Source organism: Panthera leo, chromosome C1 (assembly GCF_018350215.1).
Source record: "Panthera leo isolate Ple1 chromosome C1, P.leo_Ple1_pat1.1, whole genome shotgun sequence".
Lineage (NCBI taxonomy): Eukaryota > Metazoa > Chordata > Mammalia > Carnivora > Felidae > Panthera > Panthera leo.
In genome coordinates this window covers 19,534,256-19,603,502 of record NC_056686.1, presented here as the reverse complement: position 1 = coordinate 19,603,502, position 69,247 = coordinate 19,534,256, and the positions used below count along the sequence as shown (strand labels likewise).

Below are 69,247 nucleotides of genomic sequence, written 5' to 3'. Positions count from 1 at the left end.
AAGCAGGGCTCTGGGCCTGGAGTCATGCAGAGTGGGCACGGAATCTTGGCTTAATCGCCTATCAACCCTGAGACCCTGGGCCAGAAACTGTCCCTCTCTGACTTTTAACACAAGAGCTGCCAGGGATTAAATGCAATATAATTAAGACCGGAGCAGGGGAGGGGAGCGGATTTAAGACCTAGAATTTTGTAATTTGGATACAGAAAATAGCAGATCGGTTGTTTGTACTGTCGACCTTAAAACATTTCTTTGATCAACAAAAATGGGTTTATTCAGGAAGAGCAGAGAATTGCAATTTGGGATAAGCAAGTGACACCAAAAACCAGAAGATAGATAAGCAAAAGAGAGAAACTTTATTTAAAACAGAAGGAGGAGGAAGTTGGGAGGGGTTGTTTTGAACAAAAGTGCCTGCAAGTCCAGAGTCATGATGATTTCTCATTGGCTGAGTTGCTGGGTAGTCAGTTTCTTTTAGGAGTTTGCCGTGTACAGCTTTTCCTGTTGGGGTCTGTAAACTGACAGTTCTTTCTGTCATTGAGGTTGAGTGGTATGGCAGGAGAGCTCCCCCTTCTAGCCTCTTTGACTCCATTTTACTGAGGTTTCCTTTTATTTCCACATTTCCTTCTTCTGATCAAGAACTTTCTTGAAAAGCATCTCTGACCAAGAGTCAGGTTTTCCTAATTCAGTGGCCTTTTGTCCCTCAGTGCCAGGAAGTGCCTTTCCTGGGTGTCATGTCCCAATCCGAGGGCAATTGTACAGGCTGGAAACTCACATTTGAGTGAGAAGGAGGGGAATCAGGAGAATTCTCAGGCACTTCCCAGCTAGAGTCCATAGTTATCAAGGATGTAGTATTGGAGATCATCTCTTTATTGGGTACATTATTTTACAAAGGTTTGACAGGCAATAAGTATAGAAACAAAAGTAACACGACAGGGGTGCCTGGGTGGCTTAGTCAGTTAAGCATCCAACTCTTGATTTCAGCTCAGGTCATGATCTCACGGTTCATGAGTTCGAGCCCCACATTGAGCTCCGTGCTGACAGAGCCTGTTTGGGATCCTCTCTCTCTCTCTCTCTCTCCCTCTGCCCCTCCCCCACTCATGCACACACACACACACACACACACACACACACACACTCTCTCTCTCTCTCACTCTCTCTCTCTCTCTCAAAAGAAATAAACTTAAAAAAAAAAAAAAGGTAACACTACAATTCCAAATCGTATGGTGGTTCCAAACCAGGAGGACCCTTGCTCTGAAAGTAGCCACCTGAAAATATTGGCACGTATTCCAACTTAGGGAAGAAAAGTTCTCCCTGTGGAGGCAAAACCCCGAGTCCCGTATGCCTCCTGGAAATGCCTGCTTAACTTGGCCACAAAAGCAGAACAGTGAATACTCTGCAAGAGCCCATTGAAAGAATTAACTGAGTGCATTTGCAAAGATACAGTGCAGGTATGAACATAAAGCTCCAGTTGGTGAACTTTTTGCAAAACAGCACAACTTCAAATGTGTTTTTTGTTTTAATTTTTTTTAACGTTTATTTATTATTGAGAGAGAGAGACAGAGCATGCGCATGGGAGGGGCAGAGAGAGGGGGAGACATAGAATCCAAAGCAGGCTCCAGGCTCTGAGCTGTCAGCACAGAGCCCGATGCGGGGCTTGAACTCACAAACCGTGAGGTCATGACCTGAGCCAAAGCCAGACACTTAACTGAGCCACCCAGGCGTCCCTCAGTGTGTGTGTGTGTGTGTGTGTGTGTATGTGTGTGTGTGTGTGTGTTTTAAATGTCTATTTACTTTTGAGAGAGTGAGTGGGGAAGGTGCAGAAAGAGAGGGGGACAGAGGATCCAAAGTGGGCTCCATGCTGACACCAGAGGGCCTGATGCTGGGCTCACGAACTGTGAGATCATGACCTGAGCCAAGTCGGATCCTTAACCGACTGGGCCACCCAAACGCCCCCTACCGAAGTGTGGTTACTTTTAACGGAAGCAATTAGGCCTTTGCAATATTGAGGTATATCTCCTTCTATTAAATGTGGGTCAAAGGAGGCAGGGGCCAAGTGCATTGGATGTCCTGTGACTATCCAGGGGGCGGATCTGAGATTTAGAAGGAACAATGGCAATGTGTCAGGCCAAGGTATTTGGAGGGCTTCTACAATCTTTGCCAGTTGAGGTTTATTAGTGCCATGTTCAACTGGCCCTGAGGGTGGAGGCACAATTGTGTGGGGCTCGAACTCATGAGCTGTGAGATCATTACCTGAGCTGAAGTTGGATGCTTAACCAACTGAGCCACCCAGGTGCCCCTTAATGGTCTTTCTTTTAGGTGACTCATCTAGGGTACAAGTGAGGTGGTTTGCCAACTCAGTTAAATCTGGAGTAGACATAGTTTCCCATTCCATCCTGGTCCTTTTAACTAAAAGAGAAAGATCCTGGCTTAGCCCATTAATAAATTTGAAGGTCTCCCAAGAGAATCTAACATCTCAAGGAAGACCAGAATTTTCTTTGGAAACAATCTGAAGTTAATTATAACAGTCATGAACAGGTTCATCAGATTTTTGTGTGCAAGCCTGAATTTTGTTCCCATGACAGGTTTAGGAAAAACTATTGCAATTGCTCTGTTGAACTTTTTGGCAAGTGTTCCAGCATTTTGCCATGAGTTAGGGGCTTGGTTTTAAAATCCTGTTCATGGGGGCGCCTGGGTGGCTCAGTCGGTTAAGCATCCGACTTCGGCTCAGGTCATGATCTCGCGGTTCGTGAGTTCAAGCCCCACATCGGGCTCTGTGCTGATGGCTCAGAGCCTGGAGCCTGTTTCGGATTCTGTGTCTCCCTCTCTCTCTGACCCTCCCCCGTTCATGCTCTGTCTCTCTCTGTCTCAAAAATAAATAAAGGTTAAAAAAAAAATTTAAAAAAAAATCCTGTTCATGATGTTCCCATCAGGCAAGCTTTATCCAAGGTTTGGACTGGTCCTCACCAACAAATCTGAGAAACTGGTCTGGTGAATTTGAATAGCTAGTAATTCTTCAACAATCCTGTGAGGGTCTTCAGTCAGTTTCATAGGAAACTCTTTAACTATGGCTCACAATTCAGCCTTCATCCAGGGAACAGAAGACTTTTGGGGGTTATTGAATCCTCAGAAGACTTTCTTTTTATTATTATTTTTTAAATCCTCAGATGACTTGACTTTAAAGGGGTCATGTGTCTGGAAACAAAGAAAATGGGAGAGGGAAAAGAGAGGCCTCATAAGTCCTTTGTCTTTAATTTTTTACCTCGGTCTAGAAATTGTATTTTGCAGAGAGGCAATTTTAGATTCCTCATAACACTTGGAAGCTTTAAAACATCAAAAGAGGCGGGGCGCCTGGGTGGCTCAGTCGGTTAAGCGGCCGACTTCAGCTCAGGTCACGATCTCACGGTCCGTGAGTTCGAGCCCCGCGTCGGGCTCTGGGCTGATGGCTCAGAGCCTGGAGCCTGCTTCCGATTCTGTGTCTCCCTGTCTCTCTGCCCCTCCCCCGTTCATGCTCTGTCTCTCTCTGTCTCAAAAATAAATAAAACGTTAAAAAAAAAATTTAAAAATAAAAAAAAAAAAAACATCAAAAGAGGCATCCCATTCAGTTTTGACAATTTTAGATCCACGGTTGTTCAATTCAGTTTTGAGAAAAGTAAGTTTGAAGATATCGAAAGTTCCCCATAATGAGCATTCATGTTCTAAATTACTTTTGGTTAAGTGATCCATTTAGTTTGAAATGCACATGAAAAGGGACTGAAATTTTTAAGCATAAAACCAGCTGGTGTGCCAGAAAGGAGGGACACATTCTCAAAGCATTTTGATTCCTGGGATCTCATTTGATACAGGCTTTTCTAGAGGGGAAAAAATATATATCCTAAACAGTCTAGTTCCAATGGGAATAGTTTCAAAAAGCAGTCAAACCAAAAGCCAAACAAGTACTCTAAGAAAGGACAAATCCTTAAAACAGATCCTGAATAAAGCCTAGAGAGCTTAAAACACAATAATGAGTGGAGCTTGAAATCCAACAGAGAGTTACCTGCAAGCTCCAGTGTCAGTGAGAAAGCAGTGAGCTCAATGGTCCTGGTAGGTACTAGCACCTGTTTGCTCACCAGCCTCAGAGTTGTTGGGGCGGTGGGGTGGGGAGGGGATAGGGTCATCTCTGGATCCCACTTCTGACACCAAGTAATGTCAACCGTGAAATAAAACTATCAGTTATTCTACTAGCAAAAATGGGTTTATTTGGGATACTAGAGAATTACATTTTAGGACAAGCAACCTACGGCAAATACCATAGGCTAGTCCAACAAGCAAAGGAGAGAAATGTTATTTTATGAAGAAGGAGGAAGTTGGGTAGAGTTGTTTTGAACAAAAGTCCAATAGAGAAAAGCATGAGATCAAGGTGATGACAGTTTCTCATTGGCTGAGTTGCTAGTTGACTTCTTGTAGGAGATGCAATGTACATCTCTTCCTGTTGAGGCCTATAATTCATGGTTCTTTCATATTGACAATTCTTCTGTTGGGGTCCATAATTGACAATTCTTCCTGGAATTGGCCTTGAGTGAGACGGCATGAGAGCTCCCCCTTCTGGCCTCCCGGCCCATTTTAATGAGGCTTCCCTTTATTAATTTTCAAAGTATCAATCTAGGATGGATGGGAGGAGGGCTAGTTGAGGGACAAGCAGGTGACTAAAACTGTAGCAGAAGGGATTCCGGGTGAGGATGGCCATGAAGTTCCAGCATGGGGTGGAGAATGAGATAAATCACAAAACTGCTTAGATTGTGCTCTATTCTATTTTTTTTTAATTTTTATTTGTAATGTTTATTTATTTTTGAGAGAGAGAGAGAGAGAGCACACGAGCTTGAGTGGGGGAGGGGCGCAGAAAGGGGTAGATACAGAATTCGAAGCAGGCTCCAGGCTCTGAGCTGTCAGCACAGAGCCTGAAGTGGGGCTTGAACCCACGAACCACGAGATCATGACCTGAGCTGAAGTCTGGCACTTAACCGACTGAGCCACCCAGGTGCACTGGTGCTCTATTCTTTATGCATTCTCTTACTTTATTCTTTCAGTGGGGCTCTACAATAGGTTTTATAAATATCCCCATTTTCTGATGAAGAAACTGAGACTTAGATATTAAGTGACCTGTACAACGTGGCAAATGGTGGAGCCAACCCCATTTGAACTTGAATACCACAGCCATGTATGTAACCTCTGGGGCTTCCCCAGAAGTTACTGTTGAAGTCTTGATTTCCCGCCCCTCTCCCTCCTAGAGGACTTAGTGGTTGGCTCAAGCCCAGCCATAGCCTCACCCACTCGCCCTTCCTTAGTCTATTTTGTGCCGTATTTGCATGGCAGGTAGTAAAAGAAAACCCCTTTCACTTCCCTTCTGTGGTTTTAAGCCTCATGTTGCAAGCCTTAGAAAAACCTGAGTGGGCCTTAGGGGCCTCTAACCCTGGCTACAAAGAAAGAAAAAAGAACTGAGAGTGGAGACCCCTGGGAGAAAGCCAGGAAAGGGAGGGAGCAGGGGTCTTGAGGCCCTGGGGGGGGGGAGGGGTCCGGAGGGAAGTGGGAGGAGCTCTCAACTACCCATCACTGGGGTCTGAGCCTTGGGAGGAAGAGGGAGGGGGGTTGCAGCTCATATTACAATATGGTCTGTCCTGCATCCTTCATCCCCACTGAGAGAGGGGTGTGATCCAATAACACCACAGAGCAAGGTAAGGTAAATCTTCCTCAACCCGCCCATCCATCCACCCATCTGCCTATCCATCCATTTCAGGCAATTTATTGACACCTACCGTGTGGCAGGCAAGATGAATGAGTGAGGGTCCCTTGAGTTGAGGACTTCATAGAGGGAGACAAATACCGTAATAATCACAAAACTGAACAGGAAATGCTGTAACAGCAGCAGGACTGTTAGAATGCATAGTGTGATTCTGGTTGGGAGGAATGGGGGTATTCGTGGAGGAGGGGACACTGGAGCTAGTTCTTGAAAGATCAAGGTGGGTTTTCCCAGGGGAAAAAGGCAAAAGTATGTGTTCTCATTGAACACAGGACAGAGCATGATAGTTTCTGGAACACTGAGAAGCGTGGAGGGCAGAACTCATAATCTGAAGGCCCTTCAAACGCCAGGCTAAACTAGAGATGGTGGGTGCTTGACTCAACGCAGCTTTGATATGGGTGGGGGAGAGGGGAAGGTGGGAGAGATGGCCAGGGTTTTATTCAGAAGGAATGTATGGACTTGGAGGACTTCTCTCTCCTTTATTATTTACTTTTCCCTCCTCAGCTGCTAGGACCCAATAAACTCTTTAACCCCAAAGGAGTCATAATTGATAAGGGTCTTTCAGGAAATGATCTAAAAGCAAAGAGGACTCTGTCCATTCTCAAGGAGAGAGACTTCCACCACCATCTAACGCCAAGTCTGGGGTCTACTTCCTCATCTTACAGGTGGGAAAATAGGCCCAGAGACAACCTTGTTCTGGGCCTCCCTCCTGTCAGTCCAGGATCTGTCCACTGTTGTCAAATAGTGAACACCCACCCCGGGACGGAATGAAGAAGAGGCCGAGTGGCCCCCACCCCAGAAGTCCAGAGGGAATCCTTGGAAGCCAGACAGAATGGCCTCCAATATCCTCCCGCACCTAAGTCTTATATGAGCCTGGAGACCTCGGAAAGATTTCCAGAACCATCCAAGGTGAGGGATAGTGAATTCTAAGTCCAAAAAATAACTATGAGGTGAGCTTAGACTCTCTTGTTTTGTTTTCCTAACTTTGTTTCTAGAAAACACCTTTTTAAAATCAGGAATGTGACAATGGTATGAGATTTCATTTGCACAAGAATCCTATGAGGTGGGTTCTGTTAGTATCTCTATTTTACAGATATGGAAACTGAGGTTCAGTGAAGTAGCTTGAGCAGGAACAGCCAGCTAGCAAGTGACAGAGCTCAGCTTTATAGACTTGATAAGTTATGCTGGCCCATAATATATCCTCGATAAATGATGGCTATAATTATTTGCAAGTTTCTATGTGAAATGTATCCTTGTTTTATAATAAGGCTCTTACTTGTTGCAATAAATGTTTTTTAAAAGACTAATAGGGGCGCCTGGGTGGCTCAGTCGGTTAAACGTCCGACTTCAGCTCAGGTCACGATCTCGCGGTCCGCGAGTTCGAGCCCCGCGTCGGGCTCTGGGCTGATGGCTCAGAGCCTGGAGCCTGCTTCGGATTCTGTGTCTCCCTCTCTCTCTGCCCCTCCCCCATTCATGCTCTGTCTCTCTCTGTCTCAAAAATAAATAAACGTTAAAAAAAAGAAAAAAAAAAACTAATAAACTGGCCTACTGGGGCAGAGGGCTCCCACCTCTCTCACAAGGAAAAAGATATTTGCTGAGTGTCTGCTGTTCCAGGATCTCAGGCTGGGCTTCAGGCTCTGGGTAGGAGGGAGTTATGTGGTAAATCCTGATGCCAGGGTAAATGCCAGTTCATGCTCCCCAGTCTTGTTGAGGTGGGAGGCAGTAGACAGACCACAGCAGGCTCATGAGGCCAGAACCCCTTCCCCCTGACTTCCCCATGCTTTGGTCCTTGCTTACCTTCAAGAGCAGAATGAATGTAAGCGAGGTGACAGTATAAAGTTGCTAATCCCCTGACCATGGCTCCAACCCCCCCAAAACACTTGGCCCAGGATGACCTCAAAGTTTCTCAACTCCTATACCTCAAGCCTCAGAGAAATTTCTGGGAGCAGCTCAATGGCAAGAGAGCTCTCCCACCTCCGACTTCCAGTCACACCTTCCACCTGAATCCCTACCTTGGCAGTGGGCCTGGACCACCAGCACCTTGGCTTATCTTTGCCTGCCTGTTTTACCAAAGTGGGAGCTTCTAGAAAGAGCACAGATTTTGGAGGCAGACAGTTCTGGGTTCGAATCTACTTTTACCGATCACCTGCATAGTCCCGAGCAAATCACTTTCCTTTCCCGAGCCTGTTTTCTCATCAGTAAACCTCATAATGTTGGCATCTGGCACTTGGAAGACACACATTAATTCGTAGTTGCCTCTCACTCCAATGGGTGGGTAAGGAACCCCTCAAGTTGCTGCCCCTCCCCTGAATTCAGTAGTCAAATGAAAAATATTACAAAGTGCAGTCTGAAATATGCAGAGAGACAGTTTTGGTGGTTGAGTCCAGGCATAAGGAAGTGGGTGCCTGAGAGTAGGAGTCATAGGTTTTTAGACCACCGCAGCTGAAAGGTTGAGAGGCAATGATAAAGATAGTTAAAAGCAGGAAATGTTTTTGAAAACTTACTTTGAATGGGTGTTGTGATAGGTACTGTGAATACATTATTTCCTTTACTCCTCAGGGCAACCCTGGGGGCGGGGGGGTATTACCCCCATTTTACAGATGAAGAAACTAAGGTGCATAACTTGCCCAAGGACACACAAGTCAGACACCTGGACTCCTGAGGCTAGAGTCCATGTTCTCTAGTTGATCTAACCTAACATCTTACTTTTTAAGATGAAGCTGGGGAGAATTGTCTCACTCAAAGTCAATGTCTTATCCAAAGGCAAAGGGAGTCTCACCTGAACTTCTACACAAAGGAACTAGGATTTGAGCATCCCTGTAAGGCGCCATCTGGTTAAGAAGTGAGCAGAGAAATTCAGATTCAGGAAACATTTATTAAGTACTTGCATCATTTCAATTCATGCTCAAAAAAGCCCCCGCGATGTACTGTACTGATCACATGGGGAAACAGACTCAGCGGGATAATCTCCCCCAAAAATCAACTCAGCAAAAACGGTTGCATTGTCCGATTACACAAAGTCAGGTTTCGGCGGCTTCGTGAGTCTCCCCACTTTCGCGGGGGGAGGGAATAAAGAAACCCTCCATTTCTCCAGACTCCCGAGTCCCCTCACAGTGGTGGATTCTGGGATTTGCAGCATTCCGCGAAGAGTTTAGACTCGTGGGCCAATAGAATCCGAGCACAGGCGGCGGTACTCTCGAATTAGCCAATGAGAAGCGCACGGGTCCCGGTCGCCTGGGAAACCGCGTGACAACAAGATGGCGGCGCCGCGGGACGGCTCGGTGGCCCTGCGTGGTGAGTCTTTGCTCAAACCTTTGCGGCTCCGGAGTCTCCCACGCAGGCTGGGGTCCTCGCTCCGAGAGTCCGAGGATCCGCGAGCCCCGCGGCCGGGTTTCCCAGCAGCCTCCCGCGTCACGGGAGCGGCTTCGAGTCCCCGCCGACCGTGGCTTCCCGAGGAGGCCGGAGGAGGCGACGCAGCTCCCAGGGAAGGGTTAGGTCGTGACAGAAGTCGCGTCGTGAGCGCTTCCAGCTGGAGACAGAGGACTTGAAGGCGTGCAGGCGGCCGGGTCCTGTCGGCGCTGGAGAGCACTGGGGCCTGGGGTGGGGGGTGCCAATAGGCTGAGTACGTGTGACGAAGGACGTTACCAGTCAAGCACAACCCTGACTTGGGTCCCAAAGATGTAGGGGCATGAGACACAGCTTTCCTCTCAAAGCCCCGGTCTGCAGGGGAGACAGTCCAACCTTTAGGAGCCTCCAGCCTGAGGCGGGGGTCACAGCCCCTGGAAGCCCCCTCGTGAGGGGAGTAGACGTGGCTTTATCCTCCGGCCCACCCGCGGTCTGAGGGAGGAGGAGACGGAGTCCTGCGCTGAGGGGTCCCCAGACTATAGGGAGAGGCAGCCGTCACCCTCAGGGGTCCCTTATAACCCATGGGAAAGTTAATCTGGAGACCGTGTGTTGGATTGGCCTGGAGTGAGACAGGAAGCAGGGAAGTCAGGTGGCCTCCGTTGTGATAGCCCCAAGGAAGGGCAGTGAGAGCCCCACTAGGATGACCAAAGTAGGCATGGAAAGGAGGAGCTCTGTGAGAGACACTGCAGTTTAACCCACAAGATATGGTAATTGATGGGATTAAGAAAGAAGGAAGGAGAGGAAAATTTAGTGGTTGGATGATGTGGCCCCATTAAGAAGGGAGAAGTGGGAGGAGCTTATTTTTTTTTTTTCAACTTTTTAAATTTATTTTCGGGACAGAGAGAGACATAGCATGAACGGGGGAGGGGCAGAGAGAGAGGGAGACACAGAATTGGAAACAGGCTCCAGGCTCCGAGCCATCAGCCCAGAGCCTGACGCGGGGCTCGAACTCACGGACCGCGAGATCGTGACCTGGCTGAAGTCGGACGCTTAACCGACTGCGCCACCCAGGCGCCCCATGGGAGGAGCTTATTTTGAGGGAAGATGTTGGGTTTGGTTTGGGGACCAGATCCCTTTTTTTCTGTAATAGCTAATTCCCATGCTATGTATTTCACGCCTTTGAAATGTAAATTTCAGTAGTTTTTAGGATATTCATGAGAGTTGGGCAACCATCACCACAATTTAGAACATTTTCATCAGTCTAAAAAGAAACTCTGTACCCTTTAGCAATTACTCCCATTAACCCCCGCACCCCCACCCCCACCTGCTGCCCCCAGCCCTAGTCAACTAATCTACTTTCTGTCTCCAGATTGTCCATTCTGAACATTTTATATCAGTGGGGTCATAACATGTGGTATTTTGTGATTGACATCTTTCCTTTAGCATAATGTTTTCAAGGTTCATTCATGTGGCAACATGGGATTCATTTCTTTTTATTGCCGAGAATACTCCCTAGTAAGGATGTACCAGATTTCTTTATCCATTCATTGGTTGATGAACATTTGGGTTGTTCCCATTTTTTGGATATTATGAATAATGCTGCTATGAACATGTATACAAGTTTTTGTGTGGACGTAAGTTTTCATTTCTCTTGGGTACACCCCTAGGAGCAGAATTGCTGAGCCAGGTAGGTAACTGTTTAGCCTTTTAAGGAGCTGCCAGACCATTTTACGCAGCCACTGCACCATTTTACATTCCAGCTAAGGTTCCAATTTCCCCACCTCCTCACTGACACTTGTTAATTTCTGTCTTTTTTTTTTTTTTTTTAACCAGTTTCTTTTGAAGGGTCGTTACGGTGATGAAAATTTGGAGAAGGGAGAATGATCAGGTTTGATGAAAGTTCGTGGAGGGCAGTGTTAGCCACAAAAGGAACATCGCCTGTTAGCACGATAAAAACGTTCTAAAAATTGATTGTGGTGATGGTTTCACAAATCTAAGAATATACTACAAACCACTGAATTATACACTTTGAAAGGGTTAAGTATGTGAATTAGATCTCAATAAAGCTCTTTTTTTTTTTTTTTTTTTAAGGTCAGTACTGTATGATTCCATTTAGGGAACATTCTTGAAGTAAGAAAACAGTAGTGGTTGCCAGGGGTTGGGGATGGTAGAGGGAGGAGTGTGGGTGTGACTAACAAGGGGCTGACATGAGGGAGATCGTTATGGAAATGGAATCTTTGTGGTGATGGAGTAGTTATCTTGACTGCATTAGTGGTTACCTGGGTGAAATAGCAGAACAGGGTAGGGTACACACGTAGAGTAATGTAAAATGTCACTGCTGGGGAGCCACTGGGTGAAGGGCACACAAATCCCCTCTGTACTATTTTCCTAGTTTCCTGTGAATCTGTAATTTTAAAATAAAAACTTAGACTATAACAAAACAGACAAAAACAATTAAAAAAAAAAAAAAAAAAAGAGCCCAACCAAGGGAAGGGTGCACTTAGGAGTGGGGACCACATTCCAGGAAGGGGTTCCAGGCCAGGGGAGCTATGTGTGTAAAGGCCTGGTGCATTGGAGGCTGGGCTGGCTCAAGTGTGGGGGTGGGGGGGCAGAGGAGAGATGGGGGAGTGAGGTCAGGAGCCCCGGGCGGGGACCCGATCACCTGTGTTATGGAATTTTGAATTTCTTTCCTCTGGTGAGAAGGAGCCATTGGGAGCTTTTAGCAGGGAAGCGGCAAGGCAGCTTTGTGTTTAAGAAGAGCCCTCTGGCTGGACGCTGGCACAGGGGACCACGAGGGCCATCACACTTGGCCACAAAAACCATGAGGATGCCTGGATGAGCCGGCAGAGAGTGGGGCAGGCTAGGGGCATATTTGGAAGGCTGGATGATGGGGGCATGAGTCCCAAACTCCAGAAGGCTGTCTCCAGCTGGTACCAGTCCCCTTGCTGGGAGGCTTCAGGGGTACCAGTGGAAGCCAGTGCCACACATTTTCAAAGTGGAACTGCCTTGGATTTGTCCTAAAAAGACTTGATTCAAGCCCTGATAGAGGTCCTTTGGTTCTAGGATTTCTAGATATTAGCCACATAATATACTTAATTCATTGAATAGAGTAGTGGTCTTTAATTCCATCCCTGATGTGCATTCATCTTTCCAGAAGGAAGAGGGAAGGAAGGGAAAGAGGGAGGAAGGGAAATGAGCATGCGTGAGTGCCCCCGGTGTCTAGTAACAAACTATTTATTTATTTTTTTAAAGATTTTTTTTTTAGGGGCGCCTGGGTGGCTCGGTTGGTTGAGCGTCCGACTTCGGCCCAGGTCATGATCCCGTGCTTTGTGGGTTCGAGCCCATCAGGCTCTGTGCTGACAGCTCAGAGCCTGGGGCCTGCTTCCGATTCTGTGCCTCCCTCTCTCTCTGCCCCTCCCCTACTTGTGCTCTGTCTCTCTGTCTCCCAAAAATAAATAAATGTTCTTTAAAAAATTTTAAAGTTTTTTTTTATTTTTAAGTAATCTTTACACCCAACGTCGGGCTTCAACTCACAATCCCGAGATCAAGAGTTGCAGGCTCCACCAACTGAGCCGGCCAGGCGCCCCCACAGTTCGCATTTTTAAGTGTTTCCTTTCAGTGTGGCACTGGGCTCCGTGCCTTATGTAAGTTTTCCCTGAATCCCCTTGATAACCCTGCCTGGCTGGTACTACCACCAACCCCACTTTATACCAAGGGAGCCAAGGCACGGGTTATTCTGGTGGATGGCAGAGCCTGTGCAGAGCCTGGGCCCTTGACCTCCCTTCCACAAAGAGTGCCTTGGCCGCATTCTGCCCTTGGGTTGCCCCTCTGTGGCTCTGAGAATCAGAGTGATACCTGGGTTCTTGTGGGAGGGGAGGGGACATTTGGGCTTTGTGTCAACCAGCTCCTTGATGGATAGACAAAAACTCCGGCCTTCTGGGTAGTCTTATGCCCTGGCTCTAAGTTGGGAGAGTCCCAGGCTTCCAGCCCCTCTCTGTACCCCACCCCTCCCCCATCGCCCTTTCCCAGCCAGGCCCGGGGCCTCCAGGATCAGAGCAGAGAGCAGGATATCCAGAGGATCGGGCAGACATCCAGCACAGGGGGTCTGAGGCAAAGCTGCCTCCAGAAACCTCTTCAGGGGAGTGGGAAGAAGTGAGGGGTGCTGCTCCCTGGACAAGGCTCCCTCCTGAGACAAGGGGCCAGGAAGAGACGTTTCCCTGGTCCCGAAGCCCTGGGTCCCCTCTGTCCCCAAGGACTGACTTCCTTCTTTCTTCTCAGGGAGTTCCTGACAGCTAAAATCTAGAAGCAGAACTATGAGCTCGCCTTTGGCCTCCCTTGGCAAGACCCGAAGAGTCCCCCTGGAGTCAGAGCCTGTGAATCCAGGGTAAGGAGCCAGCCTCAGGGGGGGTGTCTTTGTGTTCATGCCCCTGCCTCCTCTTGCCACTACCCCCCCCCCCCGCCCCCGCACCCATCCCCCAGTGGACTAGGAGAATGGCTCCTAGTGTCTCAGGGAAAACAAGGAGGAGTTACATAGCTTTCCCTGACCCCTTTATCTTTCTCAAAAATTTTTAACTCCTTCATCACGTCTGAGCAAACACTGGGCTGGGCCCTGTGGTAGGTATGGGCCGGGTGGGAGAGGCGCAGCCCCCATGTTAGTCCGCAAGCATTGATGGTACCACTTCTCCGGCCCGGCCATGGGGGGGGGGTGGGGGGGGTGGGGTCTCTCGGCAAAGGGAGTTCTTTACATCTGTCCAGCACTTTCATCCCTTCGAAGCATTTTCTTTACCTCTCTCCTTTCTCTTCTGAATACCGCTTTGAGTCATTTGAAGGCCAAGGAGATCCAGAGCGGTTAAGCGACAGGCCTGGGGTCCCAAAGCCATTTCAGAACAGAGCTGGGGCTGGGCTCCTGGGCCTGGGATCTCTTGTCTTCCACCCAAGCCTCTGCCCCTCAGCCCTTCCCCACCTGTCTCCGTTGGGAGGAGGGGACACCTCAAAGCCTGTCCCTCGGCTTGTCCCAGTGCCAGGGATGGGATTCGGCGAGGGGATGGCCCTGGGAGGCAGAGGCCCAGCCTCCCTCTCCTTTAGGCTCGGCTGGGGATCTGGTGCCCAGAGCCACTCCCCTGATGACATTCGTAACTTGTCTGTCTTCCTTCTCCTTCCTGCCCGGGGTTCCCAGGAGGCGAGGGATAAAAATCTACGGAGATGGTAAGTGTGGGGTCTGCCCTGTGTGTCCCCCTCACCTCCCACCTGCTGGGTCTCCCTGGGGTCGTGCAGACGGAGAGAAGGAGAGCGGTTGCTGCACTGCTCCCTGTGGCTCCCCCAGCCCCCGAGGACAGGGCGTCCTGGCAGCTCTCTGATCAGAAGGCCCCACACCCTTAGCAGAGGTGTCATTGCTAACATTTGAAGCCCTCCACTCGCTGTGGGGTTGGCTGGTGGGATTTGAGCCCCGTCCTCCTCCTGACAGCCTCCTCTAGCCCATTACAGCCTTTTCTCCCTGAAGCCCCATCCTTGCTTTGCTGACCCATCCTCGCTGCAGGCTCAGACCTTTGCATCCCAACCCCATTCTTGCCTCCACTGTGCTGCTGGCATTGGCCACTCGGGTCCCCTCCAGAGTCAGGCTGGGAGAACTGCAAGAAGAAGCCTGTTCTCGTTGGATCCTTGCTCCCTGATGTCCCACGTGTTCTATCCGCATATACTTGTGGGTACAGAGTACAGGCTGCTTCATCCTGGCCAGAGCCCAAGGCCGCAGTTTCCTCCGGGGCTCAGCCCCAGAACGGTGACCTGGGCATCTCTGTCTGCAGAAGACGAGGTAAATATGCTGAATGACGGACGTGGCTCAGAAGAAAGAATCTCTGTCCCTTCCTGCTATGGAGGTATAGGTGCTCCTGTGAGTAGGCAAGGTGAGAACAGAGGCCTAAACAGGTCTGGGTCCCCAGCAGCAGGAGAGGGCCTCAGAGAAGGGGCGAGGCCCAGAGACTCATGGACCTACTCTTGCCTGTTCTGGGTGAGCCCACGGTTCCCAGGCTGCCCTCCTTACCTGGCCTGCACTGTCTCCCAAGGGCTGTGGTGACACTGACCCCAGAGGTGCCCAGATGGGGCTCACAGGGAAGCATCCTGGAGGAGGGAGAGTGGAATGGGCCTGGGCACAGGGGAGGCATGGGCGGGCAGGGTCGGAGTTTGCTGTGGGCCTGGAGGAGCTGGGCGTGAGGTCAGAATGTTCTACTAGCTGTGATATCTTGGATGAGCAACCTCCTGTCTCTCTGCCTCCACTTCCTCTGTGAGGGGGGAGGCAGTCCTGCACCAAACACCCCTCGTTGTTATAGGACAGGGAACTGAGGTGGAAAAGGAGACCAGAAGCACCTGGCCCCACAACCATTCAGACACAAAGTCGGGATCTCCTGCATCCCAGCCGGGGACACTTTCATTAGTAAACGCAACAACCAGGGCTCCTTGAGGAGCCATCCTGCACGCTCTCTGCCTCTCCCCTGGCACTTGCTCCCCACCCCACTCTCAGCTGGCGTTTGTCCCCACCAAGGTCACAGTCAAGGACTTGCCTGCCTGTCTCGCTTCTGTGCACAGCAGCATTCCACATCGGCCACCGGGCACCGTGCCCTCCTCGGATCGCCCTGGGCTCTTAGCTGCCATGACACTGCTCTCCCAGATTTCTCTCTGCCTCCCAGGCTCTTTCCTCTCTTTGCTAGCTTCTTCTTTTCCTCCCAGCTTTTCAGTGCGACGCTCCTCCCCTGGGTTCTCCTCTCTCTCCCCGCTCCGCCTTGGGAGCTCATCAGTGCTGTCTGTGCTGACCGGGCCCAGAGGTCTATATATCCGTTACAAAGCCTTGACTACAAGTCAGAGAAAACTCTTCTGAACATTGAGGAGGACTTGTCCTGCCCACCAAGAAGTCCAGGAAGCAGCTCCAGGGCTGTTAATCCATTGACTCGAAGACATCCTTGAACAGGTTTCTCCGTCTTTCCACTGAGCCATCCTTGACATGTTAGCCCATGTGGCTGGATGGTGACAAATGCAGTTCCTGCTTCACACACAGGGCAGCACGCAGGGGAAGGAGAGGACCCTTTCCTTCCCGTGTGTCTCTCTTGTTTTCCTTCTTTTCTTTCTTTCTTTCTTTCTTTCTTTCTTTCTTTCTTTCTTTTTTCTTTCTTTCTTTCTTTCTTTCTTTCTTTCTTTCTTTCTTTCTTTCTTTCTTTCTTTAATTGACCTCCAAGTTAGTTAGCATATAGTGCAACAATGATTTCAGGAGTAGATTCCTTAATGCCCCTTCCCCATCTAGCCTGTACCGCCTCCCAGGACCCCTCTAGTAACCCTCTGTTTGTTCTCCATATTTAAGAGTCTCTTCTGTTTTGTCCCCCTCCCTGTTTTTATATTAGTTTTGCTTCCCTTCCCTTGTATTCATCTGTTCTGTGTCTTAAAGTCCTCATATGCTTGAAGTCATATATTTGTCTTTCTCTGACTAATTTCGCTTAGCATAATACCCTCCAGTTCCATCCACGTAGTTGCGAATGGCAAGATTTCATTCTCTTTGATTGCCAAGTAATACTCCATTGTATATATATACACACCACATCTTCTTTATCCATTCATCCATCGATGGACATTTGGGCTCTTTCCATACTTTGGCTATTGTTGATAGTGCTGCTATAAACTTTGGGGTACATGTGTCCCTTCGAAACAGCACACCCGTCTCCCTTGGATAAATACCTAGTAGTGCAATTGCTGGGTTGTAGGTAGTTCTATTTTTAATTTTTTAAGGAACCTCCATACTATTTTTCAGAATGGCTGCACCAGTTTGCATTTCCACCAACAATGCAAAAGAGATCCTCTCTCTCCGCATCCTTGCCAACATCTGTTGTTGCCTGAGTTGTTCGTGTTAGCCATTCTGACAGGTGTGAGGTGGTATCTCATTGTGGTTTTGATTTGTATTCCCCTGATGATGAGTGATGTTGAACATTTTTTCATGTGTCGGTTGGCCATCTGGATGTCTTCTTTGGAGAAATGTCTATTCGTGTCTTTTGCCCATTTCTTCACTGGATTATTTGTTTTTTGGATGTTGAGTTTGATAAGTTCTTTATAGAATACTAACCTTTATCTGATATGTTGTTGTATGTAAATATCTTCTCCCATTCTGTCGGTTGCCTTTTAGTTTTGCTGACTGTTTCCTTTGCTGTTGCAGAAGCTTTTTATTTTGATGAGGTCCCAGTAGTTCACTTTTGCTTTTGTTTCCCTTGCCTCCGGAGATGTGTGGGGTAAGAAGTTGCTGCGGCCGAGGTCAAAAAGTTTTTTGCCTGCTTTCTCCTCGAGGATTTTGATGGCTTCCTGTCTTACATTGAGGTCTTTCATCCATTTTGAGTTTATTTTTGTGTATGGTGTGAGAAAATGGTCCAGGTTCATTCTTCTGCATGTCGCTGTCCAGTTTTCCCAGCACCACTTGCTGAAGAGACTGTCTTCAGCAAGGATATTCTTTCCTGCTTTGTCAAAGATTAGTTGGCCATACATGTGTGGGTCCATTTCTGGGTTTTCTATTCTGTTCCATTGATCTGAGTGTCTGTTTTTGTGCCGTCTTGTTTTCTTTCCCCAAATTTCTAATTTTGAAGAACTTGCAGCCTACAAAGCAATTAAAATAATGGTACAGTGCACACCCATATAAATGTCTGTTATCTAGATGCCACAGTTGGTGATATTTGGCCACTAATTTGCTTGCTCTCTGTCCATATACACATATGTACGAATGTAAATGTCTTTTTTTGAGGAACCGCTTAGAAATCAATTTCAGATATCATGACATTTCACCTCTAAAAACTTCAGCATGCATCTCCTACAAATAAGGACTCACGTGACCCCAGGACCAGGACCGCACCCAAGAATGCGGAGGACTCAGGACTGCTGTGGAGCACCGCTTCTGCGCTCAGATCTCCCGAGTTCCGAAGTAGCTCATAGCTATTGTTTTTCCTGATCTAGGTTCTGGTCAGGGCCGTGCACTGCATTTGACTGTTACACCTCTGTGGAACAGAGTCCTTGCCTTTTGAAAAAGTGACACGGACCCTGTGAGGAGCCAGGCCATGCGGGTCTGTGTACTTGTTTGTCGTTGGTGCGGACTTGCTCCTCTCTCCGCTGTGTTCCTGTAAACAGGGCGGGTGGGGGTGGGGGTGGCAAGGTATAGGCGCTTCATTTGACTGAGGGTGACTTTCTGAAAATGCTTCACTGGTCATGTGACCTGTATGGTACAGCACTCACTCATACTCCTTGGACACCTCACTGCACCTCTGCCTCAGTTTCCTAAAGCAGTTCATTTCCTCAGGGGCACATTGTGAGGACAGCATGAGCTGATATGTGTGAAGTATTTAGGACAGTCCCTATTATCTAAGTGGCAGCTGTTAGTATCACCCTTATTTCTGCTTCTGCGGACCCCCGTCCCCCCTCCACTGGACCCCCACACTTCAGCCTCAGCTCTAGGACTTTGTCTGTTTGGTAGTCCCTGTATTCCATGACTGGGAGCTGGTGGCCACCCTGTCGAGGAAGTTGCGGGACCTGGAACAGCAAGTGAAGGCTCAGACTGATGAGCTGCTGTCCAAGGTGGGACCCCCAGCGGTGGGGGTAGGGCCAGGGTCCGGTCTGAGGGGTGGAGGGGCCCAGGCTGGGGAGGCCAGTGAGTTCACTGCCACAGTAGGCCAGGGTGGGTGGGTTCTAGAACCCACCTCTTCCACAGTTCAAGGCCGGGTATGGCCTGGGGCTGATCTGGGTCCCCGGGAGCTGAGCAGAGAAGCTAAGGGTCTTCTCTACAGCTGAGTAAGGCCACTAGCCTTGCACCACGTGGCAGCAGTGACTGCTGAGCGCTGGGCCACTTGGGCACGCTCCACGCCTATCCCCATTTCAGTGGAACCACAAGGATATCTGAGGCATAGGAGCAGCGGCTGTGCCAAAGGATGGCAGGGGCAGGGTCTTTCAACTCCCCGGTGCCCCACAGAGGCAAAAAGTTTGGATCTTCCCATCTGGAAGATGGGTTCTTTTGTGCTCTGGGAACCCCCAGGCCTGCCTGCGCCCCCTTGTCTTGTTGCTGTAGGATCGGAAGATACGGGCTCTGGAGGAAATGTTGCAGACCCTCCGGGAGCACCAGGGTAAGGGGCGCTCCCGGTGGGCGGTCAGCCTTCCTGGGGCCCCTCCCTTGGGCCAGTGGCTCCTGGACATCAGGGCTCCAAGAGCATCAAGCTGAGTCCTATGGTGAGGCCTGGACAGCCGAGCCCAGAGAGAGGCAATGACGCACTCAGGGCAGTGCCCTCCTATGTGGGACCAGGTCCCCCGAATGCAGACATAGCCCAGCCCCGAGCATAGGGCATGCCATGTCGGGGAACATGGTGCCCTCAGGAGCCCCCGGGGGGGGGGTTGGTGAGAAGGGTGGCTGGCGGTCTCCTGAGAGTCAGTCCAGTCATCCCCGCCTCAAGGTCAGGGGGAGAGTTTTCAGGGGACCCCTCGAGTTCTCAAGGGTCAGCCTCTCCAGATGACCCTGAGGGCAGAACGCCGGGCGAGGCCAGAGGTGGTCTGGCAGCCTCCTTGCCGGGGCGGCAGAACCCTTCCTGATCTTTCCCTGAAGGCAAGGTCACCCTGCAGCGGCAGAAGCAGCTGGAGACCACGTGCTTGCAGCTGCAGCGGCAGGTGGGGGAGATGGAGGTAAGAGAGGCGCCTGCCCCTCAGGACCTGGCCGGGAGCCCGCCCGTCTGGGTCTCCCTCCCACATATCCCATGTGGGGCCCTGCCCCGTATTTCCCTCCTCAGGACTAACCTGAGGAGCTGGAGCAGAGAGGAGGGGTTCGAGTCTGCTTTGCAGGTGGCGCTCGCGGGGTCGTGGCTGAGGCCCGGGTGGAGGGGCTGCCACTGACTGAGCCCCGGAGGCGCAGGGCTTTAGGAGGCAGTGGGGGGGACCCGGAGTCGTGACCGTTGGGGATGAGTTCGTGTTGAGTGAGGCAAGATGTCTAAGCGAAGACGGCTGGGAATGTGAAACCGAGAAGGAGTGATGTGTGTTGCAAGAGATGAAGACGGAAGAGGGCCGCTGGGTTTGGCGCCAGGCAGGCTGTTGGTGGCCGCAGCCGCGCGGTTCCAGTCAGTTGTGGAGAAAGGGGCTGGGTAGAGTGGGTTCAGGAGAGAAGGAGCTGAGGAAGCAGTGACAGGAAGTGTAGACAAGTCAGAAGTTTTCCTGTGGCGGAGGGGACGTGAGGCCCGGCCCTCGAGCGGCTGCGTGTGGCTCACCGCGTCCTCGGTCCTGTGCAGCCCGTGTCCCTGCCGCTCCTCCGCTCGGGCCAGATGCGTGGGGTGCCCCGCTGCCATCAGGGCCACCTTCCGTGCGGCCCTCCATGCCAGACCCTGCTTTAAGCACTCGGCCTGAATTACCGTCCTGAGTCCTCACAAGCTTATGGGTCAGGTGTTGTCATCTCCGCTTTACAGGAAAGAGCCCAGGGCTCTAGGAGGTGAAGTGGCTTCCTAAGGTCACAGCCAGAAAGCTTCCAAGACCCTGGGGCCCATCTCTTCTGCCCAGTTGACTCTGGGAGCCGAGGCCTGAGGCTGGGGCCTGGGCGGATGCTGCCTGTTCCCCGAGGGGCTGAACTGACTGTGCCCCCTGGGACCTTTCCCTTCTCTCTGCACAGCGGTTCCTCAGTGATTACGGGCTGCAGTGGGTGGGCGAGCCCGAGGACCAGGAGGACTCAGAAGACAACTCAGACTCGGAGGATGGCAACACAGACTGGATGACAGCCAAGAAGTTCTGGAAGCCAGGTAGAGTAGGGGGTCTGTCCCTGGCCCCTCCTACAAAGGGAATTCTCCAACAACACCTTCCTTTGGGCCAGTAGCTGTCCAGAGACCATGCCATCCGTGCTCCTGACACAGGAACTGGGAGGAAAGGCCTCAGCCTCCATCACTGACCACCTAACCCGCCACCACTTTCTTCCTCTGGTCTTGCCTCCAACTCCCTCCTGGCTCACCTTTCGAAGGCTCCAGGGACCCTGAGATACAAGATGTAACAAGACCCCAGGCTTTGTCTCAGGCTGCACTCCGTAGTTTACAAAATGGCGTCCATCCAAAAGATTTTCAAAAACGATTTCTCTGCTTTGGAAGCTGCCCCTCAGTCCCAGGGCTCAGTCCCCTCTTTGGACCTCCTTTATTAGCTTCACTTCTAGCCAGACCGTTGAAAGGGACCTGTTTCCGTGAGATTCCACCAGTCTTTATTTTTAACTTGACTGCCAATATCTAGAGGGCTGCACCCCATAGATTTGGGGCCATAGAAAGCCCGGGTCCATTCTCTTCAAAGCATGGAGGTGATTGCCCAGAAGGTACACTTCTCCAGGCTCCGGAGTCAGTCAGCCCGGGGCCCTTCTCTTCATTCCATCACCCGTTCCAGGTGTGGCTTGGGCACGTGACTTCTGTTCTCTGAGCCTCCAGTCCCCCATCAATAAATGATGGTGTACCCTTCCCCGCAGAGTGGGAAGGAGTCAGTGGGTTAGACGCAGAGCACCTAGCACTGACCTTGCATATCCTCAGCCCAACAAGTAGGGGTTTAATTGTTCTGCACAGTCCGATGGCAGGGGCAGCCTCGTGGAAGCACTGATGAGCATAGCTCCCAAGGGGAGTGTTTGGAAGATGACAATACTGTCTTGATTTCAAGACAGGCTTGTTGCTGAGTGAAGAATGAGACTCAAAACATGGGAGTCCTGCCTCCCCTTCAGGCCTGCGCCCTGGCCAGACCCCCTACATCTTAGGGCACAGCTCCCTCACTGCTTTGTTCTACTAAACACGTCACTTCCCATCGGAAGTGGAGCTTGCAAAGCATTTTCATGAATAGCTTTGATGTGGGCCAGGGCTTGTTCCATTTTATAGATGGGAAAATGGAGGCACTTAAGTCTCTGACTGTTGAGTGAAGAGGGCAAGACTTAAGGCTGAGAGCTTATTTAGGAGGTAGGTACAGTCATCCAGGCAGACGATGAGATGATGTCCTGTGGAAGGGTGATCCTGGCGGGCAGGGTGAGGAAGGGCAGGGCAGAGATTTAGGGGGTGGAATCTGTGCCCTTGGTGATTGTGCGTTAGGGAGCTGACAGGAGGAATTGGGGATGGCCCTGGGACACCCCGTCCTGCGGTGAGAGGCCGAGCCCTGGAAGGTGACTGCCAGATGCTGTAAGGGCGTTTCTGGGGTCCAGGGCCAGAGGCCTGCCAGCACTATGCCCTGGGCCCCCCGCATGTCCCTGCTGGTTGGAGGGCAGGCTTCCTCCTGGCAGTGGGGGCCTTGCTGCTCCTTTGGGGGTCAGACCAGCCAGCTGGTTTCCGGACCTGGCCCTGTGGATTCCCACCCTCTCCCGCCAGAAACAGAGCTGACTTCACTCTGCTCTGTGTTGTTTGTTTATGCCCACAAGAGGCTGGCTCTGAAGCTGAGTGCCTCACAGCCAAAGCAACTTGTGAAAACCCTCTGCCAAAACTCTATCTGTGTGTCCTCTTCCTTTGGCTTTCTTTTTATTTATTTTTAAAATGGTTATTTATTTATTTTGAGAGAGAGAGAGAGAGAGACAGAATGGGGAAAGGGCAGAGAGAGAGAGAGAGAGAGAGAGAGAGAGAGAGAGAATCCCAAGCAGGCTCCACACTGTCAGACCAGAGCCCGACATGGGGCTCGATCTCACGACTGAGATCATGATAGCTGAAATCAAGAGTCAGACACACTCAACCGACTGAGCCACCCAAGCACCCCTTCCTTTGGCTTCCTGATTCTTCAACATGGAGGGGCCTCAACTGAGCTCTTCTGCCAGATGAACGAGATGCTTTTCATCTCCAGCCGCTTTTCCTCCTGGTCCGTTCCTTCTCCTCCCCCTGCTTTGTCCCCAGGTGCCAGGCTGCTTCTGCCCCCGGGTACACAAAACCGGCCCTTTGCTGGCCCCATACCCTGGCTCATTTCTCTGGCTCTGCCTCTGTTGGATACCACTCCCCCCAGGCCCCCCAGCAGACTGGTTGAGGGTGGCCCAGGGCATCTGTGTTGGGCCAACCAGTCTAGAGGCAGGACTCCTGCCTTGGGGAGGGCAGTCCACTGCTCTTTAAGGGGACCCAGTACAGGGGAAGCCTTGCAAGGACTTGGCCTCAGGCTGGATCATTCACCCCTTCCCACCCTCCCCACGGGTAAATTGAGCGTTAAATAGGATGCCAGGTGCTTTGGGGGTATGCGGAGACATGAAAGGGACAGTCCTACTCTGGTCACAACCCATGGCCAGGTGTTGAGCCTCAGGGCTGAGAGCTCCTCACTCCCCCTTGTCCCCTCTGAGCTCCCTGCTCTCACTCATCCCAGTCTTCTCTGAGCTCCTCCTCCCCCTTCCCTGTCCCCTGTGAAGCTGCTCACTCTCCCACCCTTCACCAGCAACTTCCTGCCATCCCCCTACATCCCCGTTCCCCCTGCGGCCTCTGCCTGTCCCCTAGCACCCTTCCTCCCAAGCCCCAGTCTCCTGCACCTGGGTGGAGCCTCTTCCCTCCCCTGCCCGGAAGCTGTGCCGTTTCAAGTCTTCACTCATCCCTGAGCCTCCCTTGAGTCCCTGGAACTGGCCTGGATTAGACCCTAGGCAGGCTAGGCTCCTCCCCACCCTCAGCCCCCCCGTCAGGCCTGTGCTGTGTCCCCCCAAAGTGCCTGGTCCCCTTTTATCCCCTCTTTGGAAGCTTAGCTCAAACCCAACCTCATGGAGTACCTGCTCGAGTGCCTGCGGCCAAGACTGTGCCACCTGCACTGCGCCCAGCATGTGGGAAGGGGCTCTGCATTGGGGTGACAGGGTTAAAGGCTCCAGCTGAGGAGTGGGGGACCTGTGTGGGCAAACTGCTTCACCTCTCAGAGTCCGTGTCCTCATCTGTGGAGCGAGGAGATGGTGTGTGACGCCCGGGCCCCTGAGAGCACCGAATGCCACAATGCACGTGGGGGTTCTTGCAGGCTGCCGCATGGTGGCTGATCGGTGACCACGAGCCATGGCTGCTCGGCCCCTGTCAGGCCCCAGAGTGCCCAGCACGGTGCTTGGCCCGTGGGCAAGGGCTTGGGCCCACGCACATATTGGTGGGGGTGCCTGGGTGCCCAGGCCTAGACAGTCAGGCACGCCAGGACCGTGCAGAGCACGGATGAGGTGGGGGCAGGCGGTATGATGCTCAACCGTGGGGGCCAGAGAATTGGTTGTGGTCTCCCCTGGCAGTGATCAGACTCTGAGGCCCTGTTTTCTTTCCACTGGTTCCCCTGAGGAGCAGAGTGAATGCAGGTCCCCAGAGCAGGGCCAGGCTTGCAGGTGTGCGGAGATAGCGGGTCTATTTCTGGTTCAGCCTTTGGGGGAGGTGGTGGGGACAGGCCTGCTGGGGCCCCGGGGCACCACGTTGGTATTCACAGCAGCAGGTGTGTCCTTCCTGCAGGGGTGATGAGCCAGCCCAGGGCAGGCCCACCACTCACCTGCTGAGAGTGGCAGGGTCTGGCCCTCCTCTGGGCTCCGCAGCCTCCACGGTGGCACTTACCACGTGCCATTGTCCCTGCTGTCACCCCGTCTCCTTCATTCAAGTATGATCTTGAGGAGGGAAGGACTCTGGGTATGAGGATACCCATGATTCTCAGGGCCTTGCAGAGCTTGGACGCTCCGGACCTGTTGGCGGGATGGAGGGATGGATCCAGAATGTGCTTCCTGAGCACCCACTAGGGCTGGATGCTCTAGCCTGCATTCAAGGAGTGCCCATTGTGGCTGGCAAGCCAGTGAATGGAAAAGGACAACAGCCTGTGCCAAGGCCCGCAGGCTCCAGGGACTCAGGAGGCTTAGTCTCCAGGGGAGGGGCTCCTGGCAAGGCGTCTCAGAGGGCATGGTGAGTGAGCACACTGAGCCAGTGATGAGCAAGAGGGTGTGGTGTTAGTGACAACAGCCACCATCTGCCAGGTACTTCCTGTGAGCCTCAGAGCCACCTGTGAAGTGAGGACTTTTATTATCATTTTATAGAAGAGGAAGCCAAGACCCAAAGAGCTAGGCCCACTTGCTCAGGGATCACACAGCTTGGAAGCAGTAATCCTTGGCTCCAGAGAGTGATGGGGGAACAGGTCGAGGGGAGGCTGGGGTACCCGGGCTTCGAGGGTCTCAGGAGTTGAGCCAAGGAGCTTGATCTTGGTCTCCATGCCTAACTCCTCTTTTTAATAGAATCACGGGCTCCCAAAGTTGTCTGAGGCCTCAGAGATGGTCTCTCCCTGAACCACACCCCTCCTGAGAAAGGGATCCCAGGGAGCAGAGGCAGCCTGCATGAAGCACCGAGAACAGAAGCTTAGAGTCACCTGGGCCCTGAAAGCTGCAGGAGCGGGAGCAGGTCGCTTTCCAAGGTTTAGTTTCCTCACCTGTAAAACGGGAGTGGTAACAGCTGCCTCTAGGTGCTTGGCACGAAGTAAACACCGAGTCGTCCTTACAGTCCATTCCTCCTGCTGGATCTTGCGGGCAGCGGGATAGAGGTTCCTATTCTGTCCCATCCCAAGGAAGAGAGAGAGAGGAAATGCCTCATTAGACCTCTGACCTGCCTCACCCCATGTGACCTGGCAAGAGGCCGGGCTTCTTGTTGCGTACTCCCGGCTGGCCGCGTGGTGGCCATGCCAGGATTCCTGCCTTATTCTCTCAGCCCAGGTCCGCCTGGTGCTGTGGTTCTATCTCCTGGGCCCCTTGTCTCCCCCTGGGCTGCTGCACCCCATATGTGCCCAGCCCGCCCGGCTTTCACTTCTCCATGCCTTAGCCCCACTGGCCGAGAGCCTCCAGCACTATTTTCCTCAGCAAACTCTTTTCACTCTAGTTGCTTCTTGGCATCCTCCCCTGGGCTTCCACCAGCCCTTTCCACTGCCGACCATCCCGTGCCCATCAGCTCTCTGAAAAAGCCTTGGCCCCAGTGTATCCGAGTGGTCCTGGGTCCGCTTGATGTGATCTCCGTGGGCCAAGTCATCTGACTTTTCTGGGCCTCACTGTCTCCACCTGTAAGAGTACAGGGGTGGGGACAGGAGTTCGATGAGACGAGCTTTTGCATTATTTTTAGGCTTACCAATGTGTTCTGAATGTAGTTTGTTGTTAAAGGAAAATAGTGGCTTGATATTGTTCTGAGTCATGCCAGGAATGCCCAGAATGTCCAGTGAGTTTTTCTTGGGAATCTCAGGAACCCTAGGGGACCCCAGGAGGAGGTGGGGGGCCGGTGCAGCCCCTGCAACCTAGGAGATGTAGGGGAGGGGGAAGTCCAGCTGGGGCCTACCATTTCAGCAGCCACAGAGGCAACAGGAAACAGAGCCACCCACATCTGTACTTCCTCCGCACAGCCACCACACCTATAGAGCCATTGCACCACTCTGAGGAAAGGAATTCGGTCCCCAGAGTCCCGACCCACATCCTGTCGCAGCCTGGCTGTCCTGGTGAAAATAGCGTCCAAGAAGGCCCTGAAAGTCACTGAGGTTTTGTAGGGTCACACCCCTAGTAGACTGGGAGCCAGATCGACTAGGGACTAAGGCCCTTAGTCAAGGACTAAGGACTGAGAACAGGCCCCTGGCCTGTCCCCCTCCAGCATCCCACCTGCCCTCCAGCCTTTCCACTCTGGCATCTGTTGTGGCTGTCCCCACCACCCCCTGAAGCGTATGCACCCCTGTGTGCACAACACATTTTTCAGAAGAGGAGGCCAAAGCGTCTTTCAGCTTCTCAAAGGGATGTGTGAAATAGTTGTGTGTCCCCTACCTGTTCTGTCCAGCAGCTGTCCTGACATCCCCCCCCCCCCCCCAGTAGCCACGTGTCCCTACCCCCAGGCTCCCCATCCGGATGGTGCAGATGGGTGGGAAAAGCAGACTCTAGAGTCAGTTCCTCCTCTAATTTGCCAAGTGACCTGGGGCAAGTCATTTTTTATCTCTGTGGGCCTGTTTCCTCATGTGTAAAATGGAGATCAATGACTGCTGCGTCATAGCCTCTGGATCGGCCTGAGGTCCGTTTGTGCAAGGTGGGGTTGGTAACAGTAACCAGCTGGACAGAGTGCTTGCTCCGAGCTGGCCCTCACTTGGCCATCTTCCTGCACCCCGGTAGCCATCCTGGGAGGCAGACACTATCATACCCTTCTAGGAGAGAATGCTGTCGTGCAGAGCATTGAATGACTTGACCAAGGTCACACAGGTGGAAGCCGCAGAGCTGGGATTTGAACCCAGACGGACTTCATCCAGAGCTGGGAGCTCTGCACTGCGCTTTTCAGTGGCTGACCCCGTGCCTGACACGGGCAGAGCTGGGATCAGATCCTGCTCCTGCCACTTACTCCGTGCATCCCTAGGCAGCCATTAACCCCTGACCTGCGGTTTCCTCATCTGAAGAATGGGGGTGATTGTAGCCCCTACAGCATAGGGTTCGTATGAAGAGACAGTGGCATTATAGGCATTAAGCCTCTAGCATACGGCGAGTGTTCAATAAAAGACAGCTATTATCTAGTGGTAGTTGTCCTTCTTCCTCCCCAGGTGGCCACCTAAGGAGGTGCGAAGGCCACTGCTTAGCATGCAAGGGGCCATGGAAACCAGGGCTGCTGGGGCACACAGCTGCCATGAAGAGAGGCTCATGGGTGTTTATCCTCTTTGCCAGGGGACTCATTGGCGCCCCCCGAGGTGGACTTTGACAGGCTCCTGGCCAGCCTGAAGGATCTCAGTGAGCTGGTGGTAGAGGGTGACACCCAGGTGACACCAATGCCCGGGGGAGCACGGCTCCATGTCCTTGAGCCCATCCCACTGAAGCTCTATCGGAATGGCCTCATGATGTTCGATGGGCCCTTCCGGCCCTTCCATGACCCCTCCACACAGGTAGGAGGGGTGGGGAGGGGAGACAGGCCACTCTGGTGCCCTTGCCCCCTCCCCTTGCTCACCATTAGTTGGTGATGGGGGGCTCAGCCCACCCCCCATAGGTACCCAAGCCCACGTGCAACTTGCAGAAACAACCCCTCCCCCCACCAAGTCCTGGGGCCCTGAATATGTGCAGAGTGTGACCCACTGGGTAAGCCCGGGGCCCGGGGCCCGCCCTCTGGACAGGAAGCAGAGCGGTAGGTGCCGCACGGGTCCAGTCGGGCCTCACTCTTCCGATCCCTGCCGCAGCGCTGCCTCCGAGACATTCTGGACGGCTTCTTCCCCTCAGAGCTCCAGCGACTGTACCCTGACGGGGTCCCCTTTAAGGTGATGGGCTGCTCCTCAAACCACCCTGTGTGGGGATTTGGGAGGGGGTGGGGACAAACAGCTTCCTCAGGCATCACCCGGTCTGAGGTGGGAAGCCACTGCCCCACCTAAGGGGACCCAGTCTCTGATGACCTCTGGGGAGGAGGGTGAGCCTGAAGCCCGGCCAAGAAGGGCAGGGAGGCTGCAGGGGCTGCAGTTGCCCGGTTAGCAAGGGCACCGGCCTGTGGCTAAGCGGCAGGCAGTGCCCCCTGCTGGCACCCTGGAGGCACAGCCTTCGGCCTTGTAGGGCCAGTGCCCCTCCCCAGCGCCCAGGACACCCTGACAGCCTGGGGTCCCTGAGACTCCATGCAAAAGTGGCCTGACTTGCCCCAGGGGCTCCTGAAGCCATCTGATGGGTACGGAAGGCAGTGCCGTGGGGACAAACGTGGGCCTGAAGGACACGGCATGAGCCATCCCCCTGCCGGCGGGGGTGAGATGAGGGGTGCAGTGGGGGGGAACTCTTGAGCCGCAGCCGGAAGGCGGTGCGTCATGCCACAGCAAGGGTGCACGAGGGCGTGTGTGCCACCACCACCACCCGGGCTTGGAAAACCGTGTGAGTCACGACTGGAGGTGTTGGAGGTAGTGCCTGCCAAGGCGGGCTCTGCCCTCTCCTAACACCCTGGTCCCTTGCTTCCTGGCTGGCTCCTGAGAGGGGCTGTCTGGGGAGGATGGCAGTACAGTGGCTCTAGCCGGCATGGCGAGGGGTGCTTGCAGGAGGAGCCGAGCCCAGGTAGGTGAGAGCAGCATGAACTGCAGCTCTCTTGGGGCCTCAGTTTCTTCATCCGTAAAATGGGGATTGCACCAGACTGTCCCTCGAGCCTGTTCCTGGGGGGGGGGGGGGGCGTGCTCTGGGCAAGCAAGGGTGGGGGTGGAGCCCAGGGCTGAAGGTCGAGGCCCACCGCTTTCACCCTTCCTTCTTGCCAGGTGAGTGATCTGCGCAATCAGGTCTACCCGGAGAATAGGCTGGAACTGTTCCCAGGTGAGGGCCGCGTGGTGGGCTGGCAGAGGATTCACAAGCCCATGGACAGGATGGAGCCCCCAGGTGAGCTTGGCCCTGAGGCCGAGCCAGGCGGCAGGGCCGCTGTGTGGGACAGGCTCCAGGTGGCCTCCTCCACCATCACCCGTCACTCCCAGTCCCTCCCCAGGCCCAGGCTCCCAACGCACTCCCTGCAGGCTCCAGGATGACTGCTGAGAAGTTTCTGAACAGGCTCCCCAAGTTTGTGATCCGGCGAGGCGAGGTGATTGACATCCGGGGCCCCATCCGGGACACCCTGCAGGTGAGGCCAGCCCTAGCTCCCCCAGCCATCTTGAGCTCCCTGGCCCAACCTACCAGAGCAGTGGCTTGTCTGGAGACTCAGGCTCGAGGGCTGCTGAAGGGGGCCTGGAGGGAGAAATGAGGCTCTCGAGGCAGTTCCACTGACTCCTGAAAACAGGGAGGGCTGCATCCAGAGATGGGCTGTCTCCGTGGCAGTATGGCTGTAAGAAGGGGAGAGCCGGAGTCTAGGCCAGGGGTGAGCCCAGGGCCCAGGCCACCCCCTCGAGGTCCAGACCAGACTATCCAGTTCAGTCCTGGATACCCCTTTCTGGCCCTCAGAAACATCCTCCTCCTTCCTCACTCCCCATCCCGCGGCTCCTCCCCCGTCTCCACCCGTGAAAGGTACCAAACCTCAGTTTCCCCCACGCTGCCTCCTTCACCGCACATTGCCAGAATCCACGTCTTCTCTCTGTTCCCTCTGCCCGCCATGCTAGTCGAGGCTCCAGAGTAGCCCTCTCAGATACCTGCAGTGGCCTCTCACTGGCCTGCCACCTCCCCTCCTGCCTTGCCAACTGTCCTCCCCCAGCAGTCCTTGTGCTTCTGTAAAAACGTAAGTTGGATCTGGGCCTTCCCTGTTGAGACCCTTCAGTGGTTCTCGGGTAAGGCCAAGCTCTTATCTGGCACTCAAGGCCCACCACTCCTTGTTGGTCCTCTTCCCACCTCTAACCTTTTCTTTTTTCCAGTCCAACCTGATTCTCAGCTTTAGCCACATGAACTGCTGACACTTTCCCAAATATATCACCTCCAGAGAAGCTTTCCCTGACCAGGGGATCTCTGCCCATGTTGTCTGGAACATCCCTGTGCCCATTCCACTTCTATGGACTCCTCATCCTTAGTCACTGCTCAGGGGTGGTTTCCCCTGGGAAGCTTCCCCTGGGAAGCTGTTCATTGTGTGGGGTTCTGTCTCCCCCACTACGCTGAGGGACTTCAAGGCTTCTTAGGGGAATGATGGGGCTGCCTTCCAAAGCTTCCCTTCCATTTCTTCTGCTTGGGCCCCAGTTTACACAGAACACCCCTCCCCTTTTGGCTCACTGGTCTCATCCATCCCTGGTAAAGAAGAAGTCCCCTCTAAGGATTGGGGGGAAGGGTGTGACTCTAGCAGAGCCCAGGGCTCTGTCCTCTTTCATCGATGCCTTCCAGAACTGCTGCCCATTGCCTGCCCGGATCCAGGAGATTGTGGTGGAGACACCAGCCTTGGCTGCTGAGCGTGAGAGGTGAGGGCTTGGTGAAGAGGTGAGGACCTTGGGGTTGGGCCACCAGGGGGCACTGATGGCCTCTAGGTCCACAGGAGCCAGGAGTCCCCCGAGTCACAGGCGCCCCTGCTCTCCATGCTGCGCATCAAGTCTGAGAACGGCGAGCAGGCCTTCCTGCTGATGATGCGGCCCGAGGACACTGTTGGCGATGTGCGCACCCTGCTTGCACAGGCCAGGTGGGCATGGTGTGGGGCCGGCAGCTACGGGGAGGGGGGGGGGTCTCTGGTCCCAGGACACGGCCTGATCAGTTCTGCCCGGTCCCCAGAGCCGTGGACGCCACGACCTTCGAGATCATCAGTACATTCCCACCCACGGTCTACCACGACGACACGGTCACGCTGCAGGCCGCAGGCTTGGTGCCCAACGCAGCGCTGCTGCTTCGGGCTAGCCGGGCCCCACCGCCTGCCCCAGGCCCTGGCCCCTGATCCAAATAAAGCGCCCGCTCCCACACTGGCTGCTCCGCACACACAAGGCTCTCTTGGCGGGGCAGCCCAGCTGGGCGCCAGGGAAGGCCCGGGGAGGGGGGGGGGAGGGGCAGTGCAGACCCGCCCCTCGGTAACTCGAGCTCCAGCTGGCGGGCCTAGCTGCTGGGTCTTTGTCCTCTAGGTTCCTTTCTCCCCAGAAGGGCTAAGCAGATCCAGTGGAGGGAAGGCAGGCTCCAGCTCAGCCTCAGCTGGTGCAGAAGGGCCTCATGTGCAAGCGTGCCGCGAGCAGGTTCCTGTGCACACAGAGAACCACACGCACATGTGGCCACTTCCCCAACATTCTGCACAAAGCCACTGTGCCCAAACTGGCAGAACTGCGGCCATGAACCCACTTCCATGACACGCCCATACTTAGCCAGGATGCTGGAACCCAGGCAGGCAGCCACATGGCGCGGTCACATTACCGACAGGCATACAGATGTGCTACACTCACCAAGCCGGGCGTGTCAGGACACTATCACATGCATGTGAATCAGGAAGTGACCCACCCACACTGTTTAGAGAAACGCTGGTCCACACAGTTATGCATATGCCAGACATACACCCACATACGTGCGCAATCATACACAGAGGTGCCACACAGGAGACGGCCCGACCGACCTGCCCGTGGGACCACAGCCTCAGACAATCCCATCTACCAGCCTTGCTCAGACCAAGGACTCAGGCCATATCAAACAGACACGGTGTCAGTGGAATGGGACATTTAATTGTCTCTAAGGGACAAGGAATGCGGGGCCTTTGGCAGAGCCCTGGCTAATGGAACCCACAAAGGTGCCCATCAGCCAGTGCCAGGCAGGGTGGCAGCCTCAGGGCCTGGCTGACAACAGCCAGCACTTGGGCTGTTGCTTAAGACAATTTCTGAGACTAGTGGGTAAGGAATGTTGCCTTTGAATGGAAGAAGAGGGGGCTAAATTAGAGAGGGGGAGGAGGGGGGCTTGGGTTGCGGGGAGAGATTCCAAGGTCGGAAGGCTAGGAATGACAGGGAGTTGGTCACAAGGTCCTTCATGGCCGGCGGTGGCTGCGGGGGGACGTGGTGATGGAGTCCGGTGGGCTCAGGCCAGTTTCAGGAACTCCTGCAGTGTGTTTTGTTCCACAGCCTCCACGAAAAGCTCATAGTCCTAGGCGAGGGGAGGGGAGAGATGGTCAACCTGAGTGCTGGTGTTTTGTCCCAGGTCTGACTGACTTCTGAGTCAGAAGTCCTACACTTCCCCACTCCCAACCCCCGGGGTTCATACCCCACAGTACTGGTCCCCGTTGACAATCTGGGGTGGGGTGGCCTTGGGGTTGCCCGCCAAGGCTCGCATCTCATCCCGCAGGGCGTTGTCCTGGGAGATGTCCACTAGCTGGTACTGGATGCGCTTCCCATCCAGGATGCGGGTCACCTCGCTCTGCTGGGACTTGATCTGGGGGTAGAGGGCGGGCAGGGGTTAGTGAGCAGGCTGGAGGATTTACGGGGGAAACCTGGGCAGAATGACAGGGACTGTGGCCAGTAGTTTTTGTGTCCCTCCACACCCTGGGCGAGGGTTCTGGCCACTAGGGAGTTAGGAGGATGAGTCAGGTTTGCAGCGGGGCAGGATGAAAAGAGGGACCACCATGCGGAGGGGAGTCAGAACGAAGGGAAGTGGGATAAAGTTCAGTGGAGAGAACCTGGAACTCAGCGAGGGGAAGGCAGGGCAGGCCTTGGTGGAGGCAGGTTAAGGGGCCACCCCTGCCTAGGTACACACAAAGTGGGGGAGAGGAACAGCACGATCAGGACGTGATCGGGGTCGCAGGGGGGTTGCAGAGAGTGCGTGTCCGAGAGATGGGATGGGCGCGGGCAGCTCGTCCTGGGGCTGCTAAGGATCCAGGATGCCCAACGGAGGGGTTCAAGGCACAGACTCGGGGCCCGCGTTGGGACTCGACCCAGGAGGCCGAGCCCCGCACCTTCTCGCCCCCCGCTCCGCCCTGGGGGCGGGTCACGGGCGCCGGGCCGTAGCGCCCGGACTCCGCCGCCCGAGCTTTCACCCGGGGCGTGCACTCACTTCGCGGGAGCCGGTGACCGACGTGCTGTAGACGCGCAGGCCGCTCATGCTGCGGGTGGACTGGCAAGCCGACAAGCGGACGGATGGCTGGCTGTAGCGGCAGCCGCACGGCCTGGAGACGACGCCGCCGCGCTCGGGAGCGGTTTCCTTCCTGCTCTGCCCGCGAGTCACCGCTCTCAGGACCAATGGGCGGCGCGGGCAGGCGTGCGGCCGGGGCGGAGCCTGCGCGACCCCGCCCCGCGCGCCGCTGCCCCCTCCCCTCCCCCTCAGTGACGGGACGCGCCGAGGACCCCAGTGCTGCGCGAGGCCGTCCCCTCCCGCGCCTTCCCTGATCTGGGGTTCGGCGTGAGGTGGGGGGAGGGGGCCGGTGGCCGGAAAGGCCAGGGAGGGCCTGGGTGACGGCTTGGCAAAGGCCTTTTCAGCGTCGCCCGGGTTTGCTGCACCCAGCTACCCACCCTCAGTGCCACGATAGCACGGCGCAGCTGGAGCTTTGAAGGCTTGGGCTGTTTTGAAACCTACAGTTCCTTGGCTGGGGAATCTTGCTCCAAGGGACCCCTTCCCACAGTCCCCGGGTGACACACATGGCTAACCCCATGGCACACCAAAGCAGGGACAGCCCCTGCTGGGAGATTTCCCCACAAGTTCCTCTCTACTCAGGCAAGTCTAGACAAGGAAGGGTGGTGGCCGGAGACAGGGCCACACCCTCAAGGCACCAGATGGAGGCCAAGGTAAGAGTTTGCTAGCTCTAGAACGGGTGGAGGCAGCAGTTGGTCGGGACTCCGGGGAGCCCGGCCCGCCCTTGTTCAAGATCCGCAGCTGGTCTCAGGGTGGCCCTAGCTCAACTCCAACCCCAGATGGCATTCTAAAGCTGCTCCTGCTCCCAGAAAAAATCCAGGGGGTGGAGAGACTCATCAGCCCAAATCGGGCTCAGCTGTCTGTCTGGGGTTGGCCAGGACTGCCCTCACAGGCCCCCCACCCCACCCCCGGGCTCAAATAGCAGCCCAGAAAGACCACCTTAGCTCCGTGAGGCAAACAGGGCCCTGCCTGGCTCCAGGGAAGCCACTTCCTCACAGCAACCTAGAAGCAGACTTCCTCTCAGAGACTTACTGAAACTCTTTCCAAAGACAGACTTGCTCAATGACTCAGGGCAGCTTCACCCAATAGAAAGTAGTGTCAGAAGAGATCTTATTTGTCCCCATAGAGAACACCAGAGGAGCGGAAGTGGTAGAAACAGACGAGAGGCTGGACCTGCCAAAGGTCCCTCCTTGCTGCTGTCTGGGGAACTTGGCTAAACACCCGGGCCTTGGCTCCAATAAGGCAAAATGAGGGGTGGAGTAAGGGATGGTGATAATGGGGATAGAAAACTGAGGAGTTTGTTAAATATTTTATTTTGTAATCAAAATAGGCAATACAAACCAGTTGACATAACAAGGATTCATATAAATAACTGCTTATAAACTTTGAGGAAAAATACCCGTGAGCATGGTGGCTGGGCTCCCAACACAGGGTGGAGACCAACCAGGCAGCTCTGCTTTTAGGAGGCAGGAAGGAGCCCAGAGGCTGAGGGGATGGCTGGGTGGGGCTGCTCTGAATGGAAGGGATACATCACTCCATAAATAAGACACAAAATTGTAAAAACACTTAACGAGTCTCATTCAGACCCAAGAATGAGGTCCAGGATGCTTCTCTGACAGCTCAAAGCTTAGCAACAAACTCAGTGGCTGGCTCTGAACTGCTCAGTGCTCCTCCATACCCTTACAAAGCCTTGGCTTGGCCTGGCTCCAGATCTAGAGGAGGCCTGGGGCCAGCCCAACAACCGGATACAAACAATTGTGTTCTGAGATGCTCCATACATGAGGAGGCAAGAGAAAATAGAAAGCACAGGGTCCCCAAAGGCCCCAGAGAAACAAAACCCACCAAATACGGAAAGCTAGAACTTAGAGCCAAGCTATACCGGGTACTCTGAACTTTCAAAGGGGCCCCAGAGCAATAAAGGGAAAAGACCCTGCCCCTAAACAAAAGAGAGGCACAAATCAGGACTGGGCTCTGGCCTCAGCCCCAGGAGGAGGAGGTGAGTAGCTTGACAGTTGCCCTGTGGCAATATGAGGGAAAATCCTGCCCAAACCCAGAACCATAGAGAAGAGTTTACAAGGGGGCTACCTGGATGGCCTGAGAACAAAGGAGAAGGGAGCTGTGCTAACCACATGGCCAGGGCCCCATGGGACAGAGCAGCTGGAGAATGGGGTATCCTGTAAAATGGCATGACAGCTCAGATTAAGGAGACCTGGATACAATCCCTAGGCCAATTCTAGTGGGTGCTTTGCTAATAAACAGATCACCCTGAGGCATCTGTGAGAACAAGAGTCCTGAGGAAGCAGCAGTGGGACCAGGCCAAAGAATACCCCGAAAGCCAACTTAGATCCCAGGCAGGCTAGCCGACGGGTCTGAGAATTCTCACATGGCCACTGTGACTGGTACTCAGCCTTTCCAGTGGACATCAGCAGGACCAAAGTATGGAGTGGGAATGAACGTGGATCCATCCAGAGGATGGAAAAGGGAAGTGAGCAGCCTGTTTACCTTTGACGTCAGCCTGGGGCTGGGAACAGTCTGTGAGGACTTATCAGTTAACCTGCAAAAGTTAATTAGTAACTCACCCTCAAAGGGTAAATCAGTATGACAGGACAAATGCAATCCAACAAGGCAAAGCCAGTGTGGGGCAGGGCAGGCACAGTTCCTTAATCAGCCCTTGGCCCCAGATGCAGGTTCTTACCCCCCTCCATCCCTTCTCTCTGGGAATAGCAGCAAATAGGAGGCAAGAGATTGTCAGGGCAGGACCTGCAAGACTGGGCTCTCAGCAGACCAGATCTTCCCTGGGGAAACGGAGTCTATGCCACCCCCAGCATTCCTCACTGAGTGACACAGTTTTCTCCCATATCCTGGGCATATCTGTCTGACATGGTGGTCCTTAAGTCCTCGATGTCACGGCGCAGCTGTTGAACCTCTTCTAGTTTCCTCCTGATCACATCTGGCTTCTGCAAATCTAGTTGAATCCCTGGGTGCTGTGCAGCTGGGGAGAAGAGCATTTCAAGAGAATGTTAGTGAGTCAGTTAGGAGATGCTTTCCATGGAGGGGGTGGTATGGATATGCAGTACTTTGAGACCCATGGTCTTAAAACACATGTTTTTAAAAAAGTAGATGGGGATAGTGGGCTGAAAACTTGCTAAGGGCCATTTTCTGTTTGTCCCGCATTCAAGTACCCATTAAGGATGACTGCTTCCAAAACAGATTCACTGAGTATCTACTTTGCAAAACACATAAACTCCCAGGGGCAGTGACCAGGTCTACAGAGCCTTGATCACCCAAAGGATGGGAAAACTGGATGGGGGTGACAGAAGAATGAAAGCCACTCTCTCCTGTGTCCCAGACTGGCCTGAGGACTCACAGTGAATGCCCAGGAGCAGGGAGAGATTGGGGTCATGGCCCTGGGCCCTCTGGGTCACAATGCTACAGACAGCCTGCAGATCTTGAAGGCAAGTGGCCAACTCCTGGTGCAGTTCAAATGCCAGCTGGGCTGTATCTGGTGAAGATGGAGACCCTGGTTGGGCTTGACGCAGGTGTTCCTGGAGTGTCAGATTCTTCTCGATCAGGTCCTGGTTCTGTACTGAAAGCTGAGCAGACAGATGGGCAAACACATTAACCCAAAGCCCAGGGAAGGGCAGACTATTTATACATGTACGTGAATACACGAGTCACAGGGGATATTGCCCCCTCCCCACCACTACCAACAGGCTTAGCACTCCCCCTATTCCCAAAACTGGGCCTAAGTTCTCCTGCAGGTAGGTCAGGCCCATAGGGTTCCAGTACTGGAGTCTCCCCAGCAGACTCTGAGTCATCAGCCTCCAGGTTTCTGTTCAGGAACCAGAGAAGATACTCCCGCCCCTCGGAACTCTATCTGAAGGCAGTCCCTCAGCCAACTCTGTTAACCAGGCTATTAGAGGAGGCTTAACGTGAACTGTGAAATCTGAGGAGACACTGGTTTCAATCTCTCCCTGCCACCCTGACAAAAGTGGCCACCAGCCAGCCTGATCAGAGTGTGACAGAGGAATAAAGGGGGCAAGAAAGACAACAATACAGCTAGTGGCCACTGGGTGGGGGCCTGAGGGAGCTAGGAACCTGGAGGACACAGCACTGGAATGTGCCCTGCTTGCATTTTTACACCTTCACCTCAGTAGAATCAGGCTTTTCTACAAAGACCAGCTATTCATGTATGCCTGTGTCTCCTTCTCTCTCTCTCCCTGAACAGCTTAACCCATTTTCCCCTCCCTCCCTCTATTCTGTTTTAAAAACACTGAATAGAGTTCTTCCAGTCCCAGCCTTTCACGTACACTGGGCCATGTGACAGTCCCAGCTCTGAGAGACTCCTTCCTAGGTCAGTGAACTTGGTCACCCCTTGCTGACAGCTCTGTATACTCCATGAGGACCACCGAGCTCTCAGTCTTCTTGAACCCTTCCTCCCCAACGCCACAAACCTGTGGCTAAAGGAAAACAAAGGGAGAGAGACTGACTTCTTGCATCCAAAACACATTCCTGGGTAAATATGGCCTAAGATGGGATTACGACCTTTAACAGAAAGGATGATGTGGCGTCCCTTTCTATTCTTCTGCCAAAAACAGTTGTTCAGCAGGGACCTCTCAAACATGAGGGCTCTTGTGGGAGTAGGGATGGGGAAGGTACACTGAGAAATCAGGCTTGTGGAGGCAGTACCACGAGGCCCAGATGCTGCTGCTCACCTCTTTCACAGCTGTGCGAAGCTGCTGCAGGGCTGTCTCCCTCCGCTGGGCCTCCTCTTTCAGGGCCTGGCTTGCTCCTTCTTCCTGAGCCACCTCCTGCTCTAGGCTCTGAATCCCAGGGCAAGGAGTGGTAGGATTGCACATGAGGAGTAACAAATCTGGTTTAGACCATGTCACCTCTGGCCTGGACTATATAGTAAAGCCCCACCCCGCCCATACACGGCTTAGAGATTATCTTGAAAAGCCCTGATCTGCTACTTCCCTTTGAAACCCTCCTATAGTTGCTGACCAATTAGAGGTCAGCTCCTCAGCAGGGCATTCCAGACTAGTCTGGCCCTTACCTACTTTTCTAGCCACATCTCTTTTCACCTTCCACACAGCCTCTACTCCAGCCACATCAAATGACTGCACAGCCTTCATTCCCAAAGGCTCCAGCTCCAAACTTGCTCACTCTCCTTCCCCTTTGTCTAGGCTACTCTTCTGCTCTATAACCCAGGAAACCTTCAAGGCCCACCTGAGCATTCCTTAATCCGCAAGTCAGATTCTATTAATCCTACTCTTGCCCTGCTACTCATACTTCCATCGTGGCTCGAGTACACTTGTTGGCAGTGCACATGGTTCCCCCCCCCCCCCCTCCATAACTTTCTTGAGGGCAAGAAATGTCTCTTCAGTTGAGTTCAGTACTTATTGAACACTGTGACAGGCACTGAGGATACTGAAAAGAATACCAAACAATACCAGTCTTTGAGGAGCCCACAGCCAAAACCCTTGAGAATACTGTGTATTAAATGCTTCTGACAGAGATAAGGGGTAGGAGTGCTCCCACAGTCACCTAATCTAGTTAGGAGGGAGAGGGGGAGAGGGAGAGGGAGAGGGAGGGAGAGAGAGAGAGTGTGTATGTGTAGGGATGGTCAGGGTCAGGGAGAGGGAGGTATTTATGTTTGTTATTTTTTGCCTCTCATTCTATTCATTCCAACTCCCCTCCCCCAATTTTGAAACTTATTTGAATAAAGTATTTAAAAATTTTCTGAATTTTCCCATTTTGTATTAATAAAAAACTGCCAAAGGAGAACGTCTCATCACCATGAAATACCCAAGGTGACAGTTTTGAATCTGCTTGATTCCAGCAAATTCATCTGATATTTTAATTTGCCTGAGAAGTTTCATCATGGGTAAATGTAAAAGGTGGGGCTTTTTTGGGGCGTCTGGATGGCTCAGTTGGTTGAGCTTCTTACTTTGGCTCAGGTCATGATCTTGCAGCTCATGAGTTTGAACCCTGCATTGGGCTTTGTGCTGACAACTCAGAGCTTGGCACCTGCTTCAGATTATCTCTCCATCTCTCTGTCCCTCTCCCACTCGCGTACTCTCTCTTAAATATAAATAAAATATTTAAAAAATATATATATATTTTTAAAAAGTTGGGCTTTTTCAACCTTTTTGAGAGCTGAGGGTTTCAGGGTATGTATTTGAGACACATTAAAAGCTCTACTAGGAACCTGGGATTTTAAATGGATATAAACACTCACTAGGCTTGACTATCTTCTTATAGGACTTGAAATAGGGGAACTAGACAGACACAGCCCAACCTACATGATGGCAAAGGCAGGACTGCAGCTTTGAGCTGCTCTCAGAGTGAGTGGATTTCACAGTTTTGATGAGAAAACCTCTTTTGGAGTCCAAAGAGAACCTGAGTGCACCTGCTTTACCTAAGGTTTTTTGGAGAACCCAATTAAGGACACCTCCCTACTCTGGCCCAAAATAGAAACCAGGAGTTGTCTTTAGTTTTTCCTTATTCTCTAACCCCCTACATCTTGTCAGTCACTGATTCCTCTTAATTCCACTTCCTAAAATTCACTTGAATCTGTCCCTCACAGCTTCTTCTCCTTGCTATGCTGCCAGGTTCCTTCATCATCTCTCACCAGGATTTCTGCAATAATCCACCAGCCTCCAGCCTTGTTTCTCTCCAAGTGCCAATCTTTCCACACTCAAGCCTGAGTTGCAAATCTGACTACCTTACACCCAAATTACATTCTATTCGCACTGTCAATATGGAGCCCGATGTAGGGATTGAGCCCATGAACTGTGAGATCATGACCTGAGCCAAAATTGAGTTAGACTCTTAACCGAACGAGCCACCGAAGCGCTCTGTGTGCTAGTCCTTCTATCTGGAATTCTAAAACCAAAGTATTCAGCTCTTCTTTGCCTAGCTAACTTTTCCTCCTTGTTCCAGGCTCATGATCTCCAGAAACCCTTCCTTAACCTGCCCTGCTCTCACTGACTCTTCTATGCTCCCCCAAAGCAGCAAGGACATTGTTCTCATAATACTGTGCTAAAACCTCTTCCCCACAAGATTGTAGGCTAAAAGCACTGATTGGGTCTCATTCTTGCTATACTCCTAACACTGAGCAAATTGTATGACACAGAATATAGAGTTGGCCGAATTCTAGAGATTCCATCAAGTCCTGCTCACCGTGTCATAAGGACACCAGCTCACCTGTACTTGTGAACGCAGCTGATCCATCTTCTGTTGTTGCTTCTCCACAATCTGAAAGGCAAAGTTATCAAGGAAGGCTATAAGCACAGGCTGATGGTAAGGTCAGAGGGCAAGAGGCTACATCAGGATCTATGGTCTATTAGTGCCACGGTGGCTATAGCCAATCAATAGTGAAACCAGGGTGAAGGCAATTTAGCTCTACTTACAGAAAAAAACCCAGATTCCCTATCCTAGCTAGCTTCTGTACTCTACTCACAAAGAGGTTTAAACAGGAATGTAATGTGGACTATGACCACTACTGGGATGAAGTGGGGAATTCACTCTGATAACTGTGGGCCAGTAGAATAAACTTTATATATAACCAGTGTACATTTTGGTTCTTTAGTAGAGGACAGGACCAAAAATTCAGTTTAATGAAGTCTGGCCTATCCAGAGCTGTGATGAATGCTATTATTTATAGCTTTGGTCACAAGGCTGTTCAAGGAGAGACCATGAATAGGCCATTTCCTGTCCTTTGAGACCTCAGGTATTCTCTGAACCATTTCTGGGGTTTATTTATTTATTTTGAGAGAGCAAGTAGGGGAGGGGCAGAGAGCGGGGGGAGAGAGAGAGAATCCCAAGCAGGCTCTGTGCTGTCAGCACAGAGCGCAAGCGGGGCTCAATCTGATGAGCTGAAAGATCATGACCTGAACTGAGATCAAGAGTCGGACACTTAAACAACTGAGCCACCCAGATGCCCCTCTGGGTCTTTTTTTTTTTTTTAACCTACCTATCAGTCTCACTAATAGGTTTGGACTCTTTCTTCTCTGCTAAATTAGGGCCACTTTGCCAGTTAGAACTCTGCCCAATGCAAGAGGTTCTGTGTGGGGCCTAAGCCATGAATGAAGTGCACCAAGCATCAATGTACCATTTTGGAGCATCTAGCTTGGATGTTCAAAAGCATATCCTAATTCTGCTTGCCTGTTGTAAGAATAAATATCTAAAATGCAAACTTATTATGCAGGGATGACTTCTCAGAAAAGAGAGGAAAGTTCTGGGTAATGCATCTTAGGTGGCCCAGGGCCAGAAATTCATGGTTCCTTCCCAGTACACAATCTTCTCTTCCTTCTCAGCCTGCCCTCTATTATAGCCTGGACACACTCAGTCACCTTTCGGAGGGAATCACATTCTTTCTGCCAGGACTCCATTTCCACTTTTGGACCTTCTCCCTGTTGGGCTGGACCTTCTCCACTGGCCTCCTCCACACACTGCTTATCTTGCAGGCTGAAAGACAGTGGCCTCTTTAAGAATTTTGAAGTCAGGCAGATGTGGCTTTGACTCCTGATTCTATTATTTATTGTACGTTTGGGGTAAGACACTCAGGCCCTTCCAAGCCATATCTGGGGATAACGTGTTAGGTCTGTTGTAACATAGGGTGTACCACACACAAGTTGCCTAGCGTATGTTAGTTCTCTTCCCTAGAGGCCAGCATCTATCCGCTCTTCCACCAATTCTCTACCTGCCCAATGCTCTTTTATATTTGTTTTGATATTTAAAAATAAACACTCATCACATGTATTTAGATTATAAAAGTCATACATGTATACTGTAGAAATTTTGGAAAACAAAATCTTTTTTTCTTGGCACACATAGTCTGGGGCAGGGTCAACTTTGACCCCAACCTCTCTTCTGACTCCAACCGAAGGTCTCCTCCAATGGATCCCCACAATCACTTTCATTATGGCTCATCTGCTGAGACAAACAACAGGGTCACTATGGTTGAATTTGGGATGAGAAATCCAATCCATCCCATTAGAAACTGGATTTGGTCCAAGAGGCTGTCGAAACACAGCCATCACATTTTCAGAAACTGCAATTGATATGGAAGAGGCTCTCAAAATACCCTGAGAGTACATTATGGCATCTTGTTTTGTTCTTAGAACCTGTTGTGGCAATCGAGAACAATCCCTAGGGCTGAAGAGAAACAGATGTTCCTAGTAGCCTTTAGCTTACAAGGTTCAAAATGTAGATCACCCCCCACTCTCCACCCTTAACATCAGGATCTGCTTTTGCAAATATACAGTTAACTAATTTCCCAGTATATAAAGTGGTTCCCTTCGCTCAACACATACATACTCAAGGATTACTATCCATTATTATTATTATTATTATTATTATTATTATTATTATTATTGTTATTATTATGCCAGGCACTGGGTTGGACCTTCTAAAGGATACAATGACAAACCCCCACTGCACTACTACACCCTCCACTCTCCATCTCAAAGACCTATTCCTTGCCCATAAGCAGCTATCCTATTATTCATATTCCAAAGAAACGAAGCTCAGAAAAGTAAAGTGGTTTGCTCTAAGTCACACAGGTAGTAAGTAGGATAGACCTAACTCTCCACTCCTTTCCTCAACTACACAAGGGTATTTATTTACCTATGTCTACTGGAGAATTCTGCTCCTCTCTGTCTCAGGCTTTCCAGTTGACCCTCCTTCTCTCTGCAGGCTGCCTGGGTTTCCTCCAGCAAACTCTCCAGCTCGGTTACTCTCTCCTGCAGCTCTGTACTCTTCAATTCAGAATCCTTAAGCTGAGAGACAGGATCCCATACTTACGGTCAATAAGCCAAGGAATACTGCGTATCTCAAAAAAATGTGCAGTCCAATTGCAAATTGGACAGATGTGAGTCTGGACTTGACTCCTTTGGGTTTTTCCTTTAGGAAGCCACAGGGTAACTGCATACAGCAGAGGCTGAGGAAGTCCCCCTGCTTGGCCACTCCTTGCTAGCCCCAGGTATGCCCAGACATTGCTGCTACCTGCTGGCTCTGCTTCTGATGATCTTCCAGGGTGGGCAGGTCAGCCAGGTAACGCTCCAAGGTCTCAATACGCTGCTGCTTCTCCCGGTTCTGCTCTGATTCCTTCTGACATTTCTTTTTCAAATTATTGATATGTTTATCACGACCCTTGACCTAAGGAAAGAAGTCAAGAATCTGTCTCCACTGACTCCTCTAGGACTCTGAACATCACCTTTTTTTCTGAAATGACCATTGTCTCTGCCCTTAGAGCTAGCTGTAAATGTCGTTCTACTACAATGAAGACAGGGAGCTGTTCAAATTTTGCCATTTGAAATTAGGGCATAAACTGCAGAGTTAACACACCTGAACTTTCCAATCAAGGGTAGGGAAGAAGGGCTCCTTGGGGAGTTTTTAAAAACTGGTAGCACTTCTACATACAGGCATACCTGGGTGACACTGCAGGTTTGGTTCCAGACCACTGCAATAAAGTGAGTATCACAATAAAACACGTCAAATGAATTTTTTGGTTTCCTAGTTCACACAAAAGTTATGTTTACACTATACTGTAGTCTATGAGGTGTGCAATAGCATTGTGTCTAAAAAACAATGTACATGTCTTAATTAAAATATACTTTATTGCTAAAATATGCTGATCATCATCTGAGCTTTCAGCAAGTCTTAATCACAGATCACAGGTCACTAAAACAAACATAATCATAATGAGAAAGTTTGAAATACTGCAAGAATTACCAAAATATAACACAGAGACATGAAATAAGCAAATGCTGTTGGAAAAATGGCACCAAAAGATTTTTATCAAGGCAGGGTTGCCACAAATCTTCAATTTGTAAAAAATGCAGTATTTGAGACACACGATAAAGTGAAGCACAATAAAACAAGGTATGCCTGTAATAAAGAATCCATCTGGTTTTTGTCCTGGGGTTCTGGGAAAAAACTTCTATACTCTTAGGATTTCCCAAACAATAGGAGCATCTTTGTTATTCATAGTGGTCTGGTCTGTTCCAGTGAAATAGGTAATGCTTTCTTCCCTGAACAGAACATGTGATTTAAAGCTAAGCAATCACCTGGAAGGGCTAATGAGACTGTAAACCTCTTGAGAGGAGGAGCTGTGTCCATTTTGCTTATTATTATAGCCCCCACACATAAAAGCCAGAGCTCAGTGCTTGGCACAAAGTGGGCACTCAACCAAGATTTGCTGAATGTACACTTTTTCTCCACTATTATGGTTTTTTCTTTGGCTTATGAAAAAAGGATGCTAGAGAAAGCAGAGAAAAAGTAAGGCATATCTACTGATGTCAAAAGGAGACACAGACCTAATTTAATCCAAAGGTAAGAAAGTACTAAGAGTGGATCCCTGAAAATCAGCCAAAGGCTTTATCCCAGGTATAATCTCTACCCTTTCAAGCTCTAAACCAGTGAGTCTCACATTTTAATATGCATCAGACTCAGCTGGGAAACTTACTGAAAATGCTGATAACCAACTCTGAATTTTAAAAAATGGTGGATTACCCAAAGACCTTTATCTCTTCTTCTAAAACATCTCTCAAATGACAGGAAGGAAATTAGAGTACTAATTTTAAAAAGCTAATAGAGGAAGAGATAAAAGTATATGAGAGATTTCAACGTGTTTACAGAAGATGAAAGTGGACAGGGGATAAATTACTCAAAGAGTTATAACCACAGTGGGCATTACAGACAATTTGGAGAACAATGTGCCCTTCACACCCTCCCAGTACTTCTCAACTCAAAGCACCAGGTACATCTGAGGCAGGTATCAGCCATAGATCTGAAAAATAGGGCACTCATTGGAAGTCTATATACAGGTTAGCTGGATACCATTTTCACCCTAAGTTTCCCCAATAGGAGACTGCAGATTTATTCTCCAGAGAAATCAGAGAGATTCCAGACTCAAGGATATCAGTCACAGCAGAGCGTGTAGCACTGGGTTGCAAGGAAGTATAAGTAAAAATCTATATAGAGAACTGTGGGACTCTAAGCCTAATCTCCTTCTCAGTATTGAGATCCTAAAAGCCAAAAGCATTCCTGTCCCTAGCCTCAAAACTAGGCAGGAGGCTGAAGATTCTTTTCTGGAGAGAGTGAGGTAAGATATTCAGATACTAATATTTGAGGGTCCTCGAGAGAGAAGGTAGTCCAAGTCTGATCATCCTATAGTGAACTCCACCAGTCAACTATCACGAAGCTAGAGCTTCTATCCAGTTTTTAAATACTTCATTCTTAAACATAAGTGCCCATTCATTCAAGGATCACTAAGCCTCTGACATGAAAGACACCAAAACAAAACAAAAGGTTCTGAAAAAAACAAGAAACAATACTATAAGCAGATGTAGACATGCCAAAATTATAATCAGTATTATCAGAGAGAGAAGATATTGCATCCATGAGACAAAACGAGCAAAAATCTCAGGAATATACTCAGAAATATAGAAAAAAGAAGAGTTAAGGGTAGAAATCTTTGTGGAGTGGAGCTGGGCACAGAGCTACTAATATTTATTATAAACATATTGGTATTTTATTATTTTAACTTGGATACACGTATTTTGATTAAAAGTTTTTTTTAACAAGCCTCTAAGTCCTTGCTATACCAGTGACACCAACATCACCTGGGAACTTGTTAAAAATGCAAGATCCCAGGCACACCCCACCCCAGAATTACTAAATCTGGATCTGTATTTTATTTATTTTATTTTTAAATTTTAATGTTTATTTATTTTTGACAGAGACAGAGAGAGAGCATGAGTGGGGGAGGGACAGAGAGAGAGGGAGACACAGAATCAGAAGCAGGCTCCAGGCTCTGAGCAAGCTGTCAGCACAGAGCCCGATGTGAGGCTCGAACCCACAGACTGGGAGATCATGACCTGAGCCGAAGTCAGATGCTCAACCAACTGAGCCACCCAGGCGCCCCTGGATCTGTATTTTAAACAAGATCACCCAGTGATTCTTAGGGGCATTAAAGTTTAAGAAGCACTGATCTGGTTGATTTTGATGCAAGTGGTCCAGAACTAAACTGGTCCAGAACTAAACTAAATTATTAAACTGGTCCCCCAAGAACATCTGCATTAGAGCAAACTGTGAACAGAAGCAAAGATTTTAAATTGGCTCCTTCTATGATGACCAATCTTGGCCTAAGGCAATTCTTTGTTTTGTTTTTTAATGTTTATTTATTTTGAGACACAGAGAGAACACAAGCAGGGGAGGGGCAAGGAGAGGGAGGGAGGAGGAGGGGAGGGGGAGGGGGAGGGGAGGGAGGGGGGAGGGGAGGGAGGGGAGGGGGAGGGAGAGGGGGAGGGGAGGGGGAGGGGGAGAGGAGGGGGAGGGGAGGGGGAGGGGGAGAGGAGGGGGAGGGGAGAGAGGGGAGAGGGGGAGGGGAGAGAGGGGGAGAGGGGGAGGGGGGAGGGGGAGGGGGGGGGAGAATGAATCCCAAGTAGGCTCTGTGCTGTCAACACAGGGCTTGATCTCATGAACCATGAGATCATGACCTGAGCTGAAATCAAGAGCTGGATGCTTAACGAACTGAGCCAGGCACCCAGGCGCCCCACTCTAAAGCAATTCTAAGAGCACTAGCACAAATGTAAAAACTCCCAAACTGGCTGCACACATGGAATTCTTCTCTACTTTTTAGGCAGAATAAGGAAAAACCAGGCTGAATGATATAAATTTACTACAGGTGTTTAAACACTTGCAACAGTACCATCTGGTATGACTGCCCAGGCTGGTTTTCTACCCAAGCCAGCTGGGGGCCTATCACGACCTGGGGTAGTGAGGGACTTTGTGGTACTTTTGTGGAGATAAGCAAAAAGGAGAGGTGCCATTTCCAGTAGACCAGTCCTGCATGAAAAGTCAGTGTAAGATCTCACCCAGTTGGCTCCTCCTAGTTCCAAGAATGGGGGCCAGAAACAGCTTAGGGTTTGACAGGAGAGGGCTGACTGCCAACTCCTTTGTGAATTAGAGAGCTACCAGCTCCTTAGCTCACCCTTTCTTCCTGTTTCTTCCCCTCCTCTGAGTGCTTCTGCAATGCCACTTTGAGTGATTCTCTGATGAGCTGGATTTCAACTTCTGAAGCAGAGAGTTTCTTTTCAAGCTCCATCTTTTCTTTGCTTAGGGCTTCTGTCTTCTGTGCAAACTGTGCACGTAAGAAGGTGTTCTCTCGCTGCAATTCCTGCATAAAGATTCTTGATATGTGACCATTCCTTACCCTTACAGCCCCACGTACTTTACTTATCCTCAGTATTCTTTGTGGTCAAATATCATCTTTCTCTAAGAATTTCTTTAAGTAGTGCTTCTCACAGTGTGGTTCTAGGACTAACATCTTCAGCATCACCTGGGAATTTGTCAGAGATACAAATTCTTGAGCCCAACTCCCAGCCCACCAAATCAGAAACTCTGGGGATAGGGCCCAATAATCTGTGTCTTAACAAGCCCTCCAGGTGATTCTGATGCACACTCAAATTTCAGAATCACTGCCTTAAAGCAACGCCTGAGGTGCTAGTAGTAAAATGGAAGGAACACAGGATAAGATCTCAGAAGACCTGTGCTCAAGGCCTGGTCCTCCTCTATTTTCTACATGACCTTAGGCAAAAATTCTTCCTCCTTCTTGAGCCTCAATATTTTCATCAGCAAATTAGAGGACTGAACTAGATTTTATATAAGGGCCCTTCTCACTCTAACATTCTGATGCCATAACATAGAACACAATCTTAATAGGTCCACTAGGTGGCAAAGCCAGTACTATAATCTGTCTAATACCCATCACTCAAAAGCTCATATTGCAGAAGAAGCTTGGTCAACAAAGCAAGATTTTTTTTTTAGGAGCCATTGCCATTAGTGAAAACATGGCTTCCTTTAGCTGCTTCTAGACATGGAAGAATAAAAATGAGAATGGCTGTAAATCCCGTTACCTCTGCCTCCCCCTCCATTTGGCTAAAGGCTGGGAGATTAAGACTTAGAACATCACCCAACTCTAGAACCTTACTATGTACCTTGCTCTGCCTTCCTCTTCTCCCAAGTATGTCCTGACACCAAGGCATACCTGATTTTACCCTTAAGTCTTTTCTGCCCCCACAAAGGCAGAACAGGGGATGCTTTATAATTAGGATGTCTACTCTTTGAGGGCTTTGCTTTGTCCTTGCTTTGAGGGCAAGGACATTTTACATCACTTGATCCCTTTTCTATTTCCTGGATACCTAACAGTAAGAAGCAAAGGGAAGATACTGAGTTATGACAATCAGAATACCATTCTGGCTGCCAATGCTTACCTGCAGCCTCAGCAAGCAGACATCCCCGAAGGGGGCAGGGCGGCCCAAAAGGGCACTGTGGACTTGTAGTTCACTCTCTCGTACTTTCTGCTCCAGCTGAGAAATGTGCTTCCTTTGCCTGCAAAAGCCAGCAGAATGAGGTCCAGGGTCCTGACACTAACCTACTTGCAACATGAGCCCCCACCTTCCTTAGTTGAGTACGATTCATAGTATATAAAACAAAGGCCTTGCATTCTGGGCAGTATTGTTTTACTGAAGGAAGAAGAGAAAATAAGAAAACTGACTTGGGAAATAAGGAAAGATCAGCTGCAAAGAACTGGCTGCCCCCTACAGGCATTTCCAGAGCCCCTGCAGAGGACACACAATTGGCCTATCACATTAGTCAGACAAAGGACTCGGTGCTTATCAACCTAGCTCTACCAAGAGGCAAGGTGTAGACCCAAACAGAGGGGGATGTGCTATCCTTGGGAAGACCTCATTAGGTGCCATCAATGGGGGCTGGGAGAGCAGAGGCTGATCTTAGGGCACCCCTTGCCCTCTTACTTGTCAATGAGGAGCTCCTTTTCCTTCAGAAGGTGTTCATTACTGTTCAAGATGCTGATCCATTGTGCTGGTTCTAATGTGGGCAGTGGAGGAGCAAAAGCAGCGGGATGGTGGCAGACGGCTCCATTCTGAAGCTGGAAGACAAGCAGGCCCAGAGAGGCTTGACCTTGACCCACAAGCACCTGAAAACACCTGAGGAGTACCCAGCTGGGTCTCTAGTCAAGGTTCACTTTGGCTCAGCCTGAGAAGGCCCAGAGAGGCTTGACCTTGACCCACAAGCACCTGAAAACACCTGAGGAGTACCCAGCTGGGTCTCTAGTCAAGGTTCACTTTGGCTCAGCCTGAGAAGGCCCAGTGTTTATGAAATAATTTTAGCTCTGATGCATGACTGGAAAGAACCTGCCAGGGAGACTTCTGCCAACTGGACACTCCCTGCTCAGAACGGCTCTAGGTTCTAAGAAAAGGTCACTTATCTTTCATTATCTGGCAAGAGAGGCAAACCAGGGGCTAAGATGTCCTCACCAACCAGGAAAGGAGAATGTATCCTGCTTCTTTCCTTTCCTTTCCACTCTTAAGCAGTACAAGGCCTTTTTTTTATCTTTTTAAACACAAAATTGGTATAATAGAAGGAAAGCAGGAGTTTAGAGATGGGTTTTAAACCCTAGCTCTGTCACCAGCTTTGTGACTCTGGACAGATTACTTATTCTAAGAACTTGGTAAAATTTTTACATTTACCTCATCAAAGTGCTACAAGATTTAAATAAGATTCTGTATGTGAAAGGCCCTGCCCTAGTGACTGGTACACAGAATGTAGTACATGATCATTGTTAATGTTATACTTTTTGGGGTCTTCTGCTGTAACCCTCTACTCTGGAGGACCTATCTGGTGTTTAATTAGACCACCAACATGGCATTCACAAGCCTTCACTTCCTATCTACAAACATCTTCTCTTTTTCTTACAAATGTTTTCTTTAGAATCGAAATTTATAGGACAAAACCTATATAGTTCTAAGATCTGCACAGAACCTGTGAAATCCAAGGAAAGGGGTCTCTACCTGCATTTGCTCCATCTGTAAACGGATCAACTCCAGCTGCTGTCGACACGTGCTGAGCTCACAAGATCGCTCACGGGGATGCCAAGGGTCAGGGTTCGGCTGCCATACCTGAGAAGGTATAGGCTTGGAGAAGCCAGGAGCAGGCTGGAGTCCCAAAGGGAGCACTCCACTGCTGTTAGGGTGAGGTCCATTCCGCTCACATACCACCCCACTGCCCGGTGCCTTCTTGGTCTCAGGCAACACTTTGTATAACTCCTTGTTTGTGTCGGCTCTTGGGTTGTGGAAGTGGACTTGGTAGTGGGGATCTGAATAAAATGTCTCCATCACTGCCGACTGATTAAGGGTAGACTCCATACTGGGAATATCAAACTTCCTCACCTCTTCTTCTCTTTCATGGCCCACTGCTGGAAACCAGGACTGCTCAATTCCATTTTCTCCGGTAGCACCACAGAGATACATGAAATCTCTAGATAGGCCTGGAGAACGTTTCATTGCACCAAGGTCTCCATTTCTTGTCATCCCCACACCTTCAGCCAGCCCTGATAAAGGGAGTTTGGAGGAAGAGGGTCCAGAAGGTATAGAATTTGGCTTGGCAGGAGAGGTCCCCAAAGTAGAAGGTATCACATGGGCTGTTGGAATGGTTATGTGGCTTTTGATGGGCTGGAAAGGAGGGCTGCTACTTGAGCTACAAAAATCTGCAAAGAGAATAGTTTTCCGTAAGTCAAAACTGAAGGAGCATACTTTTTTGAGTATGGCTGCCACACCAGACATTCTCTGTCCTGAGACCAGGCAGAGTGGACACTATTATCACAAGTATCAGGCAGAAAGACAAGGCAGCCTAACTTAGAAGTATGTATTCTAGGATCTCAAATGCCATTCACAAGGTAAACCAACCAAAGGCAACATTAGCTTTACTTTTAACTTACACTCTGTCCTTTGTATATGAATAAAAAATCTTGCCAGTCAACAAACAAAGCTTAAAACTGAACTTAAAAAAAAAAAAAATCACTTACTTAAGGGAAGTGGATTAGGTCTTACTCTTCTGGGAGTTGGGGAACTCTCAAGCTATAATCCGATCCAATAAAAATATTCTTTCCAAGGGAGGGCTGCCAGAATCCTCTGTGGCCTCCGAAAGCTTCCCAGCAAAGGTAAGCAATGAATCTAAACTATCCAAAGAAAAAGGTACAGTGGATAGTGCTGCTCTGTATCCAGGACAGGGAGTACAGCATCTGAATCAGGATTCTATTCTCTCTCCCACGCACCAGACCTGACTGCCTGGATATGTGAAGTTATTCTTAGTAACTCTCAGGTTTCACTCCAGCACAGTAAGCACTCTCAAGTGGGTACACACTGAAATCCTCTATTTTATATTTTGCCTTTCACTTCCCCCTTGTTTATATCTAACTGTGACTTTTCACTTTTCCTTTAGATTCGATTTATGTTTCCTTTAGCTCTTGATTGGTCTTGGGAGACAAGTCTCTGATTAGCCCCACTGCAAAAGGTTCACATTTCTACATTATTTCCAACTTTCAAGTACTACTCTGAAAAAGACTACAGGGTCACAGAACTAATGTGCCAAGGAAGTGGACTGCAAGCAAACAACAAGACAGTAATATTAAGAAACATACCTGTTACTTTCACCAGGAAAAAACTGAGTAAGGGGACAAGGAATAGAAATGTCTTCCTTTTTCAACTATGTCCAGTACTCATTTCCAAACCAAGCACATCTACCATGGAGAAGAATGGACTACCAATTTAATTCATTTCTCTTTTTCCTTTCCATCAACCAACACAGAACACACTCAACTAATGAGGACAGATACTATAACCTTACTACAGATTGGCTACCATCTTCTGATACGCGTTTGTAAGCAGCTCTTTAAAAACATGGACATGCCAAATTATCCCTTATCATGTATGGGATAAGCCAAAGTATCTAATCTCCTATACTCAGATGATCTTGGGGATATAAAAAGCCATACTAAAACAAAACAAAAACCAAATCAAAACAACAACAGTTATTTCTGATAAATGTGTCTGCCTCTCAGGACCAAGACAGAAGAACATTTCAGAGGCAAAGGATACAGTTTTTGATGTCCCATAACATAAACATAGGAATAGTCAACAAGGATAAGGTAGACTGGTGGTGATGAAAACTTCCAAGGATAGTAAGCTCCCAACTTGAAATCCTGTTAACAACATCATAACATCCACTCTCACCAAGGGTCTCTGCTCTCAAAGTATAATTATGGAACAGAAGACAGTGAGGTTGCAGCATATGAGGGGCTGCTATTACACTGAACTTTGTGCCACCTCCTTCCATTCTTCATCTACAGCACCACTCACTCTTAAGACTCACCAAATTCAGTTTAGAGCCCACAACTCCCAAAGTAGTAATGCCAAAACCAAAGCCGAGAAAAAAGGTACCAAATGACCCAGGAGAATATGGTTTTCCTAATTTTCTAGGAATGTGTTTCATCTACAGACAAAAGAACAAAGGAAAATCTTGGGGCGCTCAGTTGGTTAAGTGTTTGACTCTTGATTTCGTCTCAGATCATGATCTTACAATGGTGAGATCAAGCCCCATGCTGGGTTCTGCACCGATGATGTGGAGCCTGCTTGGGATTCTCTCTCTCAACCTCTCTGCCCCTCCCCAACTTATATGCGCTCTCTCTCTCTTACACACGCACACAAACACACAAACTTTTAAAAAATAAAAAAATAAAAAGAATAAAGTAAAATCTTCATCATTTGTCACTTATCTATTAGGTTTATCTACTTATAGTAAGGAATCTGCTGTGATTCTGATAAACTGGTATTAAATGTCAAGTTACACCTCAAGTCTGGTTTGTATTTTGAAACAAACAACAACACTTATTTTCAAAAGGGCCACTTACCTTCTACAATTTTCAAAGGCTTTCAAAATTTAAAGTATAGGATATGTGATTTTTTGGAGAGAAAAGTCTACAGTTCTCGGAATCATTGGGTTTTGGCCACTTTAAGGGTATTCATATTTCTAAATCTCTCCTCTCAACAATACCCACTGCCCTGCTCCACCCTCTCTCCCCCAATTCTAACAACTCTGCTTTCTTGGTAAGGGGTAGATTTCCCTATAACTAAATTTTTTTTTTTTTTTTTTTTTTTTTTAAGTAGGCTTCATGCCCAGTGCAGAGCCCAATGTGGGGCTTAAACTCACCACCCAGAGATCAAGATCTGAGCTGAGATCAAGAGTCAGACACTTAATGGACTGAGCCACCCAGATGCCTCAGCTATTGCCAAATCTTGATCATTTCTGTCTATATCTCATACTGGTTTATGAAGTAATGTAGTCTGAACTAAGCCAGAGACAATTTCAGTCTTTAGCAAAGAGCTGAAAGCCTCTGAGTTCTCAAGTATATATCTCTACCAGTCCTTTGAGAATCTTAAAGGTAAAACATCTTAATGAGGGGCGGAAACAAAACCAAGCCTGTTTAGTTTAAAGATGCAACAATTTAAAAAAAAAAAAAAAAAAGACGCAACAATGAACTATATTTTATACCAGTCAAAAGGGTTCTTGTCAACTGGGCTCCAAACAAAACCAAGCTAGATTCATAAACAAAATGAACAAGAATTAAGATAAAGACCATTGTACAAAACTGTTTTGGCAGAGAAGACACCTTGGATCCTTTAAAAAAAAAACAAAAACAAACAAACTTCTAGACCAATGGCTTTGGTCACTACATCAAGGCTACTATAATTTTGGGGTGCCTGGGTGGCTCAGTCAGTTAAGCGTCTGACTTCGGCTCAGGCCATGATCTCGCGGTTCGTGAGTTCGAGCCCCGTGTCGGGCTCTGTGCTGACAGCTCAGAGCCTGGAGCCCGCTTCGGATTCTGTCTTGCTCTCTCTCTGCCCCTCCCCTGCTCACGCTCTCTCTCTCTCTCTCTCTCTGTCTCAAAAATAAATTAAAACATTAAAAAAAATTTTTTTTAAAGAATGCACAAGAGGAAATATATATATTTTTTCCCCAAAGGAATAAAAAGCATACAATCTGTGTAACGATGTGACTGAATTAAATACAGTCAGTCAATTCAGTAGGCAGAGTATCTAGACCACTGTTTGATTTTTAAAAGATTATTTAGTCAAAATGAAAAAAGGTTTCATGACTGCACATGTAGACAAAACCCAGGGGCGCGTGGATGGCTAAATCAGTTAAGTGTCCGACTCTTTATTTTGGCTCAGGTCATGATCTCATGGTTCCTGGGATCGAGCCCGCATCGGATTCCATGCTGACAGAGTGCAGTCTGTTTGGGATTCTCTCCCTCTCTCTCTGTCCTGCTCGTATAGGCACACACGCTCTCTTTCTCAAAATAAACTTAAAAAATTTAAAAAACAGAAATATAACTCACATCCATTCAATTCATCCACTTGAAGTGTACAAGTCAATGGTTTTTACTATATTCAGTGGTGTATAACCATCACAAAAATCAATTATTGAACATTTTATCACCACAAAAAGAAACGTCTTATCCTTTAGCAGTCACATTCCATTTCCCCTAACTTCCCTAGCCTTGGGCAATCACTAAGTTATTTTCTGTCTCTATAGATTGGCCTATTCTAGACATTTCACATAAATGGAATCATACAATATGTGGCCTTTTTTTTTTTTTTTTTTAATTTTTTTTTTCAACGTTTTTTATTTATTTTTGGGACAGAGAGAGACAGAGCATGAACGGGGGAGGGGCAGAGAGAGAGGGAGACACAGAATCTGAAACAGGCTCCAGGCTCCGAGCCATCAGCCCAGAGCCTGACGCGGGGCTCGAACTCACAGACCGCGAGATCGTGACCTGGCTGAAGTCGGACGCTTAACCGACTGCGCCACCCAGGCGCCCCAATATGTGGCCTTTTGTGTCTGGCTTTATTTAGCATAAATGTTTTAAAAGTTCATCCATTTTGTAGCATGTATTAGTACTTAATTTCTTTTTATTGCAGAAAAATGTACTATTATATGGATATACTACATTCTACTCATCCATTCATCAGTTAATAACATTTGGGGTTGTTTCCATTTTTTGGCTACTATGTATAATGCTATGAACATTCCTATAACAAGATTATGTGTGGAAATGTGTTTTCATTTCTTTTGGGTAGGTGGAGTAGAACTGTTGAGTCATAGGGTGACTCCATGTTTACCTTTTTGAAGATCTGCCAAACTGCTTTCCAAAGCAGCTATAACATTTTACATTCCCACCAGTACTGTATAGAGGTTCCAATGTCTTTAGATTCTCACCAACACTTGTTATTATGTTTTTGATTATAGCCATCCTAGTGGCTGTGACATCTGATAAAATACTAGTGACTAGTTTTGTGACTTTAATCAAGTCATCTAAACACTTTGAAATTCAGCTTTCTCATCCGTAAAATGGAAATAATAAAATATTTCATAGAGTTCTTAAAGACATTAATGAAAAATGTAGAAAAAATTTAGTATAGTATCCATCACAAAGTATTTAATAAATAGTTTTTAGTTATTATTAATTATGAGGTCTCTGCCCTCTAAGAACTCACTATCTAAATGCAAAAATAAAATACTCTCGGGGCACCTGGCTGGCTCAGTTGCTAGAGCATGTGACTCTTGAGCTAGGGGTTTTGAGTCTGAGCCCTACATAGGGTATACAGATTAAATAAACAAACAAACAAACAAACTAAAAAGAAAAAACTCTTGTAAAGTACTGTCTGGCAGTTATTACTTAATTTATGTGCCCCCAAAATGGCAGGCACAATAAAGATACAAGATTGCAGAGAGGGAGATCAGTAATGGGTGGAAGGGATGAGAAAAGTCTTATCATACACTTTACTAGATTTTGAAATATAAGATCAGCATAGCTGGGAAGGGCAAGAGGAGGTGGAAACAGCACGAATGGGCCCAGATTAAAGAAGGAAAGCGCTCAGGGACATGTGGCTGGCTCAGTAGGTGGAGTGTGCAACTCTTGATCTCAGTTGGTGTTGTGAGGTCAAGGCCCATGCTGGGTGTGAAGAGAACGTAAAAAATAAAATCTTAAAAAAAAAAAAAAGGAAAGAGTTCAGATAGCCAAAAATAACAACAACAAAAGTTCTGTGCTTTTTCATAACATAATAAAACACCATACTCGGTGACAGTTAAGAAATATGTCTGAATGGGTGGAATAAGGCCAGATCACAGAACTCAGCAAGGCTCCTGAACTTTATCCTCCAAGTAATAGAAGCAGTTGAGAATTTACAGGAAAGGAAAACTATGAAATCAGGCTTTTAAAATTAGTCTGGCAGTAGAGGGAAACACTTGAAGCCAAGAAACCTACTAGAAAGTTGTTTAAGATAGGACAAACAGTAAAAATTGAGAGGAAAGGACCAGTTGTAAGAAACATGGGAGTAAGAAAAATCAAGCAAACTCCCTGGCTGAAGGGACTGAGTTATGAATACTCTGGAAATGACAATATACCTGGAACACAATGTGAAAATGACAACACATATTGGTAATCAAAACATTAATTCACACTTACCCTCTGCAATGTCTGAGCATGATGTGCCAATGGCTGTGTCCCCACTGTCAGCTACACTTGAACAGCGGCTGAAGCGACTCCGAAAAGCCTCTGAGATAACTGGGGTCTGCCATTCAGTCCCCAGGGAACTGCCCTTTTGAATTACACCGGAACCTGAAACAAGTGTCATTTCCCACCTTTAGTGTGAACCAGCTGATATAACCCCCACAAGACTGTTTAAATAAATCACTTAAACCTATGAAAAAATAGCAGCACCCTACCCTTCTCTCTCCTGTACCTATTTCAGTTACTCTGAGTTAGTTAATTTTATTTTTTTATTTTTGAGAGAGAGTACAAGTAAGGGAGGAGCAGAGAGAGAGGGAGAGAGAATCTCCATGCTGAGTATGAAGCCCAGTGCTGGGCTCAATGTCACGACCCTGAGATCATGACCTGAGCCTAAATCAAGAGTCAGACGCTTAACCAACTGAGCCACCCAGGTGCCCCTGAGTTAGTTAATTTTAAATGGAAATAGCATGAGAGTTGAGAATGTTCACAGACAGAAATAAGACTTACCAAGAACCCAGGAGTACTGGGATGGAAAACAATACTATTTAATAGTAGCTACTACCATGTTTTGAAACCTAGAAGCCATAACACTTTATCAACATGATCTCATCTTCCTTACTGAACAGTATCATCACCCCTATTTTACAATGGATAGAGCTGAGATTTGAACCCAGGTTGTTTAGATTCCAATATCCACATTCTTTCCCCTTACAGGGTTGCTTTTGGCATTCTGCGCATGACAATTCTTCAATGTGTAGTCTATATGTGGCAGGATGGCTTAGCATCCCTGGTCACTATTAAAAGCCAGTAGCAGCCCTAACCCCATCCCACCATCACTGTGAAACCTGAAAATACCCCATATGCTTCCAAATGTTCCCTAGGTTAATAGGTAGTCCAGTCTGTTGTTGAAAATCATTGCTTGACTGAACAAGGATACCCTGTGGGCAGGGTGAATCCAGATCAAGGTAAGTCTTGAAAGTCAATCTGAAGAGTTTAAGACTTTGAGTGTAATGCAAAGAAACCACTAAAATTTCCGAGTGGGTAAGACAAAGCAAGACTGATGAGATATTTTTAATTCTGTTAGCTTGCTATTTAAAGGCCAGTAAGTAGAAAATATTCAATAAATAATTTGCTAGTATTTATTGTTAAAAAACCACTAATTTTCTAAACTGTATCTGATGATCAGTGTAAACAAAGAGGAAATGGTGTCTACTTATCCATTTAAAGTGTCAGAGTTTGAGTTGAAATCAGAAAATAAAGTTCTACAGACTCTTTGATTTAGTGGGAAGCAAATGATATCTCAACACAAACCACCCTCTCTCTTGTTCCAGTTTTAGTGCTTCTCCCATCTTTTTCACCCACTTTCTTCTAATTTTGCTACACTTCTGCTTTCTACTGAAGGCACCCTAACTTTCTCCAAGGACACCTTTTTATTCTTTGGGTCACAGTGGACTGCCTGATTTGAAAGAATTTATATACATGCAGTAATCAGTAATAATCTTTCATAGAAGATATACCCAACAATCAGAGCTTCTGATCAGCCTAAGATTAGCTGGTGTTACTATCTGTACTAAGTACTAGAAAGAAAGTAATCTGACTTCTTGATGAGTCTATATGGCGTTCTCTCCCTAGTTAGCTTACAATTTGCCAGACCCTTTGAAATAAGGAAAACTGATTAAGAGCCTCTATTACCATCTTCCTGGCCTCTTACTGGAAATCACTTCTTGTTTCTACTACTAACCTTCCATTCTTTATGGGTACCACTTTTCTATCTGCTCACTCCACACATCAATTCGGAAGAGATATTTGTTAAAATAAAATTTTATTTTGATATAGGTAAAGAGGCTTATGCTTATTTCCAAATTCAAATTTGAAAGCAAAATTTTTTGTGTGTTATGTCACATGTCCTATCACCAGCATCTTCATCAAAATATTAAGACCATCATTAATCGAATGAGAGATTACTAAAGACAAAAGCCATCAGAAGAGCAGTGAGTTTTGTTAGAAATTGCTACATCCCAAAAACTTGTGTTATACACATAATTGTCATAAGAAATTGTACAATCCAGCCCTGAAACAATGTGTGGCATATAGCAGATGATCAATAAATATTTGCTGAATGAATCTTGAATTGATTCAACAAATGCTTTTTAAAATGCTTAATTTCTGCAAGGCAGCATGCCTAGGAGAATACAACAAATATCTAACAAATGTCTGCTGTAAGGCACTGTGGGATTTTAAAGTTAAATAAAGCATATTCTGGGGCACCTGGGTGGCTCAGTCGGTTAAGTGCCTGACTTTGGCTTGGGTCATGATCCTGCATTTCATGAGTTCCAGCCCCACGTCGGGTACTGTGCTGACAGCTCGGAGCCTGCTTCGGATTCTGTGTCTTCCTCTCTCTCTCTGTCCCTCCCCTGCTCACCCTCTGTCTCTCTCTCTCTCAAAAATAAATGAAGATTAAAAAAAAAAAAAAATAAAGCATATCCTTAGCTGAATAAAATGTACCCTTTTCTTCATAAATACCCCAGATTCAAAAAGTTATTTTTCTATGCTACTTCCTACTTGAATATACTGTATCTACTTAATACGTTTATTGTGTATACATATATTTATATATGTTTAATATACTTAATATATCCACTTAGTATATCTGCTGAGCTTTCAAAATCTTGTCAATCCACTCTAAAGATAAATTCCTGAGTCTCTAGTGACAACATAACTGAGACTGTAGGCATCCAAGAAGAATTCCAATCTTTGTGGGCTAGCAGATGACTGACACACCCACAGGACTACAAAGACAACATAGAACACAGTAATTTATGCTGTGTTTTTCTGATTTCAAATGAAACTATGTTCCAAAGTCATTCTGTTCCTTCATGTGTCCTCCCCTCCCAAACAATCACGTGGGCTTGTTGGAAGCCATGTAGGACCTGAGATAAACAGTTGTTCTCTTGGAGAGGACTGTTTTTCTATTGAATATAGCCTCCTGTTATTTTTGTTCTTTTCAAGCATTTCAGTGAATGCTTGTTTGCTGAATATTTCCTTTAAAGGAACTTGTTACGGAACAACAGAGCAAAAGTCAGAATTTAACCCGGAAAACTTTGACTACTCACCTGGCGAAGCCACATGAGAGATCCTCTCACTTGGGTATTTCTCCTGCATGGCCATCAATAGTTATTTGAGCCAACTGCAGAATGAAGGAATAACCAGTCAGATCTCTCCATTACTTTTAATTCCCTATAACTCACTCCCATTCAACCCAAACTGCCAAAACCACACAGAATAGTCCTTAGTCCTCCACTTGTTTTACTCCTAAAGATATTTTTTAAGGCAAAGCAACTCCTAATACTCCTTCCTACTTCTCTTCCTAAGTTAAGGGAGAGAAAACCTAGAACCAAATAGAGATTCCCAATACTGATCCTATATGATCCTAGAACCCCTCAATTGCTGCAAAAATTAAAAATGATATATTTTTTAAATGTTTATTTTGAGAGAGAGAGCATGAGCAGGGGAGGGGCACAGAGAAAGGGAGAGACAGAAAGAATCCCAAGCAGGCTCTGCATCACCAGCACAGAGCCAGAGGTGAGGCCTGAACTCACTATGAGATCATGACCTGAGCTGAAACCAAGAGTCACCCAGGCACCCCCAAAATATTACTTTTATTTATTTTTTTAAGTTTATTTGAGAGAGAGAAACAGAACACATGAGTGGAGGGAGGGGCAGAGACAGAGGGAGAGAGAGAGAATCCCAAGCAGGCTCTGCACTGTCAGCGCAAAGCCCAATGTGGGGCTCAAACTCACAAACTGTCAGATCATGACCTGAGCCAAAGTCAAGAGCCAAATGCTCAACCGACTGAGCCACCCAGGCACCCCTAATATTACTTTTAATTAACAAACTTTGCCATGGATTTTCTTAGCCATGAAAATAGGATGGGGGAGTGGAGTGGAGAAAGAACTAAACAACCAAACCACCAGTGGAGTATTATACCTTCAGTTATAATTAACTTAAGTTCTCCTATTTCTCCAGTAATGAAAGTTAGTCATATGATTGACAAACAGAATTCTTGGTCATAAGCATAACTCCAATTCTCAGCTGGGAACATGAGGTTTTCTTCCCATTTCCCCACTTCTTAAAACACTTACACTTATTCTAATGTTAGGCTGTGAGAATTCAGCATAAGTCTGATTACTATCTGTGTAAACAAAAGCTTTAATTAACTGTAACTAAAAGTAGGAAATATCTTATTTTTGAATAGTATTTAAGAGGCATGGCAGTACAGGGAAGTGATTCAGAGTATGCACGTGTGATCAGACAGCCTGAATGTGAAGTCTGACTTCTCAATTAGCTGTGTAACCTTGGGCAAATTTCTTAATATCTATGTGCTTCACTTCCTTCATATAAAAATGAGGATAAAGACAAAACCTAATGCATGCTAATTCATTTAGAATTAACTCACAACAGTGCCTGACGCATATTAAGTGCTTAATTACATTTTTATTATTATTACTTGTCAGTTTATGTCAATAAAAAAGAGGTACATTGTGGTCCCTGGAAGATAAAGTATGAATTTAGAAACTGAATTTATAAGAGCTCCCAAAGAGTTTGGAACAAAATCAGTCAGTAGATCACAATTCTTAAGAGGTGAAATTCAACTCTGAAGGGAAAACAAAGGCTATATGGGTACAATTTCTCTAATATGCTTTACTGACCTCTATAGTTTTCTCTTAGTAACAACAACCCAAACCCTCACTTATTCACTGCATCTACATTAATGGTACCATCCCCTGAAATCCCAGGTCTTGACAAAGTGGGTAAGAGATTGTTCAGTAAAAGCTTCAACATATACAGCTATTATCATTCAGTGTGTTAATGGTGACACAGAAGGATTAGATTATCTGCCTAGTAGTGATATCAAATGGTCACTATCAAAATCCTTTTCTTCACTCATTTCTTTAAAGTATAACAAAAATGGTAGTAGGCTCATTGGATTCTGAGACCTTTGCAAATTCAGAAGAGTTGAAGATAGGATGACAAAAGAACTCTCAATTAAAGAGTTACTCTAGGGGCACTTGGGTGGCTCAGTCAGTTAGGTGTCAAATTCGGCTCAGGTCATGATATCATGGTTCACGAGTTTGAGCCCCACGGTTGGCTCTGCTGACAGCTCAGAGCTTGGAGCCTGCTTCAGATTCTGTGTCTCCCTCTCTCTGACCCTCCCCTGCTCATGCTCTGTTTCTGTCTCTCTCAAAATAAATAAAAACATTTAAAATTTTTATTTAATAAAATATTTTTTTTAAAAAAGTTACTCTATAACTCAGCAATTCCACTACTAAGTATATGTTCAGGAGAAAAAAAAAAAAAAACATGCTCACACAAAATCTTGTATATGAATGTTCAGAGCAGCATTATTTATAACAGCCAAAAAGAAAAAAACTTCAAATGTCTATCAACTGATGAATGGATAAATTCCACTTATATGAAATGTCCAGAACTGGCAAATCCACATAGATAGATTAGTGGTTGCCAAGGACTAAGAGGAGGGGCAATAGGGAGTGACTGCTAATGGATATGGGGGTTCTTTCCAGGGTGATCAAAATCTCCTGAGATTCGATAGTGGTGATGGCCGCACAACCTTGTGAATGTACTAAAACCACTGAATTGTACACATGTTAAATTGAATTTTATTGTATGTGAATTATAATTAAAAAAAAGAACTCCCAAAAGAAGCAAAACAGTATGGAAGAGATCATTCTTAACTTTTTCCTACTAAGTTCAGAAGTAGATGAGCTATTGGTGGAAGTTTTTAGGATCATTTGAAGGAGATAAAGATTTCCTGAAATAAAAGTGAGAGAAATGAATATACAAGAAGTAATGTAAATAACCAATTACACAGCCAAGAAAGGTAGGAGTGAATGGAAGCAGACAAAAAAAAAAAGCACTCAACATTGATGGTTTCTATCTTCAAAGCCCTTTAAACTATTTATTCATCCAACAAATTTAATATGTATTCAGTACCTTCTACCCACCTAGCACTGTGCTAAACACTCTATAAGTATCATGTCTTATCAATGCTCACATCAAACCTATGAGGCAATTACTAGTATTACCCTCATTTCATGGATGAAAAAATGAAGGCTTACAGAGGTGAAGGTCATACAGCCACAAGAGGCTTCAAAGCCAGGACTGTGCTCTAATGCTAAAGGAGTCTAGTTAGCATTTTTCTGTGTGTGACAAAAAGAAATAAAGGAAGTTACCAAGGCACCACAAGTTGGGGGTTTCTGCTTCAGACCCAGCCAGAGCTGCAAGCCCCAAAGAAGTTGGGAGCAGGGACAGCTCATACAATTTCTTCACTTTGCCCGTGGTCACCACACAGGCTCTCTTTTCCAAGGTGCTACCCAAGAGTTAGGTTTTGACTGTTATATTTCTCTCCCTGAAGAATTATAATCTTAGTGTGGAATGTCACACTTGGCAGCTGCTGAGAACCACATCAAGACAGGAATGGATTTGAAAGGATACACAGCTGACACAAGCACAGTAAGAATCTCACACCATCAGGGTGCCTGGGTGGCTCAGTCAGTTGAGCCTCCAACTCTTGATTTCGGCTCAGATCATGGGCTCGCGGTTCGTGGGATCAAGCCCTGCATCAGGCTCTGTGCTGTTAGTGCAGAGCCTACTTGGGATTCTCTCTCCCTTGTGCCTGCGGTCTTTCAAAATAAACAAACATACATTAAAAAAAAAAAAAAAAATCTCACACCATCACACTGTCATGACCATGATCATTCATTAAACCATACCTAAAGAAAGAGAAGCCAAATCCTTGCCAAGAAGTTATCTTTACAAAGTCCTGAGAAAAGGACTTTGGATAAGTAACGAGGCATGGTTATCTTAATCATCCTGTTATTATCGGCTCTCCTGACCCAGCACACAGTATTCAATTCATCAACCAAAATTCACTGAGTGCCTACTATCCGCCTGGCTCTGTGCCATATGCTGGAAATATACTGGCGTAAAAGACAAACAGGGCTCTGATCCTCCTGTTTTATCGTGAAGTGCTGGATACCTTCTATTGAACAAACATGCTGTAACCCACTAAACTTGTGGTTCATCCAAAGCACCAGCTCCTCCTCGTCGAGCAGGGTTCGGAAATCGGGATGCTCCTGACATTTTCGGTCAGATAAGTGGGGGGGGGGGGGGGGGGGGGGGGAGGGCTGTCCTGTGTAAGGTGGATGTTTAGCGGCATCCTTGACTTCTAGATGCCAGGAGCAATCCCCGAGCTGTAGAGCTGCAAATGTCGCCGGACGTCGTCAAATATCCCGCGGGGAGCAAAGTCGGCTCAGAAACTCTAGCCTGGCGCCTTCACGAGTGCTGTCTGTCCCCCAACCATAACTCTCTACTCACCCTTTAAGCCTCAGCCCCGACTTCGCTTCCTCATGGAGGGCTCCCTGCCCTCCCGAACTACACCGGCGCCTGGTGCTTAGCGCTCTGCGTACTTGACCAGCCCACACCACTGAGTGCTAACGAACGAGTCGTCACCCGAGCAATGTCGCCTCTTCTCCCGGGACTGCGTACCGCGTGCAGGCAACCAACGTGCTTCCCGCCGTCCCGCCGGCGACTGGCACGGGGCCTACCCTTTACAAAGGTAAAGCAACTGCTGTGGAGTGAAGGATGGAGAAAGCCAGGCGAAGAGGGCGGGGACGCGAGCGAGTCGCGAGGGGGCGTGTGCGGGGTATTATTTTAGGAAGCCCAGCGGGTGAGAGACCCATAGAGGACGGCTTAGCGGCTCTGCGCATGCGCCTCGCTCTCCTGCGGCCCCCGAAGAAGGCAGGTCAGGAGTGTTTCTGGGGCTCCTCCGGGGCTCCCCAAGGTAGGGCGGGGTCTGTCAGCCCGTCAAGGGCTCCCGAGGGGAGGAGGACTTACGTGGGGCCGAAAGCGGGCGGCGAAATCCCTCACCCTGGGACGCCGACTGCGGCCACCACGTCAGCCGCAGGCAGCAGTTCCCTCCCTCGGCTCGCCTAACGGCCGTTACACACCCGCCAGGCCGCGCGCCTCAGAGCGCGCGCCGCCCCGCCCCCGCCCCCTTCTGCCAGCCTGGGGCCAATCAGGAGTCGGGCCGCGCCGGTGTCCCGCCCCTGCACGCTGCGCTCGGCGCCGGGAGCGGACGGATCTTTCTGCGCATGACCTCACCGCCCTTCGGGACCTTCTGCCCTGCCCCTAGCCAGGTCTCGCCTGTGGGCGGAGCCCTCCAGACTCAGGTCTGAAGTGCTTTGCTGGGCTTGGGCGGATCAGGAAGCTGGATGCCAGGGAAAATCTTCCACGAACCCCTGCCCCCAACCGGGCCCACCCTTCTCCCATTCCCCACTACCTATAAGTGGTCCCACCTGAGATAAAGCAAAGGGTCAGGTGGTGGTCCGGAGTGAGGGTGTGGCCTGGGTCACTGCCTCGTCAGGGTTAGGGCTCATCTGTGGCTGGGGCAGGGCGTGGGCTGGGTTAGGGTCGCCAGTGGTCGAGACTGTGACCAGGACTCAGGTTGAAGAGTAACTAACAGATCGATCTTGCCTCCCTACCCAAACTCCGTCCCCAGGAAAAGAACTAAGTTCATTTGCGTTAATGTATACTTAAGAATCAGACCGGGGAATTGTTAAAAGGAGGAACAAAGCCATCAGCCAAAGGATAGTGACAAATTCCGGGTTTCTGGAAACCTGACCTGGGAGGGAGAGGCATTAAAAAGTCGGGATTTCTTAACTTTGAAGAACCAGACTTAAAGAGAATTAATTACTGGATCAAATTCAGTCTAGAGTTAGGACTCTGGGGATGTGCTCCAAAGTTCTATCCCCACCCTGGTCTCATAACATTTTAAGGTAACAATATAGAAGGCATAAAATAGCAGATTTAATGGATAATGAATCTGGGTATGATGTGATAGATGCATTTAGGGGATATTCTCTAAATTAGGACCAGAAACCTTTCTTAAATAGTAACGATAGGTGTCTAAATGAATAAATTTGTAGACTGGTGGGTAGGAGGTAGACTAATGGGTGGTGGAAACCTCTACTTGATTGCTTCTGTTTGTTTTGTGGAAAACATCTGTGAAGAGGGAGGGAACAGGGGCATATAGAGGACTGAGAAGAACGGAGAGTATTTGAAGAGCTGATACAGAGAATGGAAGACAAAGCTAACTGGAAACATAGTGGAAGTGCTGAGATTTAAATTTACAAATGGCGCATAGTGCATTTATGCAGTTTTCTCCAATGGGTATCTGTCCTTTTTTTTTTTTTTTTTTTTGGTTTTATTTTTAGGGGTGCCTGGGTGGCTTAGCTGGGTAAGCATCTGACTCTTGATTTTAGCTTGGGTCATGATCTCATGGTTGGTGGGTTCAGGCCCAGGGTCAGGATCTGTGCTGACCGTATGGAGCCTGCTTGAATTCTCTCTCTCCTCTCTGTTTCCCAGTCTGCCCCTCCCTCACTTGCTCTCTCTCTCAAATAAAAAAAATAAACTTAAAAAATAAAGATTTTATTTTTAAGGAATCTCTACACCCAATGTGGGGGCTCAAACTCACAACCTGGAGATCAAGAGTCAAATGCTCCACCTTGACTAAGCTGGCCAGGTACCCTGGATATCTGTATTTTAAAAGTAACTCCATTATCATATTACTAATTTTCAAATGTGAATGAGTCTTCATGTCTTAACAAAGATCAGATGTTAATTTCAGAGAATATTCACAATCAGTTTTTAGATATGAGATAGTCTTAAATCTTCAGTTACTTTATTATTTTTAAAAGACCTGGGGTTCCTGGGTGGCTCAGTCAGTTGAGCATCTGACTCTTAATTTCGGCTTGGATCATGATCTCATGGTTTGTGGGTTCAGGCTCCATGTGGGGCCCTATGCTGGCAGTATGGGGCCTGCTTGGGATTCTCTCTTTCCCTCTGTCTCTGCCCCTCACCCACCTGTTCTCTCTCTCTCTCTCTCTCTCTCTCTCTCTCTCTTTCAAAATAAACACGTTAAAAAAAAAAAAAAAAGACTTGCTGCAAATTTAATAAAATTTGGAATTATAACCTGAGTGAAAAAAGAGTTGGCCAGATATATCCCACCCCAGCTTAATCAAAGAAAATAAGAAAATAGACTAACTGCATCTTAGTTATAATCCTATCATTAGAGATACTGCTTTCACATGCATTAGTGTTGTCTAGTGGCTTATTTTATAAGCATCTATTGTTACACAGCACAGAGGCTTCTTTCATTGGTCAACTAAATATAGTTTAAGCTCAGTAGCTTCTTTGTTTACTTAATTTTGTTTCATTCTATTTTTTTGAGATATTTAAGCATAGTCCAATCAGTAATATTTTGCCTTTTTCCTTCAGGATATATATATATATATATATATATATATATATATATATATATATAAAATGTTTGTTTATTTTGACAGAGGGCAGGAGAGGGGCAGAGAGAGGAAGAGAGAGAGAATCCCAAGCAGGCTCTGCACTGCCAACACAGAGCCCGATGTGGGGCTCGAACCCATGAATTGAACCAATAGAGCATGACCTGAGCCAAAATCAAGTCAGACACTCAATGGACTAAGCCACCCAGGCACCCCACCTTCAGGATATATTTTAAATAAGGGCAAAAGTTAATGCCTTCACCAAAAGGTCTATTTAAATACTCTACTCCAGGCCTATAAAGTGAATATGAAATCCCAATGAAATGTAATTACTTGCATGCTAATTTAATAAATGTATGACTTTTTGGGTGCCTGGGTAGCTCAGTCAGTTAAGGGGCTGGCTTTGGCTCAGGTCATGTTCTCATAGTTGGTGAGTCTGAGCCCCATGTTGGTTCCGTGCTGATAGCTCAGAGCCTGGAGCCTCTTCAGATTCTGTGTCTCCCTCTCTCTGCCCCTCCCCTCACACACTCTTGTCTCTCTCTCTCTCTCTCTTTCTCTGTCAAAAATAAACATTAAAAATTAAAAAAAAGTGTGTAACTTTGGTGTGCTTAAAATAATATAGGGGTTCCTGGGTGGCTTAGTTGGTTGAGTGTCTGACTCTTGATTTCGGCTTAGGTAATGACCCCAGGGTCATGGGATCAAGCCGCACATAGGTCTCAATGCTGAGCATGCAGCCTGCTTAAGATTCTCTCTCTGCCCTTCTCCCTCGCTCGCACACACACCCTCTCTCAAATTTTTTTTTAATTAAAATTTTAAAAATGGTAATATGGACTGATCATCTGATTTAATTTTTAGGAGCTATTAAAGCATTAAATGAGAAGAAAAGTTCTTGCAAATGAAATGTTAAGACTGTTATATTTAACTTTTTTTAACATCTTTTTTTTTTTTTAATTTTTTTTTTTAGGGAGCACAATTTTTTTTAGGGAGCACAATTGGGGGAGAGGGACAGAAGGGAAAAGAGAATCCCAAGCACGCAGAGCCCAATGCAGGGCTCAGTCTCATGAACCATGAGATATGACCTGAGCCGAAGTCAAGAGTTGGATGCTCAATCGACTGAGCCACCCAGAAGCCCCAAGACTGTTAAATTTAACTTTTAATGTTTGTAGCAAAATACTTTCCCAAGAAATTAATTTCCAAAATGGTCATAGATATCAATCAAAAGTATTTCAAAAACAAAACAAACAAAAAAGAGGCAAAAGGGCCTTCTTGTGGTTTTGTAAAAGTGCCACTCTGCCAACCTGTTAAGCCTGTCCTGTCTCCTGGTCCACACCACCTACTTCCTGCACTCAGCTGTCCTTTCTGTAAGGTTAACAACTGTGTCTTGTGTAGGCTTATCACAGGAACTGGGGCATAGTAGGTTCCAACCCATTTTTGAATGGATACATGATAGTAGCACAAACACTGATGCCTATAGAGAATAAAGTGACTTCTCACAACTACACACACTCATGAAGTGCTGAAGCTTTGTAGTCAGATTACACAGAAAAGGAGTCAAAGTAGGAAAATTCCTTGTTGTTTATTGGCTCTACTCCCTGCCCAGTCCCCTACCGTATTGAGCAGCCCAATCCTGTCCTTGGAAGAGTTCCAGAGATGGGAAGGGATGGTGGGATGAGGAAGCACAGCTTGAGGCTCAGCAGCCACATTCCTTACCAGATAGTAGTTGGGACACACTGGGGTTTCATCTTGTCTCCCTAACTAGAGGACAGACTACTCATCTCTCCCTAAACCTTCCTCTACCCCACCCTTACTTCAGGCAACAAAACTAGAAGCCAAGGGCTAGAGTTGGGGAAGATATCTCGGCAGGATTTTATCACAGCATCAAGCCTATCACCATCAGAATAAAGACAGCCATCCAGGCTTCTGCAGGAAAGAAA

General features: G+C 48.4%; 3 protein-coding genes across 14 annotated transcripts; 1 reads left to right on the top strand and 2 right to left on the bottom strand.

Moving 5' to 3' along the window:
• The first annotated feature begins 8,966 nt into the window (after window positions 1-8,966).
• On the top strand, window positions 8,967-31,366 carry UBXN11 (UBX domain protein 11). 7 transcript variants are annotated; one of them, XM_042951718.1, is made up of 15 exons: window positions 8,967-9,064; window positions 13,394-13,499; window positions 14,292-14,320; window positions 14,917-15,015; window positions 18,603-18,703; window positions 19,191-19,245; window positions 19,719-19,795; window positions 20,766-20,892; window positions 27,726-27,940; window positions 28,229-28,306; window positions 29,291-29,324; window positions 29,519-29,622; window positions 30,801-30,874; window positions 30,949-31,089; window positions 31,179-31,366. In XM_042951718.1, exons 2-15 carry the CDS (start codon window positions 13,429-13,431, stop codon window positions 31,336-31,338), a joined length of 1,365 nt encoding a protein of 454 aa, XP_042807652.1. In that variant the 5' UTR covers window positions 8,967-9,064; window positions 13,394-13,428; the 3' UTR covers window positions 31,339-31,366. The 7 variants fall into 7 exon arrangements, with proteins under 7 accessions (XP_042807652.1, XP_042807647.1, XP_042807651.1 ...); XM_042951713.1 differs by having other exon boundaries at window positions 29,291-29,387; window positions 29,480-29,622; XM_042951717.1 differs by having other exon boundaries at window positions 29,270-29,324.
• A 718-nt stretch (window positions 31,367-32,084) lies between these two features.
• On the bottom strand, window positions 32,085-34,494 carry SH3BGRL3 (SH3 domain binding glutamate rich protein like 3). Of its 2 annotated transcripts, XM_042951049.1 has the most exons (4): window positions 34,434-34,494; window positions 33,420-33,570; window positions 32,634-32,801; window positions 32,085-32,516 (listed from the first exon to the last, which is right to left on the bottom strand). In XM_042951049.1, exons 2-4 carry the CDS (start codon window positions 33,465-33,467, stop codon window positions 32,451-32,453), a joined length of 282 nt encoding a protein of 93 aa, XP_042806983.1. In that variant the 5' UTR covers window positions 33,468-33,570; window positions 34,434-34,494; the 3' UTR covers window positions 32,085-32,450. The 2 variants fall into 2 exon arrangements, with proteins under 2 accessions (XP_042806983.1, XP_042806984.1); XM_042951050.1 differs by lacking the exon at window positions 34,434-34,494 and having other exon boundaries at window positions 33,420-33,616.
• Window positions 34,495-34,790: 296 nt separating this feature from the next.
• CEP85 (centrosomal protein 85) lies at window positions 34,791-64,941 on the bottom strand. Of its 5 annotated transcripts, XM_042951045.1 has the most exons (15): window positions 64,852-64,941; window positions 60,051-60,124; window positions 56,893-57,045; window positions 50,756-51,072; window positions 50,378-50,485; window positions 49,322-49,455; window positions 48,779-48,896; window positions 47,497-47,682; window positions 43,506-43,658; window positions 43,128-43,279; window positions 41,852-41,966; window positions 40,704-40,754; window positions 38,210-38,317; window positions 36,862-37,087; window positions 34,791-36,486 (listed from the first exon to the last, which is right to left on the bottom strand). In XM_042951045.1, the coding sequence occupies exons 2-15, from the start codon at window positions 60,103-60,105 to the stop codon at window positions 36,326-36,328; spliced, it is 2,037 nt and encodes a 678-aa protein (XP_042806979.1). In that variant the 5' UTR covers window positions 60,106-60,124; window positions 64,852-64,941; the 3' UTR covers window positions 34,791-36,325. The 5 variants fall into 5 exon arrangements, with proteins under 5 accessions (XP_042806979.1, XP_042806977.1, XP_042806978.1 ...); XM_042951043.1 differs by having other exon boundaries at window positions 50,378-51,072; XM_042951044.1 differs by lacking the exon at window positions 64,852-64,941 and adding an exon at window positions 64,333-64,794 and having other exon boundaries at window positions 50,378-51,072.
• Between the last annotated feature and the right edge of the window lie 4,306 nt (window positions 64,942-69,247).

Coding starts and splice junctions, on each gene's coding strand:
- SH3BGRL3 (XM_042951049.1), bottom strand. CDS start 33,467: ATGAGCGGCCTGCGCGTCTACAGCACGTCGGTCACCGGCTCCCGCGAA. Junction 32,802..33,419: donor CGGTCACCGGCTCCCGCGAA/GTGAGTGCACGC, acceptor CTCTACCCCCAG/ATCAAGTCCCAGCAGAGCGA. Junction 32,517..32,633: donor ACGGGGACCAGTACTGTGGG/GTATGAACCCCG, acceptor CCCCTCGCCTAG/GACTATGAGCTTTTCGTGGA.
- CEP85 (XM_042951043.1), bottom strand. CDS start 60,105: ATGGCCATGCAGGAGAAATACCCAAGTGAGAGGATCTCTCATGTGGCT. Junction 41,967..43,127: donor GAATTCTCCAGTAGACATAG/GTAAATAAATAC, acceptor ACTGTCTTTCAG/CCTGCAAGATAAGCAGTGTG. Junction 40,755..41,851: donor AATGTGATTCCCTCCGAAAG/GTGACTGAGTGT, acceptor TTTGCCTTTCAG/ATTGTGGAGAAGCAACAACA.
- UBXN11 (XM_042951712.1), top strand. CDS start 13,429: ATGAGCTCGCCTTTGGCCTCCCTTGGCAAGACCCGAAGAGTCCCCCTG. Junction 29,623..30,800: donor CCATCCGGGACACCCTGCAG/GTGAGGCCAGCC, acceptor GATGCCTTCCAG/AACTGCTGCCCATTGCCTGC. Junction 31,090..31,178: donor ACCCTGCTTGCACAGGCCAG/GTGGGCATGGTG, acceptor CCCGGTCCCCAG/AGCCGTGGACGCCACGACCT.